The following is a 69698-nucleotide window of genomic DNA, read 5'->3' as shown; positions in this document are numbered from 1 at the left end:
TTCGTAACAAGCAATATAATTTTTATGTTTTACCGTTCAAAAGTCATAAACTTACATAGTGAACATAGAAATTCACTGATATTCATTATACAAATTCATACGTCATACGCCACCTTTAAAAGTTACACTGTGAGGGTTTTCCGAAATATGAAACATTGAGAGAAAAAACTTTATGAACTATGGATTCCATTTCATGAAAGTTTGCTTTATAGAAAGCCTTTGTCTGCACAAAATTGCAATACGCACCTGTTCTCTGGGGTCCTAATTATAATAATGTATTGCATCTTTTGATTAATTGTCCTAGAATAATGCTATTATATTGGTATTTTCTAATTATAATCAAACAGTCAGAATAGCATTAACGAGGTATATAGGTTTACAGGGTCTATGATTGCATTATAATTATTATTATTCTTTTTTTTTTGCATTTGTTTCATAATCTACTGCTGAAAGCATTTATACAGCCGATTCCTCACGCCGCCTACTTACCGCTCATTACATTTCTATCATTGGGATAAAGGTGGTCTTGCTCGCTTCGCCACTGACACCTTTTATTATTCCCCTTGTACAACCAAGCCCATCGAAAGATTAGAGCCACCTTCCCGCAGATATATTTCGCATTTACGTAAGATTAGACGCTTTTATAGCAAGCATTACTCGGGCTAATTGCGAACTTGCCAGAGTGTTGTTTTGTTGCGGTTTCCTTCAGATCTTTTCGCTTCTTCCTTATCCCTAATTGAGCCTTGCGGTTTGATGCCTGTTGCCCCTCTACACATTTTTTTTCTTGAACTATGACATACCACATTGCTTATGGCGTATATGTTCTATTGTTTATCGCGACGCTTTTATGTCGAATATCGATTCTAGTAACTGACTTCCCTCTCCAGTGCTTCGGCGATTTGAAGTATGCGGGAGAGACAGATAGGGAAACGAACAAAACGACCAATAAATAAAAAATAAACAAGCAAATAGACGAACGAACGAACAAACAACGCCACGGTCTTAAGCTCTTCCCTGTCGCAGTCTCTAATTTTTATCTACAAGAGTGCTCGGAAGCCGATGAAGGAACCAGAATGCAACCAATCAGTGTTCGAGGTTAAGTAATGAAACAGGAAGTTCAGACAGAATTAGCTGCGAGCCTGTTTCTGTAAGCCTAAAACGAGAACTTAATGCTTAACAACGCACACTTCCTTAGTAAGGACAGGGAGTGTTTTTGGAAGGAGGCGAAAACAGTTGTTCATGCAATGAAGGAACCCGTGCAAAGTGGCCGTAATGTCCTCCGTGGTCTTCTGTTGTGCAGCTTTGGCGACTAGCTTAGGTGTGCTGATCGGAAGGCAGGGACCAACCACTTCACCTCACATTTGGTGACAGAACGCGGAACAGTGCATACGATAATTGCACCTCACACACACAAAAAAAGAAAAGTAAATTAATGGAAGATTTCTCGGCGTCCAGACCAAAAGGGTGACAGTAAGCGTGTAGAATACCCGCGCATTAAAGTCGATGCCAAAACATCTTGTTCAAAATATTTTAAGTAACTCAGAAAACCTATTCATCATCGTGGCTCTCGTTTTCATTTGCAATTACTATAATTTGTTACATTCATTGCTGATCTCGGGCCATCAAGAATCTGTACTAATAGTATGAAACTTACTTCGGCTTGCAGAGCTAAAATTTTTACATCACTACTAAATAAACGAGCCTTCTTATAGTTTGCGTCATTGTTTTTTATTATCTATTTAAATAATCGTGTTATCGCATCCTATGCGAAATAAATACAGACAGCAGAGACATATATCGAAAAAAATACTTGACAGGGTCCATTTGCCTTTACCAACTTTCGGCGCGCAGTGCATAGAAAGAAAACGTAAAAATAAGCAATAATTTAATGTGACTTTACATATAGAGAATGTAGATTGCGCAATAATAAACAACTACAAAATAATCCGATTGTCATGACGCTGCGCACTAATCCGTCAAAAATTTTATTTCTTTATCCACTCATTTATTTATATATACTATCGGTCCAAAGGGATCGATATTATAGGATTCGATGCCGCAGCAAAACTGCGGCAAACGCACACCAGCAGGTACAAATACTCGATTAACGCAGTCATTAAACTACGGTCAGTAAAGAGTCATACAGTCCATCAAGCATTCCATCTATGTAATGCATTGTTTTAAATGTGTGGTAATAATGGTAGAAAACTGTTCTCGAGATTATGCGTTTGCAATCGGGTCTGGAAGCCCATTCCGGTCGCGTACTGTTAATGGAAACAGCGAATATTATACAGTCCTTATAAAATTTATATACTTAGATATATATGCTATGTTTATTACGGTATACACATGTTCTTGTTTCGTTTATATATCGATCTTTCCTCATCTTCGCTAAGCCATTAAAGAAGCGACAAAAAGAGACTTGATTTTTTTTTTTGTCTATGAGAAAGCAAAGGCTATTCTGCTTTCTCACAAACCGCCTACACAGAATCCAACCTTCGGTATCAGGAGATAATGAAGCTTAAGGCCCGGCTCTGTATCTACTCAAGTTTCGGTGCTGTCGTTTTGTGTATTGATCCCACATTTGACATGCACAGTCAACTAACGGCGAATTCGAGTGGGAGAGCAGGTGCACTCGAGAGCACTTAGACAAGCGGGCACCCTCCAGTGGGAGAGCAGGAGTAGAATCACTGGCTTCCAACGGTAGAGGAGGGGGCTTTTCCTCCGCTGAGAGCACCCGAGTGCACTCCCGGCTGCTCCTCCGTCTAAAGCGAGAGTAGAGGAAGTCACATGGCATAAAGCGTCATATCCGCACCATCTTTTTTTTTTCTTTCTCTTGAATCGGCTACGCTCAAAATGGCGGCTGCAAAGCGTCGGCACTCGGCGAGCGGAAAGCATTTCTCAGGTGATGCATGTATGTTTGAGAGTCGCTGCTGGCGTCGAAAGGGCCAAAGGAGGCAGATCGCCGGGCTGTAAGAACAAAGGCGTACAAAACAAGCAGTTCTAGACGGAGCGTTGGCCTCTCCTCGGGTTGCAACGGCCGCCACTGCGGGCAGGCGGAGAATGCTGGGGAGAGAAGTGCGGTCACATGGTCTTGGCGCTCTACTCTCGACACGCAGAGAGCGTTCCCGTGGGAGCACAGTTACACCCTCGTTCGGCGTACTCCTGTACTGCTGTGTACTGCTCGGCGCCTCTGCTCTCGTCCCCCAACCGAATGCGCCATAAGGGTCGTACACGCATCTCGTACGCTGGCAGTTTTGTGTCTGTGGAAGGACGCGTCTAGGTAGCCTAGTCTTCTGTTCCCCTTCCCGACGACTTTATTAATATCTTTTGTCCGGCTGTGATTCAAAGTTATGGTCAGGCCGAGGTAATTATATTCGCGTACACTGTATACCTTGCAAAGTATAAACAGAGTGAAGTGGCTTAAACTTGTAATTGTTATGCAAACTGCCTTTCGCGGGATTAACGCTGTGGGCTATTCTGTATACCAATTCTCTATTTCGAATAAAAAATCACTTAGATGGACTTGGGCACTAGCGGATTTCAGTTCTTTATAAATGATGCAGTTGTCTGCGAATAACATTATTTTGGCTGGTGATGGTTCGGTTAGTGGAGTTTAACGTCCTAAAGCGACTGAGGTTATGAGACACGCGGTAGTGAAGGGCTCCGGAAATATTGACCACCTGGGGTTCTTTTCCGTGCACTGACATCGCACAGCACACGGGTGCCTTGTTTTACGCCTCCATCGAAACGCGGCCGCTGCGGCAGGGATTCGATCCCGCATCCTTGGGCACAGTAGTCGAGCGCCGTAACTACTGCACCGCCACATTTTTGCCGGTGAAGTATGAATCACGTCATTAATATATAATAGAAATAATGAACAAGAAATAAGGACCCTGTGGCACATTGGAGATAAATATATAAAAGCTTGACCTCTCGTCTCCGGTGCCTGCATCCTGTACGCTATTGCTCAGAAAGTGCTGTACCCAATAAACTACACAATTATAAGTTTTCTGTGCTTATCCTTATCTCAAGCCTTTCTGAAGCCTAAGAATAACAGATCCATCTGTCGCCCCCCCCCCCCCCCCCTCTCCGTCGTCCAAAGCAAAAGCACTTGCAAAAAAGTGTTAAGCCTCCGCAATTTTAAATTCTTCCTCAATGTAAAAATTCATAACTTCAGAAATTCAGCATACATTACGATCGGCTGTTTAATGTTTTCTGCAACGTCATGACAGATAACTTTATTTAGGAGTTTCCTGGTACGATTTTCAATGCTCTTACATCCATGAGCCATCCTAGAAAGCGAAACGATGTGGTGTGGTTTCGAAGCGTGAGAACGCGCTGGTGGAGGTCTTTTTAAGTTAAACGGGAACAGAAACGCTTTTTTATTGAACTTAAGGTAGGTCTATCTTGTCATTGACCTGTTTGAGGATCATTTGACAAGCAGTAAAACCTTTTTATGTTTGGCCGATACTTGATGGTGTATCCTGAGAAGCACCTCACACATGATGGAAAGCTTTCGCTTCCATTGGATCCTTCGCGTCGCCATACATCATTTCCCAGGAATCGGCCACCCACCTACACACTTCCTGACGCCGATGGTTATTCCAGCGCATTTTTCTTTCATTCTAGGATAGCATGCCCGCTATAATTATCAAATAGCAGGCTGCCTTGCGTACAATGACAACATGCACGTGCTCGGTGGCACTTTGATTTCAAAATATTTCATCGTAACGAGAGTCGTAGTGAGCTGGTCTGGGTATCATAAGCCATCCTAAGAACGGAAATTCTGCTTCGTCCGCAGCTATACACTGCCTCACAGCGTTAAATTGCAACATTAAAGAAGTTAGAGTCCACAATTCGTAATCCGGAATTACGACACACTGCATTATGAAAAGCCGCTTTCGGCATCACAGTCTTCCTGCCATCTCTTGTACACCTTTTTTATGCGGCGTATCATGGCGGTTGTGATGCCTGGCGAACATATGCGCCGAAGGGAAAGAACCAACATTAACAACGATCTAGCGTTCGGTTCAGCTCTGGCAATTGCGCCACCGATTATTATGCGTGCATTGCTAAGCACTTGCGAGCAATAAATATGTACGGCTAATATGCAAAATGCATTTACGACTTCATTGGCAAAGAACAACCAGAAAAAGCATCATAAATCAAACTTGGTTGAGGAAAGAGTTTGCTCACACATCTAGCGATCGAGATGCCCTATAAACGTAACTGCACACGTAACTCTACATGTAACCTCTTTTAACTGCAATCTACAAGGAACTGGCTACTGCCACACTGCAATTACCGGCCACATCATGCATAAAGTTTCACTATCGAATCTTTGAAGATCTGTCTGGTAAATGAACTTGCGTGGCTTGTCTTGCGTCGTTGACTTACTGCGGTGAAGCGACGTACGCAAGGGCAGGAGGAACGGTCTTGTTAGGGCTCTCACGGTACACATTTACCGTACCGGAAGCGGTTTTGAAGCGGTGACCTCTATAAGCCGCAATACTTAAGAAACACTCATTTCAAAATGCGCAGAGACTAAGAGCATAGAGTTAAGAGGAGAAAAATCAAAAGTGCAGTTAAACCACGCGCCAAAAGTGCTACATGAAGTACTACAGGTAATATGAAGGTAGTAAGAAGATTCGTGACGCAAACCACAGGCTACATCCACAAAGAGAAACCAACTTTTCTTTTCTGCCATATTGGGTATAATTTCCTGAAATATGCTATGAGTGTTGAAGACCTCTAATGTGCAAAATGAACGAATTTTTCTAGAAGAATTCACATTTTCGGCCATCTCCGAAACATAGTGATGCCAGTGTAAAAGGAAGTGTTCGGCGAAAATGAGTACCTCTTGTCTAAAAGTAACCAAAGGTCCACGGAATGTTTAAAATGTGCACAAAAAACGCTCCGCATATATTCATGAAGTTGTATATACTATTGCAAAGCGACTTCTCAGACATGGTTATGTGGAATAAAATTTGGTTTACATGCGGAGTAATTTATAAGGATCCTGCTGGTGGAAACATGCATTTAGAAAGGATTGCAGGGAGGCTTTCAGATTATGTTACTTCTCGGACAATGCAGCTTTAATAGCACTCTTCACAAATATATCCTGCTTTGGAATAGGAGCCTATGTTTCCATACATACTAACAAAAACATGAAGAAATATTAATGGATGGAGCTTGTTGGCCAGGAATGTTGTTTCATGTCTGCGAAGTGATCAAAATAAGCAACGTGCTTTATCTTCTCCGTTATTATCGCAAATCAGAGATATTATACCGCTGCGGTTATAACTTATGATGTCGAGACCTTTGTACGTCTGCCGAGAAACTTAATTACGAGCCTGCCTTTGGTAAACCGTGGAGTGAAATCAATTAAAGCTTTTTGGGTTCAATTCAACAAAGATTAAAAATAAATCAAAGCTGCGCTGTGGGGTGATTCTCCATGCTGAGAGGGCCGTTGTCGCATTTAAATGGCATATTTGGTGCGTCCTTACTTCAGTATACGCCGTTTGGTGGAAGTATATAGCAGTCGTGTGTAATAGATTAGCCCACATAACACGCCAATGACAAAGGGCCGAGAGAGTGTCTGACTGGCGTGCTGCTTTGTATTCTCCTCAGTAGTGTATTCCGTAGATCCGCTAAACTGGCGCTCCCGCGTGTCCCCCTTTTCTCTGGTGACCTTGTTTTCATTTTTCGGTACTTCCGCTACACGTCTGAGCATCTTTTCTTCCTATCTTATTTGTTTTGTCACTCTAGAATTTTATTAAATCAGTCACTGGAAACCCCGGCCGTAGCCTTTCGAGTCCTTCTCCCTCCCACGTGTCCTTCGACATCCGCGAATTTCAACACTGTCTACTTCCATGGGCGCACTGTGAAATAAAGGGCGAAATGGAGGTAATTTTCTACATATGAAAGGTTAAAAAAAAAACTTCGCTACAGCGAGGACGCTTCTTTATCAGCAGCCGTACAATCGTTTGCTGTTCAGGACATTGAAGGAGACGATGACGCGGTGGCAATAACCGATCAAAAGTGTGGCGTCCAACCAGAAGCCAGGCTAAGGCGAGGGCTTATAGATAAAATAAAATGAAATCAAAGCAAATCACTTCTCATCATAAAGATAAAGATAGAAGGGTTATGCAAAAACAAAAACGCTTCTCCTTGGCAGTTTGACGAACATACAATCAATTTAACAAGAATGCTTTAAGGACCCCGTTCCGCGCCGTGAACGAAACACTTACGACCATGCCTCAGGCAGTTGGTAGCTGGCAGGCAACATGGTTAGCCACTGATTGGTCGTCAGGTTATGTGACGTCACAGGACAGCATGGCATGTCCGAGTTTGCAGAAGCTGCCATCTCGAGCTCAACTTTGAGAAGGGAGAGTTAAACGGGAATCGGCCCTTCGAGGACCCCACACTGTTACGGCTTGGTTAAAGTGGGGCCTTATATCCATGTCGGGTGGTCTTTCACATAATGTGCCAGCTTACTACTATTTAATAATGAGCATTGAGAGATAATAGAGGTATAAACTCAGGGATTACTGGTTAAGCGAGTAGTAAACTGCATTGACGCGAGGGAGGCTCCGCGGGGGAGCCGAGATCCGCGGGAGCCATTCAAAAATTCAACATAGGGCTACCGGGCAGTCAGCAGCGCGCGCGTTGATTGGCCACGGCGGGCCGGGTGTCTACATATGGTCGGCACGGGCCGCCATCTAGTAACCTCAAGGCAACAGGCGCATCCGTGCGGATTACACGCGGTAGCGGTGGATGGTAGCGGTAGACGGTAGCGCTATGCTAAAGGTCTCTATTCACCGCGCGATACCATCACAGGTAGAGATTAAGTGTCCCCCAATTTTTTTTTTTTTTTTTATGTATTTACGATATCCTATAGGCTTCCAGGGAAAAATTGTGCAAGATGGGTGCAATAAAGATATACATATATATAACAGTGCCAAATAGAGCAGCAAAAAACTTGTACCAATGAACACTGTTAAACGCAACAAAATATTAAGTATCAATTGGTCGCACAGCAACCAAGCAGAATGAACAAAGCAACATGGAACAAAATATTTAAAACAAGAAAACATACATAAAAGTAGCCAGGAAGTAAAACGCATGTATATCAACAGAATATGAAATAGTAACAAGGTAACAACCCCATAAGATACTAATGTAAAAATAAACTAAAATAAAAGTAATGACACCAGGATAGAGATGGAAACATGCCGTGAGTAACTGCCGATGAAATGTTTCATTAGATGATCATGGAAGGTAGCATGATTGCGCTGCGATGTGTGTTGTCGAAAATTAAGGCAGCATGTTTAACTATTAAAATGTATATAAAAAAGGAATACGCCCAACAGTACCAGAAAGAGCAAGATACACACAAGAATAAACATATATCGTGTTATTTAATAGATCCCTTTAAGTGCACAGCGCCATCGGAATACAGATCTAAATTGTTAAGGATGCAGCTGTTGCCAGCACACGTTTACAGACTTGAGCGTGCAGAAAACAAAATAAATTATTGCAGTGCAGTAACTTCTACAGTTCTACGGTAGTACGGGTTTCTAGCCAGTTTCCTGAAATATATGAACGCATAAAGAAAGGGCAGTGTGTGCTCCTTGTGTTAATAATGCCTGGTGACTGGATATTGACGTAGATCCACAATTAGTGTTTTCCAAGAACTCGGGCGTCGTGAAGGCTTCTGCTGCCAATGGCATACTTATATAGAAAATAGGGAAGACACTTTCTTCCAAGATTCTGTCGTGGTGGCGGCACTATCTATTTTCGCCATACCTTGGATAGATCCAGGTGATGAAGATGGCTGCACAATATCAATGAAAATCGAAATATGTTTTAGGGGGAACTTCCGTCCAGAAGCCAACGTGTCAAGTAGACATGTTTTGTTCGATGGCCCATTTCTTAATATTAATTAATTAATTATTCATTATTATTAACTAGGTTCTGCTCAGTTGAGCGGGTTCGTTTGTTGCTCCTATATTTCTAATTTAAAGGTTAAATAATGGCGCATTACAATCGGTGTTCCGAAACAATTTTTATTGCCCTCGAAAAAGAAGAGCGGCTTTCAGTGAAGGATTCGGGTTTCATATCCCCAGCTATAGTAAGACCGGGATAAATATCTTGCTCCTTCTCGGATTCGTAGAGCTACTCTGGATCACCATAAGTAAGCTATAGGGCAATACTTATGAAGAATGTGTACTTTGTATATAGTCCCACTAAAATGACTATAGAAAAATTTGGCGTCGACACGATGAAGGTATATTGGGTCGGAGACGGATTATTTAAAAATAATCAAATGCTTTCAAGATTAGAGAATGTTGTAGCACCCAGTAATAAATGAAAAAAGCTGAAATTGAATTGAAGATTTAGATGTAAACCAGTAGTCTATCTAGGAAGCATATACTATAGTCGGCCTATTGCACCAGCGATTTGGGCTATTGTTACTACCATGTAATTCATATGATAGTCCCATGACATATTTGCGGGAAATATAACCGCGAGGAATTAAACCTACTGCGTCTTTTGTATAAGTTGTGAATTTAAAATAATGACGTGATGCAGTGGGGAAAAGTTCACTCCTCGGAATAATTATGACAACTTCAGTTTAATGCTTGTTTTCAGAATCAAATTAGCGGTAGAGAAATTGCCAGGAGATTTCACTCTGGCATTACAATGACCGATTCGTTCCTGAGTGTAATTACCAGAAGAAAAAACTAACTAGCGGCATGGACTCGAATGACGTATACTTGGCACTGTAGATAGCATGTAAGATATTCCTTAAACAGAGTTTCCTGGATGGTTTAGTTACCGATCTTCAAGACATTAAACAGTTGTTTCCTGTATGCTGCGCCAAACCCGTGACGGATGGATTAACGATGCCAAAGCATCGTTGTGAATCTTCTCCAACCTCCTCAAACAACCAATCATGAACCTGTTTCTACTGACATCGGGTACCTACCTCATTTGACTATTGTCGCAGGCCACTGCATAACATTTAAGTGGACACCTGCTAACTGTAGCACTCTGGCCAATGAAAATGCAGATAAAGCGCTTGTCCTGTTCTTTACGTGTGTAGTCGTTGAATTTTAGCCTTACCTTACTGCAGATAAAGCGGTCCTTAAAGGTGCACCAACATCATAGAAAAATCCGGACTTCACAAAATCTGATTTGTCACAGCTGGCTAAAAGAATCGCTTCCGGAGAAAAGTATCAGTTCTGGAGCTTGCCGCAACATCACTACCAATTTCTGTATTCAGTCGACCTACATCTAAGATAAAGGCTCCCTTCCAGAATTCCTCGCCATCTGGAAACTCTTTTATCGACTCCGCCCGAACTTTGCATTTACAAACGGCTTACGATACCGTTTCGGTCAGATGGACAGTCCGCATTGTGACAACTGCGGCTCGATCGAAAGTGTTGAACATGTCCGGGTATGTGCAGTAAACTGCTGTGATCTACTACGTCCAATGCTTTTGAAATCAGCGTACACGCCTATACAAGCCTATAAGAACAGAACCAGAAGCATGCATGCACGCGTGTAAGCATGCACGCCTCTAACAACCAGAAGGGTGAAATTTTGGGTAAGTTGGAGCCCATCGTCCGGTATACGTACATTATTCTTTTTTGTGTTTGTTCCTTGTAGGGCTGCACAGTAATGCATAAGAGCTTTATTTTAGAGTTTTGTTGTCATATATCGCTCTCGTTGGAGTACTACAAGCTCAATTGAATTGTAGCCAGAAATCTTGCTGAAATGTCAGCAGGTATTAAATAAATGAATGAAATTTTCGGGTTGCAACCACTTGTTTCAGTCCTCAGACAGGGATTGCTGGAATATGCAAAAAAAAAAAAAAAAACATACAAATTTCGCGAAAGCTGCAGTTGTTCGGTATCCTCACTTGTGTAGTCTGCGTCTCAGTAGCCACACTTGAGTCTTTTGATATCAAAGTTTTCAAAACGCAGCTCATGGCAGTACTGACCGGTTTCACGGCATCATAAAGGAAACACTGCACCATGAAGGGTCTCAATGTGTATAGGCCAAAGAAGGTTACAAAAAAAAAAAATTCTGTGATTCCCTCTGAGGGCAAATCTGCCGCACTGACTTTTCATGGCAAGGAAATGTACTAGGTTACATCACATAAAGAAAAAAAAAGGGGGAATAACTCATCCGTCGAATATAATATTCGTCAAAGAAAACGGAAAACTGTGCTTCAAAATAAAAACCGAAAACTTCAGCCCCTACATATAAGCAATCGTTCTGCGACACACCTGCCGCTCGTTGCAGCGCGTGCGTAATCTGTGCCGAAAGGCACACGGAAACTCTGGTCAGTGCTGCAGAAGCCGCGACAGGGCTTGAGCGGGCGCGTGGCGTCCCTTTAGTCGCTTATCGCGCCGGAATCGGAGTCTTCGACTAAAGCTTTCCGGCCACGGTAGTGGCACGCGCGCTCAAGAACGCGCGCGCATTCATATGCGGAACGCGCAGAGAGTCCTAATCGCGCCACAAGGAAGGTTCATGCCCCCTCCTAGCACCTCTCTACTACGCCGGCCCCTTCAGCCCTCTGTCCTCCCGTTCCCCCTATAAAAACACCTACTTGGCTTAAAGATTAGCATCTTTGGCTGCGCACCACTCGTGAACTGGTCGCCGCCTACGACCGCCACTGTATATGTTTCTGCGCCTTCTTCTCCTCCTGGCGCTTTATTGGGGAAAAGGGATTGAGGAAATGCGAAGCTGCCGGCTGCACGCTGATAGTGAGCAATGACATACGAGGCTGGGAATCGAAGCAAACCAATGCGAACAGAAATACAACTGGACGCATGTGGGAAAGTGAATGAACGGTGGCTGTTGTCGTTTTTTTCTTTTTTTATTGGCCGAACAGTTCTGGTCGTACGCATTCCTTATTAATCTTCCTGGTTGACGACACGCATGTGTTAAAAATGGGATGCTAAAATCAATAACAGCCATACTTTCGCGGTTCTTTTTCCTGTCCATTGTCCTTTTCTTTTTTTTTCACGCTTAACACCACTGCCAGGAAAGCTACATGCATACGCGGAGGTCCAGCTTTCTGGGACACCTTTTAACTGGGACGCAGCTGCGGGACACAGTAATATACTATTCTGCACACGAGTTGATGGGGAGGGTCCAAGCCACTGATGCGAAGCAAAAATTTGCTTTTTAAAGTTTTTTCGCCGTCTGAATCGAGTGGTCAAAAGTGCCGCAAATAATTAACTACATTTCTGAAAACGATTCCGCGGCAACTGCGAAATATTTTAATAAACCTTATGGAACATATCAACAGAAATGGCTTGGTTTTGTGGTATAACCGTGGTTATGAGAGACTTCGTAGGGGAGGGGTTCGGAAATTTCGACCACTTACGCATTTCTCTATTGCTATGGTGTATAGTTAAGCAATAAGTGAAAACATTACGCCCAAAGGCTTGTCGAAAGAATTTGTCCAAAATGTCTGGCTATGTCGCTTGTCCGCTGCCAGCGTCGAGGTCACATCTACAGTCAACCATGAGGGAAAGGAAACACGACCTCCAAAAGTGCCGGCTCTTGGTATCGTTTAGCACCGAAAGCGTATTTCAAATAAATAGTTAGAATTTGATAGCAGGCAGCTGATTGCCTAATTTCTGATGGAGACAGAAACTCTGCTGGCCTTTAGATTGGTGTTCGCTATCGTTTGCCTCTCCGCACAACAGTGGCAACAAGGATATACCGTGTTTTCCCGGTTTTAACGGGCACCTCTTCGCGGAAGCGGAGGTGCAAAGCTGTGACCAAGCCAGGAAAAATGGCAGCGGCTTAGCTCGCTGAGCCCGGATATGCAACTGAGAACTTCGTTATGCTGTATTGCTAAGAGAGGTGATAGTCATATAGGTAACCTAGTTTACTGAGCCCAAGCTTCATTAAGCATGATCAGGCATTGTTTTCCGCCGTTTAACTCCTCCGTTGCTTTTTGCGAACGTCAAGGAAACGCCGCTGAAGCCTTGGTTCCAGCGCACGACTTCTCCATGGCTGTATATGAACCGCAAGGATCTCACAGCAGGGTCTAGATAACACCAATGTGTCGAGGACATGTTGAAGGTGGTGATCCCATGAGGTGAGCCAGGTGAGCAGCGGTTGTGGTGGAGGGAAGGGGTAGGCATGGGATTGGAAGGCTGTGTGGCACTTTGTCAGGCAATATTGCGTAACTGTGGAGATATGTAACAGAGCGAATGAATTTTGCCAAGTGTGCGAAGAAGTAGAAGCAGCAGCAGGTGTGCGAAATAGAAGAAGAAGCGAAGCAGCAGAAGAAAAAGATGCGAGCGCCGTCGGCTCCGCGCGCCGCACGTGCATGCTTTGAAGCGGCAGCACGGCACCGACTCATCGCGTCGCACCTGAGGTCAAATTGCGGGCACCAGTGACCTTGGCTAGGCAAGGCTAATAAAGCTTTCGCTTAAAAATTATCGCCTCCATTGCCATCGCAAGACGTGCAGTGTCTTTTATTTGGCAAAATAGAAAGTAATGCAGTGACCCTGGAACGAAATTGCATTGGTTTGGTTTGGTTTGGGGAGGGGGGGGGGGGGAGGGGGGTTATCGTCCCAAAGCGACTAAGGCTATGAGAGACTCCAATTGATGTTCGCGTTTGCACACACATTCTTTTATTCACTTTAGCCAAACGTTTTAGCAGCCATTGTGAAAAATAAAAGTGCACGAATAGTAATTCTCAAAACCGAATAGAATACCATTAGTCTTGATAGGTTGTCAGACCGAATACTAATAGTGTAGTTAGAAATGGATTCTAATACAAATCGAATATTTTTGGCGATTATTCGCTACATGAGCAAATCGATATACAAAACGCGTACTCGTGTGAAACAGCGAAGCTCTATTGGCAGCGTTATAAGTCTCCAGTTAACCTTGTAGCTGTCAAAACACACAATAGTGATATGCACTAAGCCGCCTGACACTAATCTTGTACATTGAGGGAGAGAGAGCCTCGGCCATCTCTGTTACAATTACTGGATTAAAAGAATCCAATAGTACGTTAAGTAATGCCGAAAGTTGGGCGAGTTGGTTAACATTCATGATGGAAAATAGCGCGAAAGTACACGAAGGACGGAAGGAAGTAAGACACGGACAAGCGCTAACTCGCAACTGCAGGGTTTATTGCTGAACCACGCAATAAATAGTACGGCATTTCGTGCCCTGCTGTTGCTGGTCCCTTAGCGGGAACGCTGTTATTGCTGAGATATTTCGACTTGCATTTGAAAAAGTATTTCCCACCGCTATGATTTAAACTCGGCGGACAGCCCTGCACCATGCCAGACTGATACCTGCCGCTGGCCGGAGTCAAAGCTTCGTTTGCACAAGCCATGGATTTCGTTCCCAAGCTGTACAACAAATTTATAACTTCATTTCTTTTCATGCCCGGTAGCGGGTCCCCTCATGAGGGCACATTGCATAAAAAAGCACCTCCACTGTCGCTATGGTTTGTCAAGATTAGCCATTCTGTATAGGCTACACGTGAGGAAGGAAACAGCGCACTCTCCGACGTTGGATGCTAAGCCCGCAGTATTTACGCCGCAATTAAGATGTCCTCGCTATAAAAATCAACATTCGCAGTCGTCCTGTACACGGCATGGTTCTGCGGAGAGAAAAAAAAATGTAAACGTTCAAACGAAGGACGCGTGCATCGAGCCCCTGTGCACTGCTTACGCTCGGAATTCATCTCCTCGAATCGGCATTGGCCACAAGGCAGTTTGCTTTGATCGTCGTGTTAACACCTTTAGCGGGAGGACAGCGTTTTCCTTTGACCAGTGCACGAAACGACTGAGCACAATGCCGCGCTAGTTGCACCTTCTCTAATGCCGCAGACAGACGTCCCACCACTGACCAGGAGCTTTGCTTGTCCTAATGCAGGAACCTTGCACCTTTATCGGTTTGCGGTTTACCGAAAACCACTCGGAGAGTAATGTAGTGATGGAAAAATACAGCGCAGAGAAGGACGAGTCCGTGGGTCATCCTGACTACCAACAATGCCATGTTATCGCGAAAAACCGATGTCAACTGACTCGTGAGATTATAGAAGCCGAAATGATAGATCGGTTGGGTGGGTCTTGCGTAGCGAAGCCTTCTATCGCTCTTACTCGTAAGGAGTTGATATACTTAAGACAAGATATGAATGTATCGCCTACTGCGCATGTATGCTGTTGGGGGTTTTTCATCTGTATAATAAGGCTCTGAGGCTCGAAATTAACTGTTGCAAGTCAGCGCTCGTGTGTCTTATGTGTCTTCATTTTGTCCTCGTCCTTCTCTGCGCTGTATTTTTCCATCATGAATAACCAACACGCCCAGACTGCTACGGTACATGTAAAAAATTAAAATCAGCTGAAATCAATTAATTTCTCGGGTGATACGCGCGTTAGGGTCATTAAAATAGGAACGTGTCGCATAAGAGAGTTCAGATTGATGAGACAGTATCTAATTTCGCCAAACAGAAATGTGCTGCAACCCAACTTTAAACCCCAGTAGGAACCGAAGACAAGGCTAGCGCTGCTATGTGGCATGTGGCTCCGATGGTAGCAGCTGTTTCGGTGACCATCCGATGTCCCATTGTTCTCCCTACCTGTAGATCCAATTGCAATGCTACCCCTGTAGCGAACGTTGTAGGAACAACGTTAATTATTGCTATAGATGAGAACATCGAAGTAATACCCAAACATTCAGTATTTGCCCACGCGAACCCTGAGGCTACACTAAACACGGCGACCAATCTAGTTTTACTAATGTCTTCTGCCAGTCATATGTCACAGCATTCGGCTGTACAGCTGAAGTTTACTGCTCACATTTGCTTTCTTTACCCTTAATCTCGGTGTTGTTACTCAATATATTCCAGGTCCGGTCCTCAGGAAAACTGCTGCCTGCAGTCTTCGGTTGCTTCAGAAACGAATAGACCAGTGACAATTTTCGGAATTAATAGTGGAGCTGACACCCCTTGTCGGCATTTTATTTCGTAAAGGAAATAAAACATTTAATGACATCATTAAGAGCCACACAATGTGATCATGTTAGCTCCTTTGTGTAGCAAAATTCTTCGAATGGCCGTAAGCCCTATGCGACTATGTCGTAAAGTGTTCAGATCAGCCTAGAAAGAGGTCATCATAAGTGAGGCAGGAAAAACGGGACTTCAAAAATGTAAAAATGTGCCAGTCGTGCGGGCAATTAGTAAATATATTAGTTTATTGCGAAGTTAGATGCATTTGACACTAGATTTGCCAAACACAAAAAGAGAAATGTGTTACTCATAGAATAAACAAGAGACACTCGAAAAATATCGTACAGTTTCCTTCGTAGCTATTTACAGAGCGAGCTATGGGACGCCAACTCCTCAAAGCTCGAACAACTTCATCTGTATTCACCAGATGCGCCGCGAGAACATGTGCCGAACGCCGCTCCGCAGACAGCGTGGTGTGGCGGTCGCGGCGCGCCGTGTGACCAGCCTCTTGCAGCCAAGAAACGGCGTCGCCTGTGGCCAAAAACATGTAGCTAGATCAGTAGTCATTGCTTCAAAACTTTACAGAGATGATTGCGGCGTTGTCCTGCGAGACGTCATCGTTGGCGTCACTTTCGCAGACGGAGTTCGCATAACCGTTAAGGACCCTCCCGTTCCCTGTGCGTTTTGTGACGTCGGGAAAACCGTTGATTATATGGTGCGGTGCGGAAGAAAGCTCCATATTCGTGCTGGTCCCGTTGCTACGGAAATTGTGGACGGGCTGAATTTCCGGCACGGTACTCTTGCATGTTGAAGCGCTTTGATTTCCCTGTTTCGGCATTACTTTGCTGAAGGCGGTGTTGTCAAGGCCAGCCACGGGACACTCGACGAGGAGGTAGACGATCATAGCGAATCCATACGACACCATGACCAGGGCTAAGTATATCTGGGCCTGCAAAAAGCCGGGATACGAGCTTTATCGAGGGCACATGGCTAGACGCAGTAAAGATGGCAGATTTAAGTTGTGAAGTCAAGTTCCAATACACATCTTGCCAATCGGCTCCTCATACCAATGCACACTCAGTCGGTAGTAAAGAAGATGAGGTACTGAGGTGTTGGACCAATTTCCTTCTAAGATTGACATTTTACGGTATCCACATGGCTGTAAAATGCCCAATTTGAAAGCTATGAAACCTTTGCTTAAACCGTGCCCAAAAGACGAGATGGCGGCGTTGCGATTCATGTTACGAAGGGAAAGAAATGCAATATGGTGTCAGATTGTAGTCAATAACAGATGACTATGGAATGCTAACGGTACAGGATAAAAATTAACTAATCTCTGTGGCCTATCACCCACCATGTGTAAATATCACACGGTTTCTAGTGTTTGCTGACGCTTAATTGGAATATGTTCGTCACACAGCCTAAACCAAATTTGGGGTGGATACTTTAATATTAATATTCGGGAATGTACCAACTCCGCTGAAACATTTAACCGAGTATTGCTATCGTCTGATTTTAGAAACTTAATTACCACACCAACTCGAAACACAAACACTAAATCGTCGGCACTCGACGTTTTTGTCGTGAAAATTGATGCTATGATTTTTGAAAGCTGGCACAATTGCTTGTGATATAGGGGACCATATTCCAATTTTCATTGTAGACAATGCTGGTTTGATTAAAAAGCTTGAGCAAACATAGCAGTTTACTTTCAAAGTGTTACAGAAATGCTTCCTTGAATCAGGATTGGTCATCTGTATTGAGTAAAACAAACGCGAATAATGCGTATAATGGTTTCATTGAGCGCTCTGCACGGACTTATGCCAAATACTCTCCAATGAAAATAACCAAGTCTTCCGAAAAAGCGAGTAAATGATGGATAACTCGGGAATATTTAAAATACATCAAAAGAAAGAATCGTCTATACCACTAATGTTTACGAACGCGCTACGAAACAACCTTGAAGGTGTTCACGAAACTACGGGATGGACTGAACGGTAAACTCAGGTGGATAAAAAATGCCTTTTGTGAAAACGTGTTTGCTGATTTACTTCTCTGCGCTCTAGCATTACCTGGAATGTGATAAACAATACATTATGAAACAAGAAACGCAGGTATTTGGGCTATGCCGCATTTTCTCGTACTTTCCATAAATACCAGGCCCTAAACCATAACCTTCCTACTGTCCTTAATAAATATTATTCCACCAATGGATTCAGCCTGAAGCAGTTGCACTCCTTTTTTGTCAATATGTGATCAGTGCTGTAGTTTATTTTTTCTCACGTGGCCATTTCATTTGTGTCTGTCAGCGATACTTCATTTTTAATTGCACATTTATGCCCTTGGTTTCTTTTCTCCTATTTTGAGTGAAATTTTGTTGCATAGTGTGTATCAACGCATGGAGGGAAAATTCTGTCCATGTAATTTATCTCTGAACTTTCCGGGTGAACGTTTACCTCATTGTGTTGTATCATATATACTATTGCCATCTATTCGGTCTCCTGAGCATTGGCACGCTTTTAGCTAGGGATAACTTTCTGAAAAAAATATAAATATAAGCATATGTACGTATTGTAATATTTGGCATGCTTGTGTTCACAGGCTGTGTTTCTGCTGAGGATGTGCATCGAATCTAGACATATAGCTTTGTAAATTTAAATTGTAACATGCTTTGGAAAAAATCTTCAGTGCACATCTTCGATAAAAATTGGCACCTACCACCACGCTTTATAAATGGACGATCCCTAATGAAGTGCAGAAAGAATTTATAAAATCGCTATGGCTGCAATGGGAAATGGCTCTCATCACAGATGACGACCTTTCTTGTTGTTCCTAGAATGGTCAAGTGGCATCGCAAACAAGCATTTTTTCCTTAAGGACTTGATAAGAACGGCCTTCGGGGCGACAATATACGAGGAAGTTCTTTTCCTTAGTTTTTGCGAGCTGCTCGTCGCCAGAATGTTTTGATCCATGGAATTTGCAGCTGATAATACAGCGCGGAAAGTTGTTCGCCAGAATTAAATATTTAGGTCATTCCCGAGTTGTACTGCTTTCCTTATTTGCTTTTTTCCACTTTTCAGAAAGAGGGTTGCGCTGCATACGGGTTTAGAAGTGTCCGCAGCTGTTTTCTGCCGCATTACCTGTTTACCTGTTGTTTCGTGTCATATTTATGGCTGTGGTAAAGGTCAACACTCGGGCTGAACTGCCAGAGCAACAAAGTGGATTTCCGGAAAACCTGTGGCTAAAAAAAAACGGCTTACGTGGAGAAACGGTTGCTGACTGATAAGCTCTCGCCCAAGCACCGTGGTCACTCCTAATACCACCAGGTGAACGAGGTAGAGTGCGAAGGAAAGCCTTCCCAGCGGATACAGGACGGGCCAGGCGAGTATCTTGTTGACGAAGCCACCGCGGCCAGTGGCACAGGCGTACATGACCCAGGAGATACCCAGACCCCAGGAGACGCGGTGCAGGCCTCCGTAGAAGGCTGACTCAATCCGCTCAGGTTGGCGGCCCACAGACCACGTGTGCACGCCCAGCAGCGGAGCCAGGGTCAGGACAGTCGCCGCGGCCCACGCGACGCCCTGGACGAGTCTCGACAGTCGGTGCCGCCGCACAGCCAGGCAGCCGAAGATGACGCCCACAAAGAGGGTGGCAGCGTGAGCGTACGGCTTAATGTAGATTTGGGTTTGCACATTGGCGACTCTCCTGCACACGTGGTCCCAAAAGGAATGTGAAGGCTATCCGCGTCCTTTTGCTGCATAAAGCAAGGGTTTTCGGAACCCTGATTTGAAGTAGAGTTCATTAGTACTTACTGCAGTATATATTTAGCAACATTCAGCGCGTCGCTGCTCATGGGTATTTGCGCATGCCAATTACTAAAATGTCTAATGTAAACAAAACTCTGACTGGATTGGCCATTATAATTTGGTACGCACAGTACGTCGAAGCGGCGGGAACTGCAATGAAGTTCCTCGATATACTTTCTTCAATTAAAGGGGCCATCATACTGTGGGATAATGCAGCTCACAAAATGAAAAAAGAACCAGGCGAACTTCGCTCATGGGACCCCGATTACTTCCTGCCTATTCAGCAGCGTAGCAGCAGCATTGTGTTTTTTTGTTTTTATCCTCAATTCGATAAGAGTACTCTGCCACTTAACGAGGGGCTGCAAGCGGCACCGCCTATTCTGCGCTTATTTTCTGCGCTTAGCCACAAAGTGACCAGCGAAAAGCCGACAAAAAAAAAAAAAGAAGGCCAACGTTCTTTGAAGTAACAATCCTTGGGCCTTGTTGAACGTCTCAAATCTCTGGATGAAAATTTACGGACTCAATGTGGGTCATTAACAATGGTTACGGGAAAGAGAATTTGCTATCAGTGATGCCGCCATTACAGAATCGAAAGACCAAGGCAAAGTTAAAGTAAGCGTGACGATGTTATGCTGAAGTTGCCGTTCACAAGGAGTTGGTTCAACACAGAGGAGAGAGCGAGATATATGCACTGGGACATAATAAGCTTTCCGAGTACCTCCTGGCAGCATCAGCAGAAACTCCGCATTTTGTGTACAATACGCGGTGAGAGGAGCTTTGCAGCGTAATTTATCATCCAGGCAAATGAAAAGAAAACTTCCTAGGGGCCGTGCCACACCCGACTCGTGCAGTATTACGATGCGCAGCCGAAATTTTGTTTCTGTAGCGTATGAATGCTTAGAAGCGGATGAAGTTTTGCTCCCTTTGCTCCAATTTCGAGGTATCCAAAAGGCCGCGTGAAAGCACTGGCTAACATGTGTTCACGGCAAGAGTCGACGAACTGAAGAGTTCACATATTGTTGTTACAAAATGCACGTGTAAAGCGTTCCCATGAGTCATAAGCGCGTTTAAAACTGAACTCTCTCAAGAACAGTAGCGGTCGCTCACGTAATTCGCTAAACCCCAGTGAACCGCAAGTAACGAGTCAGAAGCTGTACTTGTCTGTTTTATTTTTTGCACGAAGGAGTCAGTCCAGTGAAGCAGTCGAGGACTGAGTCGGGTTCGCTATAAACGCGCCCAGAAAAATTATAGATGGATCGCTGTACATGCATGACAGCTGTGTGCCTGGAACACTTACTTCAAATCCGTTGTTACGATGAGGCCGAACGGAAGGGCGTCGGTGACGTAAGTCTGTATCGCGGTGGCCAGCGAGGTCACCGCGGCAATGCTGCCCATTAGCCATAGACTTATCTTTGGCCACCTGAAACAGGCCAGTAAAAGGGACCTGAGAAGATTCCATTTTTTTTTTTTTGTTTACGCGCAGCTCTTTTTTCTTTTTAATTATCACTACCGACTCAATTGCAGTAACTTGTGAAACTTGGTGTAGACGGTCTTGTGCGGTCTTTAAAGGTATGTTTTCTTCGAATATTGTGATTGGTTTGCTCCTTTTTATCGCTTAAGACGCCTTAGTTTATGCTGCATGTTTGTTTTCATGGTTTCAGGTGCAGCTACTTAGTAGAGACAAACAATGTTATAAAATCAGTTGCAATTCAGTTATGTTTATATACCAGATAGTTCCCCCTCATTTTATAAGGAGAGCTGCCGAGAGTCGTTACTTATTTTATTAGCCGGCCAGAAAAATAATCACACTGAAATAGTAGCCTTCGGTGCTTAGTACAGCAAATCAAGCCCCCAGGGCTTTCAAAAGCCTAATTCGTCTGATAACTGGCAGTGACTGACGCAACTCATTTTTTTTTTATTTAATAAATGGGGCTTATTAGTACTTGCACATCCACATTGACTCAGTGCAGTGGTAAATGAATAAACATGCTCACTTTGGCATTATGACAGCCAGGATGATGGTGCTGATGATTCCTAGCTGATAGTCCACAGCCACGTACCAATAATGGGGCACACACTGGAGAAAAATTGTCCTTGCATTAGAAATCATGATTATGCATAAATATCAGCCTTTGGGATTCAAAAGAAAAGTGGACAGATTTTTCACGCCTCTTAAAGTATAAGGTGAGATTCCTTGTTGACGTTAACGAAAGCATTAATCAATCATGTAACGAAAAGAAAAACAGGTGCACAAAATCAGTGCAGATCGGAAGAGTTTACGCCTCTCACATCACTGATAGGACATTATAGCAGCATTTTGTATATCCTTGTTTCCATTCACTCAAAGCTGAAAAAAAAAAAAAAGAATGAAATAAACATAGCTCGTCCTTTATTTTAATGGAAGAGAATTTTAGAAATCCCGTGACCTTCTGCTCAGAATACCAGCAACCAAAGCATGGGACGCTGACTTTAAGCCGCACATAACCACTTTGTTCTACTGTGTAATATGCAAGAGTCGTGGAGGAAATATAGAACTTCGAAATGCATCGAAGTTTTCTTTTTTACAGAAAGTGCGAAGCGGTTTTTGGATCTTTAGTGAATGAGCCACTTTTTTTCGTAACATTTTGTGGACCTTTAGAGAATAATAATAATAATAATAATAATAATAATAATAATAATAATAATAATAATAATAATAATAATAATAATAATAATAATAATAATAATAATAATAATAATAATAATAATAATAATAATAATAATTGGTTCACAGGAAGGGAAAGGCGCAGTATCTGTCACACTTGTGTCTGTGGACACCTGAACCGCGCTGTAAGGAAGGGGAGGAAGGTGGGAGTTAAAGTGGAAAGAGAGAAAGAGGAACCATAGTGGAGGGCTATGGAGTAATCTCCACGGACGCCTCTTCGTTTCGCCTCCATCGAAACGCAGCCGCCGAGGTCGGGTTCGAACCAGGGTACTCCGGCACAGTAGTCGCGCGTCTTACCACTGCACCACCCCGACGGGGATTTAGAGAATGAGCCACTTCTTAGAGAATGAGCCACTTTGTTTTTCGTAACATTTTTATGCTTGCACATCTCCGCTTCCTTTCTTTGAACCGGCTTAACTGTGCTCACGGTCATCTTTGGAATATAGCACGAGTAATGCCCCGTTTTTAGGAGAGGAGAGCGAAGGAGGATGAGATTATAGAGGCTTGTTAAATCTACATCTCAGACACGAAAGGTCGAAACGAAGGCGAGTTGACCTCTAAAATGCCGCTTTGCAGCACTGCAATTCAATCGAATAGTGATGGTTACAAAAAAAAAAAAAAAAAAACAAAAAAAAAAAAACAAGAAAAAACAAAAAATGAGATGCAAACTTTTTTTGTATAGTAAAGTAAGAAAGATGAAGCTTCTGTTCCTTTTTGGTGGGGGCAGCGTTAATGTTGGACTTTTCAGTAGCGAATTCGAAGCACCTATTGGGAAGGAGGTAAGAATCGCAGGAATCCGCACTCTTCAGAGAAAAAAGATAGATACGTTGTTAAGAAACAAATTCTTCCTGTGCAACATTTTGCTTTGATGTAGAAGGTTAGTGTTTACGTAGGAGTATAGTTACATTTCACCGTTGGGAAGAAAGGTCCCGTTGAAGGGAAAGTAAAAAAACTTACCAGCGGCTGTTGCTGGTCGGTTCAAGAATGCGTTTTTATATTCGAACAGCATTTTCTATTACAACCTTACTCCCTGCATCAAGTTCACTAAAAGAAAGGATGCAGGATAAAACTGATGTTATTATGTCATTTATCATATTACCCAATGTCCTTGCAAACGAGTTCACATGCCTCACATTTCTTAGGACTCCCTGCAGGCGTTCGAAATGCAGTGGTGGCCATCTCTCTTTTTAGCATGTGCGGATTTTTTGCGCTATTTTCCTTCTATTGTTCCGATATAATGTCCACCCTCTCTTTAACGACGAAATGAGTGCGATATATAACCTAACATGCCATGAAAAATGAAGGAGAACTCTGCTGCAGCACTATCGGTGTTGATGAATATTTCCTGTCGGAATTAAGTGGTTAATTAATGAAGTAATTTCGATGGACAAAGCATTCGTGACAACGTCTTTTTTTTTTTTTTTTTTTTTTGACGGCTCAGTGTTAAGTGGAGGTAAAGAGGGGCGCAATGTTTCTGCGGTACATGCAGTTGCTCACCAGGTCAGCAAAGTGGACATAGTTGTGAATCATCAGGAACATTCTCCACCAGTTCTCATCGCAGGGTTTCTCAAACGCCCGCCAGTGCTCCCTCAGCATGGGACCGTCCACCAGTGCGGGTAGCAGGTAGATGGAGCCCATCACCGCCGCCATTGGCACAATCAGCCTGCGAACAGCGCCGCGGAGGATATTAGCGTGATCCAGGATGAATGGATGGAAAAAACTCTTTTTTTAAGTACCAAAAGACTATTTTATAGCCGTGATTGGTGGACCCCTTATTCCGGCAGTCCACTGGCTTTCAGCGTAGCTTCAGCGCTGTTCACCAGTTTTCGCTACTCTCTAGTCTCTGGAGAGCTTACTCTTCATTCTCCAAAGCATGCCGTCCATATTGTGTAAGAACATATTGCACAATGTGGTCAGGCGGTATGATCTCGGAAACGCTATGTTTGTTCCAAGAGAATTGAAAATTATAAGCGGCATAGTGTGGAATAAAGAGGGCGCAGTAGGAAATGCAAGCATAAAACGCTGCAACGTTAAACAATACGGCACAGTGCGCTCCGCGATGCCGGAAGTAAATGGATAAGGTGACTTTCTTGCGGCGGCTACTACCTTGTTCCGACTGGCTGTTGCCGCGGTGCGCATTGAAGAGAGAACGAGAAGTCGTAATTGTCGGCAGGTTTTTCCCACAGTATGCAAAACGTGCATGTCACCCGGTGTTTCGCGATACCAATGGGCTGAGTAAAAGCCACGACCAATGCACGCGGGAAGTTACTGCAGAAGCTTTCTTCATAGCACGCGTCAAAATGTCTGCATCAGTGTGTTGTAACTTAAATGTACACACACAAAGACTGGGTGTATTTAAATGTATATACAGAGGGATAACTAACTGCAGCGATGCCGAACAACTCCAGACCAGCGGCACCCAGCACGAACAACATAATTTGTCTTCATCGTTATCCGTGCACGAGCGCGGCACTTTGTCCTTGTCGTTGCCCCTTGACAACTTCACCCGGTCACCCGGGTGACCTCCTCTTTCAGATTTCTTCACAAGAATTATTAAATATTGTAAATTCTTCATTAATGTACTCGTAACCTAGCTCTTAGAAGATTGCCAAAGTGGTTCTCTTACTTCAGAATCAAAGTCTTGGCTATGTCATTGGCACTATCAGACCAATCTCTTTAACTAATATTCTGGTAAAAACAATATATCGCATAATTCATGTGCGTTTTTCTAAGTTTATTTCAAACAACAAAATTATTTCTCTGAGACAGATTGGCTTCTGTCCAGAATGCTTAATATGGTCTGCGCACATTGACTTGAAGAGCAGAATTCGTTTGTCTATTTGGCCTCGTAAAATTTCTTTTCTATTTACGTTGGATATTTCTAAAGCTTGCGACAGTGTTGGTCACAGACTGCTAATTTCTCATTTGATAAATCGCGACTTACCAAACTACATAGTCTCTGGATTCAGGAATTTTTATCTACAAGATCTTTTTTATTGTTACGGGGGTCTTTCATCTCTCAGATATACTCAATCTAAAGGAGTTTCTTAAGGTTCGTCCTCTCCCCTATTCTATTCAGTATTTTATTTTCTTCAATACCTTTAAGAGACGGTCTTCACATGTACGTCTACGCGGACGATATTTCCTTCTTTTTTTCCTCCAAATATATACATACCTTATATTAAACCTTACAGAATTACCTAACTGATCATGAATTCTAGCTATATATTCTTTCTTTTACTCAAAATGTCAATAAATGTTTCTCCCTAGTCTTTCCGGTCAGTCAATATGTTTCTATTTCTGTCTCATACCATCAAGACTCCTTTGTTCAAGTTAATATAGTCTTCAGTATTTGAGTGCTTTCTATGATTTTTTAATGAGTTGGAGGCCTCATATTGAACATATTAAGCGTAAAGGGGAGAGCGCCTTGGGTCGACTCCGTCGCATAAACCACAGGAGATATGGTACGAGAAGATCTGCCATTGTTATGATCTATAAACTTCATATGCGCCCTATTCTAGAATTCAGTTGCGTATTGTATTTTACAGGCTGCGCTGCTTACAAGCTTCGACCACTTCTCTTGAATAAACTGCAAGCATTGTGGCTTTGCCAGTGCCATCCTAGTTTTGACTTATTAAATGTCTTCTACTCTGAGACTCGGGTGCTTCCTTTGGATTTCCCTTTTCCAGCAACTTACGGTACAGTCGATTCTAAAATTATATGGTTCTTTCCCATCGTGTCCACAAACAATTTTCATGACCACCTAATTTATTTCTTCGTACTTATTGGTCTCGATATCAAAGGCCGCAATTCGTATATGTGCAGTCGCTTTTATCTCTGTTGTCAGCTGATGTGTGCTCTCTTTCAAAAGCTGGTTCTCTTCTATCTAAGCTTAATTTCATCTATGACGATATTTACCCCGATTATGCCAATTCTTTGCCAGTGTCTACCTTGCTTTTCGTTTTGAATGACCACTTTCAGCATTTTCAGTCATAGGTTGTAATTTTCAGTGATGCTGCACAGCTTGAGGAAAAAGCGGGGATGGGATCTTTTTTCTTCCCAACTTTATTGGGCTTTTTCACTTCGCCTTCCTAATTATATCCCCGTACTTATTGTGGCATTTTGAGCTATTGTTTTAGGCATCCGGTGAGTTTGTTTAGATCTCTGTAACGTTATTGTGGAGACAGACACTTTTTCAGTTTTGTACTGCCTTCACTTCTTCAACTGCATCCTTGCGTCCGAAGGTTTATGACCTCACGCCGTCTCATTTCCGTGAAATTAGACTTGTGTGGGTTCCCGGCTGTTGTGGATTTTCAGTGAACGACGAATCCTCGGACTTCCTTGCGTCAGTTTGCAATGGTCCTACCTTTCATTAATTCCCTACTTCTCTTTATGGGTGGCGGCGTAATTTGGATGAAGTCCTCAAATTCGACCTTTCTATCTTTTGGCAACTTCCAGCATTTGAAGTATAAATGGAATCCTGATCTGTGCCTTTCCCGTCAGTGCGAATTGTGTCTGACAAATTTCAGGTGCAGGACTCCTCATCTTGACTTTTATCTTCATAGATTTGGCTGTTCTCCTTCAGCCATGTGTTCATACTGAAATGAACCTGAGACGTTGGATCATTTTTTTCTGTCCTGTCGCCGTTTCGCCTCCCTCTGAAAACTCTTCTTTGAAATTGCTTGCCAAACTTTCTCTACATTTTTGACTGCTCCAAATTTAATTTCGCTTGGCGCTACTCAGCTGGGCTTCCGCAGCGGGACAGTGCGCTCCGCGGTACAGAAATTTGTTAACGCCCCTGGCAGGTTTCCCTGCTAGGTGTGCCGATTCCCTTGTTTCTCTTCTTCAGATTCTTATCGAGTTGAAATTAACCCTCTTTTTTGTTCAGTAGGTCCTTTTTCTATCGTGTTGCATATTGTGCTGCATATTTCTACGTATTAGTGCATTTGTTGTTTTTTTCAATTTCATATCAAACAGTATAATACCCATTTCTACTAGATTAAGTGTGGCCTATCAACCTCGTGGGTATTTGCCATTATATAAGGACATAACGACAATAACAACAACAACTTCCCGGCGGCGAAATCACCTGCCGGTGCTAAGTGAAAGACGCAGCAGATTCATGGTACGCTTTGAGGCGAACTGTGTGAACAACGCCTGTGGGAGGACGGGTGCATGACCGGAGAATCGAGGAGGGCAACTTCATATGTGACGTCGGGCACCTGACAGAGCACACGATAAGGGCCGTTGTACAGACGAAGTAGTTTCTCAGAAGGTCGAGTGGCCCTGGTGCGTAGTGTACTGGGCAATACTGGTGGCCGCAAACGTATACTTCTGGTAGGCCTGGGAGGCGGTGAGACGGTTGCGGGCGATTTCGCGTGCCATAGTTGCTTGGGCAATGGCGTCACGTGCGTCACGGCAATGGCGTCACGGTCGAGGCCGAAGAAGGCAGCAGAAGTGCATCCAATGGCAATGCAGCATGAAACAGATAGATGCAGATAGATGCAGCAGGTAGAAACACGAATACCCTGTGGTGTCATACCGCGACAAATTATAAGCAAAGGCATAGGGTAAGGTAATCTCTCAATCACGACGGTCGGGTGCGACATAAGTAGATAGCATGTCAATCAGAGTCCTGTTCAGACGCTCGTTAAGCCCGTTTGCTTGAGGAACTCTGTAGTGAGCTTATGCTGCGTGAAACAGGATTGGAGTATGTCTTTAACGACCCGGGACAAAAAGTAACGGCCGCGGTCCGTCATCAATTGACGGGGAGCACCGTGGTGAAGGATGACATTTTGCAACAGGAAATCGGCGACATCGGCGGCGCAACTGGTTTGCAATGAACGCATGATAGCGTATCGATTAGCGTATTCAGTCGCGACAGCTATCCAACAGTTGCAAGAGCTGGACATCGGAATAGGTAGGGGGAGGTCCAGTCCGACACGATGAAAGAGTTCTAGGGGCACGTCGATAGACTGCACAAGGGCAGCAGGCAAAAAAAAAAGGATACCCGCTTCCTTCGTTGATCGAGACCGCAGCTGGCAGCATAACGCCGAACAATGCGGTATAAACCGGCCGAAAGAAGCGGCGTCGGACCAGATTATACGTTCAGAAGGCACCGAGATGGTCTGAAGTTGGCAGCTCGTGTATCTCTGTTAGGACAGGTAAGCGAAGACGCTAGAGAACTACGAGCAGGAGCAGAGGTCCGTCAGGGCGAAGGTTCTGGTGGTATAGGATGTCATCCTAAAGAACAGAGTCGATTTGAAGGATCTGGTTGGCACCGCTGAGGCGGTCGATGAGTGGACGCAAGGAAGAGCCTTGCCGCTGCTCTTCCTATATGTTAAGCAGATCAGAGCTAGCGAACAAGCATGGGTCAAGGTCATTGTTCTCAGGACAGTGATATGCTCTGATGTGTAGTCAATAGTGTAAGATTACACTTGGAAATGCAATGCCCAACGATCAAGCCTGCCTGTGGGGTAATTCAGCGAAGAAATACAACAAAGAGCGTGGTGGTCATTAACAACCGAGAAAGGACAGCCAAACAGGCAGGCTCGAAATGTATACACGGCCCAAACGATGACTAAACACTCGCACTCTGTAATGAATTAATTACGCTCAGCGGTGGATAGAAGGCGGTTGGAATATGCAATGACCCGGCCTTGACCTTGGCGAGCACAGCACCGATACAATATCCACTCGCTCCTGTGTGAACTTCAGTTGGAGCCGATGGGTCCAGGTGGGGTAATGAGCAAGCGGATCAGTGAAGAAAAGACCTTTCCTTGGGCAGGACCCCAGGTAAGAGGGGTGTTTTTCTTAAGGAAGTCTGTGAGCGTACGGGCGATGTCTGCAAATAATATGTTGAGATGGTGAAAAAAGGATCACAGACCAACAAATCTGCGCAGATCCGTAGACGATCGAAGGAGAGGGAAGTTCTTGACGGCTTGAACTTTAACGGAGTCTGGGTGGACACTAGAAGCATCGACCATAATTCCGAGGATTGTATTTGGCGGTGACCTTCGAATCGCCATTTTGATGATTTCAGCTGCAACCCGGCTCTACGAAAAATAGGAGCCCGCCAGTGTTTTTAGGTGCATGGAAAAGGTGGGCGGAAAAGGTAACAAAGACATATAAACCATTTAAAGTCTCGAAACAACGAGTCCGGCATTCGCTCAAAGGTAGCTGGCTCATTGAAAGACCGAATGGCATGGATTTAAACTGATGTAATGATATAATCCGTGCTGTGCGACAAATGCGGTCTTTTCACAGTCTGTCACCGACAGCAATTTGACATTAACTGGATCGAAGGTTCACGGAAGAAAAAGTTTAGCTCCATGAAGGCAATCCAAAGCATCATCGATTCTCGGGCGATGATATGACCTTCTTGTAATGCCATTGAGGTGACGGTACTCAACGCAAAAGCGACAACTTCGGTCCTTTGTTTTAACCAAGACAACTAGTGAGGCTTTAAAGTTGTTTGGCTCAACGAGGGCTCTTTGATGTCTTTCGTAAGCATCCTGTACACCTCCTGCTGAATACTGTTTTGTTCCGTACTGGGTACTCTAATCTGTGAATAGGAGCGACGTCATCAGTGTATATATGTGATGCGTAACCACAGAGGTCCGAGCCAAAGGGCGGTTGTCGAAGTAAAAAATGTCGTGAAAAGAGGAAAGAAGGCATCAGAGGGCGTAATGTTTTGCTGGTAAGGGGTCAGTAGAAATCATTTTTGCTTAATCGTCTGACAGTGGGAGGTCTGACACGCGGCAGTTCACTGAAATGAGTACGCATCCGAACAACTCTAAGACAGCGGCGCGCAACACGACAAACAATTTCGTTTTCTTCGAGTCCCACGCACGAGCACGGCACCTTTTCCTTGTCGTTGGTTGTCCCTTCACAATATCTTCAGTCTTTTACCAAAAAAGGGCCGGGGCATCTTGCAGCCACGGCAACGCAGATAATCTTGTTCAGAGGCTTCCTATTTCTAATAATGTTGATTCATTCCTTCTTTGTGTGTTTAATTTTGCATTGAAGTCTATGTGTCGGGTAGTGCGTCGTGTACTGCTGCTGCTTTATTGGAGACGAGGACTTGTCAAGCTGCAGTCGCAGATTTTTTCTTGCCTCCTCCATCGTTGACAGAAATAAATGGAACAATATTAATATTTACAACATTTGGAACGGGGTGCCATGCTGCTCAATATCCAGGTATACTATGTCTTCAGTAGCTATGTATTAGCTTTGCTCGTAAAGAAAGAGTCATGGCGAAAAGTGCTCATGTGCCTTTTTTCTTCACTAACTATTTTGTTAGCTGTTCAAGCTAATAACGGACACAGTCCAGCCCACATTATTCAACATCCTCTTAGTTTAAATCATAGACATGCAAGCGGCAAAGAGGTGCTCCCGAAGTTCGTTCACCTCAGCTGTAAAACCTCAACACGTTTAAAGTGGAAATGCTAGTTATAGAAAACCATGGCGTATGCTTTAGTCCACGCTATAACAAAGCACGAAAAAAAACTTTAGGCATAAGTATACACCAGGTCAGGCCCGGCAAGGGAAGGCCTTTGCACATATCTTACCTCTGCTCACCCTTTGACGATCACAGTGCGTCTGGCGGATGTCTAATGAGGCTTCAGAAAGCACTTACTTATTTTTACGCAATCGGCATGCATAAACAAGGACTGACTGAATGCTATGACTTCCTTCAACCCCCTTTTGTCAATGCTTCTTGAGAAAAAAAAAATCTTAATAACTGCAAAAAAGTGCATATCTCTTTTAGGATGTGCGAGAGCAGGATAAAAAGAAAGTTAAATAAAGAAATAAAAAAGCCTGGCTCTCCATTTTTGCTTAAAAGCTCTGCGCACGTCTTGAACTCTTTCTGGGAAAGTTTCAGTAATTTATAAATGGAAGTTATTATCTACGAGCATTCGCTGTCACCGGAATCTGGGGGGTAACTACTTAGCAGGGCTACTTTTCATTGCGTGAGACACCAGTGGAAACATAGAAACCCAACAAAATATCGATTATTACCGATAAAATGAAACACGACAACACAGTCGCCACAAACCTCACCGAATGTAACGCCTGAAGAGTGCCACGACTATAACCAGGATTGGTGACATCTTCAATCGGGGATTTTTCATGACCAGGTATCCGGACAGAAATCCTCTGAAATCAGAAGGCGATGGCAGTTCGAACATTTATTGAATACACCTTGCTATTCGCAGAAGCAACCGCTATATATCAGCTAAAACACTGCCGTTACTTGCAAACATGTGAGTACTCATGGTAAATTTGGTATATTCTTAGCGAAGGAGGAGCAAGAGCATTAGCGTGAGATTAAGCGGGAGTACAAGCCGGTTTGTTAGTCTGTACAGAAGAAAAATGATGAGAGGATGTTCAGGTCAATGAGAAAAATTGGTAAGAACACAAATCCCAAGGCACACGTTTAACCTATCATGCAGTTCCGAACTATACGCTTAAGGCAATACAGCTCGGGAGCGCATGATACAAAAGCTGTTTTAAGTAACATACTTCACGGATTGGCTGCCCTTTGGATTTTCCAACCACATCCCTCTGTCGAAGCGCATCCACTCCAAATTAGAATGCAACTGCTCATTTTATTAACCAAATTTTAGAACCAACAAACGCCTAACAGATTGCACTGATTGCCTCACTAATAGGTGCTGCTAAAAAAAAACGCACCTAAAACATCCTTGCACGTCTCTTCCTATACCTCAGACATTTCTCACACCTTCTTGTTGTTTCAAACCTAATAGTTTATTTAAATGTCGTTGTGAAAACCTGAAACCCCTAAGCATGCCCTAGAAGTTTTAATTTTGGAGATGGGGGCACAATGAGACATTACTGGCTAAATTTCTGAACACATGACTTTAATCTTGGTTTTTTTTTCTTTCACGCCTGAAGCGCGCTTTGTTTGGCATGAGAAAAATACTGCAAAAATGGCCAACTGTTCCGAAGATCGCAGATCACTCGCTTTGTAATAATAATTCATTCCTTTTTTTATGTCAACCACATGAAGGCGGTTAACAAATATGAATACAAAACACAAGATGAAGTACACGCCCATCTCCTGTTTCAAGTTATTTTTTGCGGAGAGATGGAAAGGGGGGGCGGGGGGGGGAGTCGGTTTTGAAGCTTCAGGGATGTATCTAGCAAGTTTTATTGGCATGCCCAGCTTTCTTGTACACGGACAGCACAAAATAGCATCATCTGCCAGCTTTGTCGCGATGTACTATGCAACTGAATGAGAATATTTTCAATCGTAATCGTAAAAGAAATTTCTGAAGAGAAATGGCACACGAAAAGGTTGACAAAAATGGATACTTTTTCTAGCAACATAGCAGATTCTGGCTCACAAAATGCATCCTGCCCTCGCTCCGAGCAGTTGGCACGGCTGTATACAGGAAATCAATTGGTGTGTCGAAGGTTCATGATTCACGCGTGAATTTGTTATACGTATGCGACGTACAGCACAAGTTAGCAGCCGCGTGAGCTAAAGTGGTCCTTAAGACTTTCTGCAACATGTGGAGGTCGATAATCTTTGTGTGCCCCGTGCGCTCACAATCAATTGCACTCTTTTTTTTTATTCCTGCGAGATAGGCACCGTTTGTTAAATCCATGGTTAGTGAGAAGGAAAAAATCACTTGCGATAAAAGCATCGCAGGTTTTATACGAACTACATTTGACGAACTTATAATCATCCCGGCATACCAAACGTTACTTCGAATTTCATGCCTGCATTGGGAAAAAGTCAGAGTAAGGCAGAGCGCTTGCTATTAATATGTCTCGGTCTATTGTTTATTAGGTGGCTACTCTCGAACTTTTTTTTTTTGTTGTTTGTTTATTTTAGAGACCCCACGACAGCTTGAAAGCGGACAAGATAGTTTTGTTCTCACAATACAATAACTGCCTGAAAGCTCAAATGTTCATTATTTTTCTCTTTTATTGATCTGCGTTTCCCATTTTAATTGTCTACTGACGCGATTCCAATTGAACCCCGCCGTGGTGGGGCAGTGGTTAGGGTGCTCGACTGCTGTGCCACATCGAATCCCGGCCACAAAGGCCGTTTTTCGAGGTAGGCTAAAAACAAGGCGCTCGTGTGATGTGCGATGCCAGTGTACGTTAAGTAATCTCAGGTGGTCGAAATTTCAGGAGCCTTCCACTACGGCGTCTCTCATAGCCTGAGTCGCTTCAGGACATTAAAACCCATACATTAAAGCGATTCGAATTTACGAAGTCAGAAAGAGAGAGCGCTGCCTGGGTTTATTTCTGCCGAAAAAATAAATGCGTATCGGACTATCAAGGTAGCCTTGCTCTTATCAGAGAGTGGGCGATATATGTTATAGCCAAAATTCAATGTTTAAAGGTTTTCGTGTACTTACGTAATTACGAGGAATGTCTCGACAGCCATGAACGAGTTCACCTGGACGGTAAACGGAAAGTCCTCCCTGATTCTTCGGAGAAATCCTATGCTGTCAGCTGCATAGATACGTGCAACAGTTCTCTTACTTAATACTGTGAATGCGTGCATCATTTTTATGCTACAAGATGCGATGAGTTGTTTCGGTTCAGACGGTGCGTGAGATCGTCACTGCTAACGAAGCATCTCAGAAGAGGCGGATCTACGCAGTTTTTCAAAGTACTCTACAATCTATATGAGCTACATTAGTATCCTCATTGAAATAACTGATAATATGCGATATACTAAATTCTAACCCGAATGCAGATTTTAAAATATGCAAGGTTATTTCACTGCGCCTTTAACAATTTAAGTGACTAGTACGCCAGTAAGAGAAGACAAAACAAGAGAAGTGCAGTAATTATCAAAACGCATTTAACGAGCTTCATCTCCGTTTTATTTGTTAGCAGGAGGAGCCAGTACGGTAGTTATCTATAAGAGGTAAGACATTTAAAAGACCGAGCGGGATGTGCGCGCGCACATATCGCGAGATACTGTGTTTTTCTCCAAAATTAAATGTTGTTAATTTTCCCGGATTACCTTAGCGAGCGTGCATTTAGCAAATAAACTCACGGTCTAGGTTTTTGTTACATATTTTAGGGCGTATGCCTGGATTGACGGTTACTGCATGGCTTCCTTTCTATCAAAAATGCGGTGCCTAACTGCCGCTCGACCTGCCAACCTCCCTAACTCGCCGCCGGAGTTGTCCGAGTTATGAACCGGAGTCTCCGAACTTGCAAAGCTAAAGAGATTCTTGGATAACAATATTTTTGTTTATTAGAGCAAGTTTAATCTCTGACGTTGGTTTATTAGTGTGGCAGTGTACAATTTCGCGAATAGTGTGACGTAAAAAGCAACCCCTTAACCGCAGTTGCGGTCATTTTTTCAGAGTATTAAGGTACTGAGAAAACGCTTATTGCATTGGGCGAATATCGAGTTACGTTATTTGTAGAATGTAGCTCTACAGTCGCATTCTCCTGCCAAAAAAGAAGCCGAGGTAAAAACAGCGAATAAAATGGCGACTACGTTCGTTCGGCTAAATTTATTTAGAAGCAGGAATGGTAGAAATGCCTTCGCCGTCTTCCGGCGCAGTAGCACCGGGCAGTCGACGCTCAGGGATATTATTAAATATCCGGAAGGGTGTATGTTTGCTGGAGGCTGAGCAGCTTTTCGGTCTTCCTGGCATGCAGCAGTGTCATTCTCATCATTTTGGGGGCACCTTATGCACCTCTCCCGGTGGCTCAAGGAGAATATGCTAGAACTGCATTAAAAAAGACAGCCTATATCGTATTTTGCCCAGTCAATAAACCATTCCCGACTACAATAACACTGAAGTTTGCTGATCAATGCCTTTCCTCGGTTAAATAACAAAAATTCCTGGGCGTGTTGTTCCAGGATGAATTATCATGGACGCCACACGTGAACCATTTAATAAATGAACTGGCACGAGCCGTAGGTTGCTTATGCAAAGTAGCTCATGTAGCCCCCCTATGAATAAAGCAACTTTTGTATGATACACTTTTCTATTCAAAACTGTTCTATGGTATCATGGTGTGGGGAACCACAACATATACTAATTACAATAAGATTACAATACTACAGAAGAAAATATTGAGTTGCTATGAAAATTATTATTGATCTTTGCAGCTTTTACGAACTTCTCCTTTGTTCTTAAATTACAAAATGCTGAGGACCGACCAGCTTTACTGCTACAAGCTAATAATGTTCATAAAACACCGAAAGCACTACGTCTGCGACAGGAAAGAAAATCGTGTTTATCCATTCCGACATAATAAAAGACGCACACCAACAACAAGAACGAACTATGCAAAACAAACATTCACATACCTAAAAGGTTGTTATTCTTAATAAATTAGAAGATGCAATAAATTTCAAAAACCAGTATAGGTAAGTTTAAAAAGCACATTAAAGACGTCTTAATAACATCTGGAGTTGTGTATGGGGACTGATTATCATCTTGGCCATGTTTCTGCAGAACATATCCTAGTATTGTATACTGACCTTGTATTTGATCTATTTCGCCTTGTGTTGTGTTCCAGTGTATATTATCTCTATTATCTTTATTTTGTTATAAGTCACTAGCTATAAATTGTATAGTTGTACTGGAGGAGATCTCCGTTGGATATCATTTCATTGTTGTTGTATATAATGCTATGGTGCCGTATAGTGTCATGTTATTCTGTTAGTATTGCTTATGCACATTTTGTTTTGTGTATATTACGTTCTGTTATGCGGTAATATGACTGCACTTCAGTCGACTGCAGAGGGACAGAGGCCTTCGTCAGGCGTCACAACTTTTAGCCTCTGCCCCTTCAGCAGATGTTGTATTAGCTCTGCTGAAATAATAATTAATAAAAAAGTGTGCTCTCACTACTCACAGCTGGCGTGTATATCTCGGACCATGTGACTATGCCCCAACACGACCCACGTGGCCGATAAGACTCGCATGCCGTGCACGAAGCCAAGGTCGTTGGAGTAGTCTCCCCAGTTGGGCATGTCTATGAGCTTCTTGAAGGCTTTCCTTAGCGAGAAGGATGTCACTGCGCTGCACAGGTTGCCTGCGCGACAAGGTATTGTAACAGTGTATCCCTCGAACTCGTTACAAACCTCAGTCGTAGGTTTTGTCTCGAAAGTCGGCCAGTCAGGTTTGATGAGTAGTCGAGGCAGGATCCTAAGCTAAGCAAGTTCACGCAATAGGCCAGGTATCACCTCGCTGCCGACTTTACGCGCCTTAAAATGTGAACGAATCGTTCGTGTAAGCATAGCTAAATGGCCCAACCAGAGCCGATTCGAAAACATAACAAAGTCATGATGTAGAAGAATTGCCGATTTACCTTCTTACTTTACTGAGCCAGAAAGAAAAACAACTTAATTATGCTTTGGTGAGGCATTACTCCGAGTAGTCACTTCCTTACCGGGATACACCGGCACCTGAGATTCCTTGGCGGCGCATATGCCCAATAAATTTGCAGTTCTACAAGGAAGCATCGCGAAATGTCCTGCTTCAACTCTTTCCTCCTTTCTATCACTAATACATCATGTGATGGTCGTCATTTTGACTCGGCCATTAGGGCGGCACTTTATGCCACAGTGAGCACAGCACGTAAGCTATCTGTTAATTGCGAGGCGTCGCATAGGCGTAGCTCTTGTAACTGTCAAGCTGCTTCCCGATCGTATATTCAATGTGGTTTCGTAATAACACTTACCAGTCGACGTCTGTTTACCAGTTTCCTTGTTGTCATTTGCGGAGAGGACTGTTTTATAGATGTCATAGCCGGTTCCAAAAAAAATAAATGATATCCACACTCCGAAGATGCACCTAGGGAATTGAGGTGTATAACGTGAGATAGAAACGAGCGGAAAATTTGTAACCGAAAGAAGAGCGCTGAGTTTATGTGACTGCAGCAATTCAGGAAGAAGTTAAACGCCATATCATTCATGAAATAGCATATACATACTGGGTTAATTGTGCTACACTAAATAAGGTCATAATTCGTTCGGCGCCTCGGCAAATATTTTAAGTTAACTTTTTGAAATGTTTTCTGTTTGAATATATCAGGACTATTATTTTCCCTTCAAAGACTTAAGGTTTTCGCGTCATAATATGTTGTAGCTTCAAGCCAGTTGCGTTTCGAATTTTGCACGCTAAATAAGGATGAAGCGGCTGCAGTTGCCTTAAGCTTGTTAGGTTTCAGCGCACAGAGGAATTTTAGGCAAATTCTTTGGACCCAGTTTTTGTACATGTTGTATCCGTAACCCATGACAATCAATATCCGCTGATCATCCCTCGATAAGCTTCCAGTTGCCCGCTTTTAATTTTCAAAACCTCCCCACTTTGGTTTTCTACGACAATATTGACTGTTCTTTTTGAGTAAAGAACAATCTTAGAAGTAAACTTTAGCCACGAATCGAGAGCTCAGACACTTCCATCAACGTATACGGAACGGCATCTTACAATGTCCTACAGGTGCATAAGAATAAAGTGCTGTTCCAAAATGCTGTTTTTCAACGGGGTATAAAATGAGATACTTACAAGATCACATTTTGACGTCGGTCCAGTTTGACTGGTTCCTCTATTGCGCACCACTTAACGTTGAACTGGGAACCAAGGTCTTTCGTGACTAAATGTAAAAGGAGAGCAAATTACAAATTATGCGTTGCAGTGCTATTGGGCTGAGCGCAGCAGTTCGCTGTATTGTAAAAGTGCAACGCTCCAATGCGATAAGAAATCCGCAGAACTTTAGCGTAGAAGTAAAAAAAAAAAAGTAAAGCAACGGCAAAAAAAAAAAATGCTTTAGCAGCAAAAGGGCGACAACGGAAAAAAAGAAAGAAGGTTCTCCATTCAAGCGGTTATTTTTTTTTTGAAGGCCAGCGTTTTAGTGATGGTCTCGGGCGCTGTTTTACAACAAATAAATTAAAAATATATGAATCATAAAATTGCTTGAAAGACAAGCCTGATTTTTTCGTTTTTCTTTTTTTTTTTTTTTTTTTAAAGTAAGTTCAAACTAAGCGATCCACCTCGGGATGGCTACGGCTGCAGAAAGCAGTAAATACTGCTTACAGCTATTGCTGCATCACGGCGCACCAAGGTATGAGATAATAGCCAAAGCAAACAAGCAACACAAAACCTGCGTTGCATCTTTACCAGCATATCTCAGGAAGCATACAAACATAAATATACATTAAATACATACACTTACTAGGGAAATATGGCACAAACTGTTCGCTTTATCAAATGACGTTTTACATCTGCTCAAGAGCGAGGTTTCTAGTTTCTAAGACATTTCATTCGTGCGGCATCGACAGGCAGCTTCAGCTCACCGCGAAGTTTACCTCGCCAATAGAGACTGCAGAGGTTCATGACATTGTTCAACAACAAAGGGCGCTAGGAGCACCGGTGAAATAAGGTCAACCTATACAAAACCATAACGGCACTTCTCCTTTCAGGCCGATTTCCTCTAACCGCATTGTGCATCACAGAGAGACCCAAATCCTATTGACGGATGTAAAAAGCGATTGAAATTTATTGGACGATCACCAGCAATTGACTGGAGTGCTGTCTTGCACATGTGCTGAAGTTTGATCCTTTCTTAAAGCAAACTCATCCATCAGCAGTCTTGCGCTGCATCACCTGGATACGTTGCGGAGATCGCTGAAGCGGCAGGGGTGGAAAATACAGGTGAAGTCTAAAAGCGACCAGGACGGCGGCATTGGGAAGAAAAGAAATGGAGCTATGTTCTCAGTAAGGAAGGATTTTACGGCCATATTACGAATGCCGTATGCAATACTGAAAGAACTCCAAATGACAAGGCGTACTTACAGTGGTTAATGATGACCTGCAGGTCTTCCTTTTGACACATGGAAGGCACACATACCCCGACTTTGTACAGCGGCACTGGGAGGCGAGTGCCAGCTTCCGCTTGCTTTGACAGGTTGCCTACATACTGTTCGTAAGTGAACGAAAGAAATAGGCAAAGCAAGTGCTATGGTATGCAGTAGTGTCGAAGTAAATACGGCACCTGAGTTTGGCACCACATATGTGAAACTTCTGAAATTTTGTAACAGCGCGCTGTTAGCGAAAGTGGTCATGCAAAGCAGTCATTAGAATGAATGTACAAGGGTAATAACGAGCCCTTGATTTCACATGAATGTGCCTCGTTTACGAGGGAAATACAGTGTTGATCAAGAGAGGAGCTCCAGGCACTGGTAGCGTTCCTATGCTATCAATGCATGTGGGTATGGACTTTTTACGTCCAAGTCTTCCTCAGAATGGCGAGCATCGCCTTCAGGCGCAGTCTTAAGAGCTCTCGAATGTCAGTCGAGCATTTGTATCCGGAATCTTCGGTCTCCATCCATCCATCCATCCATCCATCCATCCATCCATCCATCCATCCATCCATCCATCCATCCATCCATCCATCCATCCATCCATCCATCCGTCCGTCCGTCCGTCCGTCCGTCCGTCCGTCCGTCCGTCCGTCCGTCCGTCCGTCCATACATACATACATACATACATACATGCATACATACATACATACATACATACATACATACATACATACATACATACATACATACATACATACATACATACATACATACATACATACATACATACATACATACATACATGCATACATACATGCATACATACATACATACATACATACATACATACATACATACATACATACATACATACATACATACATACATACATACATACATACATACATACATACATACATACATACATACATACATACATACATACATACATACATACATAAATACATACATTAATCAATCCAACCATTCATCCCAGGTGCACCTGCAATGCCTGATCTAAAATGGCAGTTTCAAAAAGGCGCCCATGACATTGCCCACATGTAGCTCATGGCCAGCCGAATAACATTCTTTCATAGTAAGGAGAGCACACGACCTATTACAAAAGTGACCTCGTTTGTCTGTAAGAGGACCCTTGTAAAGTTACTGTAATACGAGTTACCAATACCTTCCGCTCGTCACTGAGCAAAGGGTCTCGTTCGTTGTTGACGGCGAAGTGGCTTTGCATGTATGTGAAGAGCTTTGTATTACCGCCAAATGCTTGAGGCCTAAACATTATCTGCCTCCTTCATGCAATAATGCAGAAGTCTTTATAGACTACATTTTAACACCTGATATATGGTGGCCTTGCCATCGAATTTAATGGGAAAAGAGATTTAGGCGCGAGGACGGAACAGGGTCCACTCGAGCTTTCAAGGGCCCCGCACCATTATTTCTCAATAATTAAGAGCGGTGAGTGGAAATGATGGTTGCAGTTCAGAACCGCTGTCGGTGCCAGGTTAGAGGTCACTATAGCGCAGCGTTTGCCCACCTGGAGACCGTAGTGCTCGACGAACTTGTTGACGATGACTCGCAGGGATGGCGAGAACTCAGAGCCGTCGTGCTCCAGATGCACCATGCAGTACCTTCCCTGGAACAGTCCCTGATCGTGCCGCACCGCCAGGCACTGGTCATAGGCGCCGTACGCCGCGATGCGACCCTGCATCGTGCCGGCGTGCGGCCTGCCTGTTGCGTCCACCACTGGCGCAAGAAAATGGGAAGTTGGTTCACTTATTTAGCTAATTTCACGCTATGGGAAGCATCTGTAAGAGGTTGCACTTAAGAAACGGATGCACTCGGAATGAAAGATGCAACGAACGCAGCAGGCTGAAAAAAGAAACTTTTTATTAGCCCTTTTAGAGGCGGTTGCGTCGCCTTCTAATTTCATTTTATTTATTCAACATTTTTTTTTAAAGCGTCACAGTGTTGAAAGGAATACGTAGCCAAAAAGTCGGATTAAAGGATTGACTAGGCCTGCACACCCTCGCCAGGAAGTTGCGACAGCAAATTTCTTGTTATAAAAAAGTAGGGAGGAATGATTGACGCACGCAAGATTAGATTAGACATATCTAGTGGGTACTGCCAAAAAACAAAAGTTCACGATATATATACAGGAGCCAGCAGTAGCAAATGCTTAGCAAAAAATAAATAGTAGAAAAGCAGAAACCTGATCAAGAAGCGCACTCAAAATTCATCTGTAAATTGCATACAATATACTCAGACAACAATGCTTCTAGAAATAGGCTTGAAGCGATTAGCGACAAACAATGACACGCTTCGATTCTATAGCACAGATGGTTCATCAAACACGGGGTACAAGAGAAAAAAAAAACATGAAAGATTACTTTTTAAAGCACAGGTTAATCTAAAGACAATCGCACACTGTTCAATAATTGGGGACTCCTAAACCAAACCATTTTAAATCCGTAATTTGTTCGGCAATGTGGCGTGTTTCAAACTTAACCGAAGCGCACGCAATAGGGTTTGATACTGTGTGTTAGATGAGAACGTCCTCGGAGGATGTGTTGTGCTTTCGAATCGCTTTATGTCGGCGTTCAACCGTAAGGTTGTAAATATCAGTGGCTGATGCTATACTGAGTCAGTTCAAGAGCGGCGATGTGTGACTATCAAAAGGAGCATTCGCCATTATTAAGACCACCGTTTTCTGCAATTTATGCAGTTTAAAATATATTAGTAGACGTCACAGTTCCCCAGACCAAGGGGCAGTGCATGAGATTTGATAAAAATAGGGAGTTAAATAATGATTTCTTCACCCCAGGGGGCACGAGGAAACGTATTCTGGAAAAGATGCTAAGAACTAACTCAAAACACAATTCACATGGGTGTTTCTAGGATATATTTTCTTCAAATAACATCCCAAGACATCTTATCGGAGCTATTTCTATACTAGTGGTTCCGAGTGTGAGGATAGGCAAATATTCGGGGTGCTTGTTTTTTGCTCGAAATAAAACTGCTTTCGTCTTCATAATAACAATTTTAGTGATGCAGTTCTGCTCAGCTTTAGTAGTTTGCTTTGTGTTTCGATACCCAGGCAGTCAGTTTTGTAATAGTTGATGCTGTGTTGAGTATAGCCACTCAATCTGCGTAAATTACTTATTTAGGACCGTCGTCTATGCGTACAATGTCATTGATATAGATATTGAACAGTAAGGAACCAAGTATGCTTCCCTGCGGTACACCTGACTGGACGGATTTTAGATCAGAAAAAAAATTGGTGGTTATTCTTTTTTGTTGGCGGTGCTGGAGGCGTGTTTTAATCAGTGTAAGGAAAATACCGCGAAAGCCATAATGTTCTAGATTTTTTAGCAATATGCGGTTATTAAGACTATCGATCGCCTTAAAACGTCAATGAAGATGCCAAGTGTAAAGCAATTCTTTTCAAATTATATAGGTTCTTTTTGAGTCAAAAGGGCCACGCCAGTTGATTTACTTTCTACATAACCAAATTGAGAACTTGATTTTGTGTTATGTTTCTTATTTAAATGTGCCATGCATTCATGGGTTAATTTTTCTATGCACTTAGAAAAGCTAGGAAGTAATGATATCGGTCGATAGTTCGACAAGATGCTCTTATCTCCGCTTTTAAAGTGACAGTTACTTTAGCTATTTGCAATCTGCTTGGAAAGGTGCATGCTTTATTGGCTTTAACTGCAGTCCGTGAGTATCAAGGCTTTATTTCTTAGTGGCTGGACAGTACAACGAAATTGTTGAGCTGTAGTGGGCCGAATGAATGCACTTCCTAAAACCTTCGGGCCAACAGCACTTAAAATTAGTGCTATACAACCGGAAGAAGAATTTTCAGCAACAGTGTTGAAGCAGTAATTAAATTTATTTGCTAACACTGAGCCGGATAGTGTTACGCCGCCTAACTCAACTTATTCAATTGTGGTCTTGTTATTTCCATGAAGTAAACTATTCAAACGCTTCCAGACTACATTTGATTTTTTCCTTACTTCTTCGTTGAACCAATTATCAGTATATGCCTTCTTGCTTTTCGAAGAATGGCTTTGGTCTTATGTCTACATTCCTTAAACTTTTTCAGGTCTTTTTCGCTTTTAGTCTCGATAAAACGCTCATACAGTTCATTTTTAGTCTGTATTACTTGGAGGTGTTTCCTTGTCATCCATTGTTTCCCGGCTGCGTTACGATTATAAATGGAAAACACTCACTATATATGTCATTAAAAGCATTCATAAATTTTTCACATGCTTCCTCAGCGTCGCTTGTTTGTTTAATGCCATCCGAGTTAACTGCATTTATTTTGTTATAAAAACCGCTGAGTATTTGCTGGAAGATGTTTCGGACCCTGACTGCTACGCGACTTTGTTTATAGGTTTCGACAGATAGGTCAACGAGGAGTAGTTAATTATGAATAAATGGAAGTTGGTCACTGGTTTCTGCCGCAATGACGCCTGATGCCACTGGGTCATCTGCAATATAATTGATACATACGGCGAGCATTGACGCTGTGCTACATTGATAGCGTGTAGGGCTATGCATGATATTTGAAAAACCATTATCTTCTGTTGTCTATAGCACAGTTCAAAAGATGCATGTGGGTATATAAAAGATTTATGTTTAAATAATCTCCAAGTGATAACGTGTATTTGGAATCATTAACCCAGCTCAAGAATGCATCAAGAAACTCTACAAAATTAGAGAGCCGCTTGACAGTCGATGTACCATACAAAATAATGACAAATTAGACCTCACTGCAAGTGTTTCGTACCTTAGAGAAGGTTTCAATGATTTCTAATTCCAGGTTTTTGTGAGCGAGCAAAAGAACGCCTCCCCCTTTTCTGTGAGCGCGGTTTAGGAAAAACGATGTTTACTAGGGAAGGCTGAGCAGTTCACTTTCTTCTTTTTACCATGTCTCTGCCAACATAATAAAGTCAAAAGGGAAGCTCAAGCTTTCAGGGACGAAGCATAAAAATCGGTTTTGTTACGCGCAGATTGGGCGTTCAGATGTAGAAAAGAAAAAATGATTCCTCTTTTAGTTTACCTGGTTGTTCAGTTCGTGCGGCGTTACAAGGTAATCATGATTGTTTTGTTTCGTTCGCTTCAGGGCTTGTCAACGAGATTATTCTATTTTCGTCCGTTCAGTAGCGCATGTAACTATGAGCGCACATGATGTCTCGGTTTTTCGCGCAAAGATTTTGCCATGCCTTCTCCATGCAAAACGTCATCCCCTTTCTTTCTTCTTCTCGGCCATTGCTCCCAATAGCTTCTTCAATGCAGGGCAAAGGTGGTCATTCAGGAACACAGCGTTCTTATCTGCAAGAACTTCAAGCCCGAGACCTCTTCGCGTTTTGTTCGACCGCGGATTTGGAGAATGATTCTATTCTGCGATGTATCTTTGCAATGTACGCGGTGACGCACGTTTATGGGCTCCTTTACAGCTTTTCGGATCTTGTGAAGGATGGCAAGCAGATCCTCATTGTCCGGAACCGGGACACCTTTAATTTGTGTTTGTGGTTCTGGAGCGCTGCTCAAAGTTTACAATCCTCTCTTCCTGATCAGCTAATTGCATTTTTAAATTTAACAAACATGTGAAAGCAACTCGGTTTTTTGTTCTTCGTATTTCAAGTTTTCTTCCTGAAGTTGTAACCAGTTCGCGCTCAGGTCTTCAAATTGCTTGTTGAAGAAATCGAGGCTTTCCTTAGTTCTCTGTGCTCGTTTCTAAATTCGCGCTCAAAAGAAGCCTTCATACCTCGTATTTTCTGCCGCACACACTTGAGCAAGCTCAATGGTGCCCTCATGGCAAACTTTAGCTTGCCTGTTTTGGTAGATAGATGTGATCTATCCACAAAGGCCCTGCTTCCACTGAAAACGAAATGTTTATATGCAAGAGGAAGAAAAAAATAAAAATGGAATGAAGGTGCGGCCATTGCCGGGGCTGATTTCGCAAGTAAACGATGAAGTACCGGGAAGAAAAAGAAGAAGAAGAGGCGGAAAAAGAATCAGAGGAAAAAAAAGGGAGAAGGAAAAGAAGAAGAAGGAAAAGAAGAAGAAGAAGAAGAAGAAAAAGGAGAAGAAGAAGCCGGTGAAATGGAGCAAGAAAATTCGGAAGACACCATGAAGTCAGATTAAGGGAAGAAGAAGGCAGGGAGGAGGGAGAAGAGGGAGAAGAAGGCATGAGGAGAGGCCGTTCAAGTGGAGCAAGAATATTTGGAAGACGTCATGAAGTCAGAATAAGGGAAGTAGGCCGGAGGAGCGAGAAGAAGAATGAGAAGAAGCGGAGGCCGGTTAAGCGGAGCAAGCACGAGCTCGGCACTGGGACTGTGCTACTGAGCTGGTGTGCTGTTCTGCATTCTTCTCCTGACTGTTGGATCCTGTCTTGTCTGCAAGCCTGACCGTTCTCTCTGCCTGACCGTTCTCTCTGGTGAGGCCATTTCACGTCGGGGGATTGGCCAGTATTTGTTTTAAACCGAACCTAGGATTCATGTACAATTAGGCCTATAATGTCTCTAGCTTCCCCAGGTGGGGGTTCGGCATCCTGGTTTGCCAGTCTGCCGGCCCAAAGCTTGGACATGGAATCTTTCGGACGAAATGGAATAAGTATAATACCGGTGGCATTTGTACGAATTGGGGATGGATTCCTGAAGTTGAAAAATCCAAAAATAATCCAGGAGCAGCTAAAGGCTGTCACCCCCCACTACCTAGAAATCTCTGAGGTGCGTCCGTTTGGCAGGAGAGGTATCCTATGTAAGTCCTCGAATATACAGTGTGTGTCGGACTTGCTTCGATGCACATCGTTTGCATCATTGCCTGTTAAACTTTTTATACCTGAACAGCTGGCATGTGCAAAAGGTATCATACGCGGCGTGGATTCGTCGGCTTCTCCACAAGAAATGATTGAGGAATTTAATGAGGCTGGCATTGGCATCTTATCACTATTCCGTTGCAGCAGGGATGCTGGTGGCTCTAGGGTGCCGACAGAATCAATGATAGCGACGTTTGCCGGGGCTAACTGTTCAACAGAGATTAAAGTATGGCCCATTGTGTACCGTGTAGATCCCCTGCAGCCTCGCCCTTTGCAGTGCAAAAACTGCTGGCGATTCGGACACAGCAGCAAGGCGTGCAAATCCACATCACGCTGCAGACTGTGCGGAGACAACCATTCATCTGACATGTGCACTTCTGCTGTGGTAATTTGCGCACTATGTCACGCAGATCACCCTGCTGATGATGGTACATGCCCAAAACGCGCAGATGAACAAACTGTTCTTAACGTCATTCAGCATAAAAGGTGTTCTAGAGCAGATGCCTATGCACAGCTAGACCATAAGAGGAATTCGTATGCAGCTTGTCCAAAAACAACAGCTTCAGATGTGGAAACAGGCATAACAAAGTCGGTTGTCTCAGCTGTAGAGAAATCTCTTGAGGGTTTCTTCGAGCGTATGTTAAGCACGTTTACAGAAGCTGTGTCACAGGTCATAGCTACAAAGATTGGTTCGACCGAAATTGCAGCTTTGCAAGTTGGCAACCCTGGTATAGCTGACTGCCATGCTCCTATGGTTGCTAGGGCCTCTGTTGAGGGAGATTCTACCCAGACGACGCTTGCTCCTTTTTTTGTCAATGAAAGTACAGGGACAGGGTCCTGTGGATACCCACGTGTCCACCGTTTACCCCTTGGATGTAGAGATGACATGTTCGTCCCAGAAACGTCGCGCTTCTTCCTCTCCCTCAAAATCCGCCCATTCTAACGCTAAAAGTAAAAAAGGTTCCCCTAATCCTCAGAATAACATTGATGTCTTAAAGGAGGCTGTTACAGCCTCCCGGATTCTACAATAATCATGGCGGGGTTAAAAGTACTACAGTGGAATTGCCGTTCAATTGCATCTTCGTTTCACGATTTACAGAATCTTATCTCAAATTTCAACCCAGACATAGTTTTATTAAAAGAAACTTGGCTTTTGCCAAATCGGCCATTTTCTCTAAAGTATTTTAGAACTTTTAGATCAGATCGTACTAGCGGCCGGGGTGGCGGCTTGCTAACATTAATTTCGTCAAAAACAATTCATCGGGCGCAGGTGTCACACAAAATTCTACGACAAGACTGCGAACTGCTTGCAGTTGATATCGCAATTACACAGTCTCCTCCTCTCACTATTGCAAATGTCTACTTCCCAACAGGTGTCCGTACAACAGATGATTTAAGTGATCTTTTGAGTTCAACCAACGGACTGATTATTGCTGGCGATTTTAATTCACACCATGTTATTTGGGGTTACCGTTCAGATATATGTGGGCAGCGACTTTGGAACTGGATGTCTGTAAATGATGTTCATTGCTGTAATAGTCCAGGCATAACCTTCATGCGAGCAGCTGCTAGGTCAGTAATTGATTTAACGTTAGCAGCAAACGGAGTAAGGGTCTCATCATGGGCTACGGTGGATTGTGGTACATCTAGCGACCACTTTCCAGTTACGTTTAATATAGAATCTACTCAACTTAGAGTAACTACTTGTGAACAAAAATTTGTCAACCATAAACTCTTTAAAAAGTTTGTGAACTCCTCTTTTTCCTCAATAGCATCATCTCAGCATTCTGAACGTGCTCAACAAGCACTCTCTTCTCTACTAGATGCCACTGACCGTTCAGTGTTCACTGTGAAATCGTCTGTCCCTAACAAAATGTCATGCCGATGGTGGAACGAAGAATGTGAGAAAGCATTTCGTCGTAGAAAAGCTGCCTGGAAGAGCCTTTCCCATAACCAGTGTCCCCAAAATTGGATAAATTATAAATTTTATGCGGCTTCATTTAAAAAAACTATTCGTATAGCAAAGGATGAGTATAATGCTAATATGAATATTTATCTCTCTAATCCAATTAATCGAAAGGCATTGTATAGGTTCATGGAACGCAACCAAAGTTCTTCTCCATCACATGTAACCGAGTGAGAGGTGTTATCACCCAGTGAAGCAAAAGCGAAACTTGAACAAATTGCGAACGGTCTTGCTATTCGCTTTCAAGCGCAAACGGTGGCTCCCTTACTTCGACCTACACCACGTGCTGATTTCGTTGCAGTTGAGCCACCGGAATTGCATTGTATAGCGGCTGCTCTGAAACCTGCAGCTCCTGGGTGTGGCGGTATTACAGTGGCTATGCTGAAAACTTTAGTGCAAGACCACAGCTCGGAGGTGTTGAATATTGTCAATTTTTCTCTGGAAAATGCTTGGTTACCTCAAGACTGGAAAGTTGCAAAAATTATACTAAGCCTCAAAGATCCGAAAAAAGGCTTTGATTTGGATAATATTCGGCCAATTTCTCTAACTTCAAATCTAGTGAAACTTATTGAACGCATAGTTCACCGGCGCCTCACAAACCATGTGATGACCCTGAATGCATTTAATGATGCACAAATTGGTTTTCGTCAAGGGTGCTCCATTTGGACGGCTCATACAGATTTGGAAAGTAGAATTAGGTTAGCAATGAAGAAGAAAGAAGTGTCGGCATTGGTCACTTTGGATATCGCCAAAGCATATGACAGTGTAGAACACTCTATTCTGTTGAATAAGATAAACGAAATTAGTTCACCTTCTTACATGTTTGAATGGTTAAAAGAATTCTTAAGCAATAGAAAATTTTTCTGCACGAGAGGTTCTATAACTTCTGAAACTTATTACCAAACTAGAGGCGTGCCTCAGGGATCGGTGCTGTCTCCATTGCTATTTAATATATTAATGAGAGATATTCCTGTTCATCCAAATATAAAATTGTACGTGTATGCGGATGATATTGCCTTTTTCTCTTCTGCAAGAGATGTTCATTCCTTATATCAGCTATTGCAAGCCTACTTGAATGCCCTTGAAGTTTGGCTCGGTAAAGTAAAATTAACTCTCAACGTGAAGAAATCCTCAGTACTCGTTTTCCCACCGGCACACCCTCTTTTTATCTCCCTTGCGCATTGCGGTTCACAAATCTCACAGGTTGAATCCTTAAAATACTTGGGTGTATTATACCCCTCCCAATTAGACTGGCGGCCTCATATCAAAAGTAATTGCCTGAAAGGTGAGCGAGCCCTTGGTCGCCTGATTCGAATTAGCCATAAGAAATTCGGTATGCATAGAGATACTCTTTTGTTTCTCTATAAAACTTACTTGAGACCAATTCTGGAGTTCGGCTGTGTTCTTTTCTCGGGCAGTCCTAAATACAAACTACGACCTTTGTTGCTACTGGAGAGGCGCGCTTTACGACTATGTTTGGGGTTGCCAAGAACAGTTTCAAATGCAGTCCTCTATTTAGAGGCCCGTGTACGTGACTTGAACTCTCGATTTGAGCTGCTAACTGTGCGAACCTTTTTAAGAGCACTGGAATCTCTGTCTGGAGTGGCTTCTCCCATTTTTATTACACACCAATCTCAGTTTCTAGATTATCATTGGCCGCAATATAAGCAACCACAATTTGTATTTACTCAGTCCTTGCTGTCCAAAATTGCAGTTTCGCTTAGGTCAGTAAGACGTGTTGACAATGTTCAAGCTACTTCCACACTGTGCTTTGACCAGTCGTTGCCATCTAATGCAAAACACTCGACTACCACAGTAATAAAGGGACACCTTGAAGATTATCTATTACAATATCCACGACACGTAGCTATTTTCACAAATGCCTCACAACGAAATGAAAAAGCAGCAATAGGGATTTACTCCAAAGCACTTGATTGGAGTTTTTCTGTACGGATCCCTGATTACACACCAATATTTACTGCTGAATTGCTTGCAATTGGTTTGGCCCTTCAAAACGTTCCCGGTAATGTTACTCACGTAATCATACTCTCTGACTGCCTGTCAGTCTTAGCAGCATTAGAAAGTCCGAAAATGCGTCTTTTGAAACAAACCCTGATGTTTTTCCTTCCGATACATTTACAGGAAGTACGTTTTCAGTGGGTTCCGGGACACTGCGGCATCGCTTCTAATACAATGGCGGATTATTTAGCAAATTCAGCTCTCAGTGGGCCTGTTGCCGATGTTGTACCCAATATTATCTTGCTAAATATATCCCGTTTTGAACGATTTCAAACGTTAAACTCCTTGAGCCATGAGCCACTCCTTGCGACTACGGATTTTAACCATTTAAATTTCCATTGGAATGTCCGATGTTGTACCTCGAGGCAATGTGAGGTTTCCATGACGCTTATGCGTTGTAGAATTCCTTCCCTCAATCTTTATTTATGTCGCTCTGGATTCACGCCGTCGAATCTTTGTGCGTCATGTAATGATGTGGAAACAATTGAACATTACATCCTCTCCTGCCACAGGTATGCTACTCAGAGAAGACATTATCTAGAAATACCTCTTACTCGCCTAGGATTGCCATTTACAGTTCCTGTCCTCCTCTCCTTTGGTGCAACCGTCAAAGGGTATGCCCTAAAACCGGTGTGTGAATTACTTCATAATTATAATATTGCTACTGGAAGATTTGTGTGTTAGCGCTGATCTGTCTGAATTGTATTTTTTCTTATTATTATTATTTTTAGTAATTTACAATTTTATTCTTTTTTTTTTTCATTGCTCCCTATTACATCGCCTCAAAATTTCAAGTTATTTCAGCAACACTAGCTCCTAATTATTAGGTTATCTGTATCATATAGTCAAATCGACATTGTCAAAAATATTATGTCATCTACAACGAATTCTGGCCAATCCCCCACTGTGGGTATGTGCCATTACAACGAGGGAGAAGAAGAAGAAGAAGAAGAATATTCGGAAGACGACAAGAAGAAGCGCCGAGTCGCCGATCACACCATACGGTTTGCGGCCAGTGTATCGGCGATGAGAACATTCAGTCCGACTTTGTGAGCAATCCGTTTCGTGGCGTTCGCTACGCATGTCCAGGCTCAACTGAGTTGAGCCACTATCACGTTTTTGGTGTGGCTATAGATAACCTAGGCTACACTAATAGTCGCACAATCATGAAATCGCACTTACAATATACTAGAACATTGCCCCTTTTTTCGCAATCCCTGGAAGCTACTGTCAGTTAGCGCGCTATTATTATTATTATGTCCAAGCCTTAATACACTCGCACATCGCCAATCACTGCAGACAAATATTTCTTTTGAAAAGGCATAAATAAATCACATTTCCATATGCACAATGAAATAAAACAGCGCAAGGAACGGGACGAAACACGAAGGAAAGAAAACACCTATAGCTGATTTACCGTCCGTTATTAAATGTCCTTCGATAATGCTTACAAATAATTCAAGAATACATGAATATTCATTAGAGCAAACTATGGACCTTTCTTATATTTGTCTTCTTTCTTTACTTTTTTCTTGCTACAAAACTTCAGAATAAGTTAGCAGGAGCTGTTACGTCATACGTGTCGTTTCGTTCGTACAAGAAAACAGCACTTGAACCGTAAGTAGAATAAAGAAAACTGTGGAGAATTGTGCGCAGTTTTCTTCCGTTTACCTTTTTATAGTTATTATTTTATAGAATCACTTTGCATCGCCAAGGATCGTTGTTGATAGACTGTGCTGATTTCAGAGGTTTCTCCGTTTAGAGCGAGATCTTTCTTGGCTGCGTCCGCAGCTGAAGCTTAGCAGAAATGCGAACGAACTGCGTCTGTTGGATCTTCAACTAAGCATCACTGTCAAAACTCGAGTCAAGTCAAAGCAATACAAGCATTGCTATCGCAACACTTTTGATTACCTTAAAGACATGTAGAGCTGAATTACACAAGGCACATCCTATACGCGACGACACGATGAGGATATAAAAGTTTATTAGCTCACAGAAAAAAAAAATCAAAACAAGCTTCGGTCAGATGCCGATGAGGAGAACGGTTCATGTGACAATACAGTCCGTAGTTGCCCGGTCGCGGATGTGCGAAACTCTCACCATTGGCTTTAGTTCATTAATTTATTTCTGCTAACAGCGATGTAAAAAGGGAGTAGGACAACCCGCATGCGTGGAGCTTTATCAGACATCATGTCTGAGTCCCTTGGGCACAGATGCATTGAAACATTGCGGCGAGTGCTGGTCTGGACATGTGGATCGCAGCGCATTGAAACTTTTGTCACTTGTAGTTTTTGATGCTGATGCTGGGCGCTTGTATTTGTTTTTTTATGTATGTTTGTGAGTGAACTTGGCATAGATTTGCAACAATATAAAGCTGGACTTACTCATGGCGATGGTACGAATCTAGCCTAACCTCCGCCTTCAAGACTGAACAACTTTACCACCTGCAGCGTTGCAACTGAGTTATTGGCTAGAATACGCATAAATTACCCTGTAATGGATATCATTATTTGTAGATGAGAAATCTGAGCGCACACTAAGCACGAATTATTTCATTTTGGGGTGCACTCGTTTCCTACATACCAAGCAAGAAGGCCAAACATTAGAGCTGTTTATTCGATTTCTTGTGCTGATTCAAAACGCTAATATTTGTCGTCCATTGGTAAAACCCTTATATTAAATATTGTTTATGTTCTATTTGGTTGCAAATATGGCTATAAATTTAAACGACGTGGCTTCTTTTGGTGACTTTTTGCTTGAATTCTGGCTATATTGGGAACTCCCCAACGGCAACCCAACTGGGGGATGACCAGCCAGCGCGAGCGGTGAGAGGCGCCTGTCACTATGACTTCTGGTCAGCAGCGCACACATATCAGTCTTATTTTCTTCTCATTTTCTCTTTTGCCACGCAAAAGGAAAAACGGGTAAGTCACCAGCAGGCGTTCGAGCTAAGCGGACAAAGAAAGCGTCCGCAAGCTCCGCAGCGGCTCTGTGAGCGCTGTTGATGACGACATCCGTTTCGCTGGCGGCGTCTCACGCTTTCCGTCGAGAAAAACCTTCCGCGCGCGCGTCTTCGAGATAACTGGCCATGCGTGTGGTGTTGATCGCCCGTGCGTAGATTACGCGCGTGTTGCGCTGTCCGCGCGCGTGCTGCCAAGCACGCGTCCTGTCGTCGAGCACTTGCACGCGCGCAATGAGCGGATTTATTTACTCCCGTCTTCACTTCGCCGGAGGTTCTCGGTGTTTACAGCTAGGGCCTGCAAGACCAACTCCAAGACACGTGCCTTCTAATTCCTCGTATCTTTTCTGCTATTGTCTGTGGCCTGTGCTAACACTACACGAAAATTGGGAGACGCCCATCAATCCCTATGGTGGCAATCACGGTACCCGGCCGAAAAATGAAGGAAGGCATGACGTAAACATTGCGCTGAACTCAAGATGCTACTACTATGTAGACAAAAATGTCGCATCGGCGCCTTTTTCCAATCGCAAGCTGAAATGAGTGCTCACTTCTCAGCTAGTAGTCTTATTACAAGCTGTTTTCTACTCACATGCCAACTCACTGAGCTAAGAGGTCTTCGTTTATATATGTGGGGCCACAACGCACTCTGAATGGCTGCCTTCACCGCATGCTCTCAATGAATTTCTTGACTGGCAATAAAATTAAAATTAATGGACAATGGTGATACTAATACTGCTTCACATGTAACGCCATAGCACACGTGCAGAGAAAAATAGTCATACTTCCGCACGTGTTCATGCGGGCAGTTTTGTATTTGAAGATTCATCCCTGACAGAACTCGAGGCTTTCGAAGAAGCTGTCATAAATCAACGGCAGCAGTAGTCATGCAGACTACGTCCACTGCAGGACAAGTACCTCTCGCAAACTTTAGTTCTATATACAGTATAAGTATAAGTCTATACTGTGCTAGTTGCGACCACTCTGTCCTCGCAAACTGCCCAATTTCATTCGCCCACACGGAGCTCTCTACCACCTTCTATGTTTGCCTCCTCTTGGAATCTACTGCGTTGCTCTTAGTCATCATCCGTTATATTGTCTTTGTAATGCTCTTCCCGCCAATGACGATTTCGTTGTCGGAATTTCGGCTAGAATGTCATTAACTGGCATGTTTTTCGCCGAACAACTCTGCTCGCTGCCTGTAAACAAGCGTTGCACCTTTAATTTCGCTTTCAATGGCTCTCTACATTATCCTCAATTTAGATTGAGGATAACGTTTTTCGCTCGACTCCACGTTGAAGCCCCACAGGTGAGTGCCGGTAAGATAAAGCTGTTCTATATTTCTCTCTTGAGGGATACTGGTGCACTGTGACCCATGATCTGGGAGCTGCCAAGTACCCTCTACCCCATTCTTATTCTTCTAGTTCTTTCACTCTCATGGTCCATATCTATGGTCATTACCTTTCCTAAGTCGATCTATCATTTACCACTACAGACCCGTCGCGGTGGTCCAGTGGTAAGGCCGCTCTACTTCTGTGCGCCCAAGGAGGCGGGATCGAATCGCGACCGCGGCAGCCGCTTTTCGGTGGAGGCGAAAAACAAGGCGCCCATGTGCTGTGCGATGTCAGTGCACGTTAAAGAACCCCAGGTGGTCGAAAGTTCTGGAGTCCTCCACTACGGCGTCTCTCATAGCCTGATTCGCTTTACGACGTTAAATGCCACAAACCAAACCAGCCAAACCACACCTTTATCACTACCAGCACCTAGTTACTTATCTTTAAACTGCTGCACCTTACGGGACTGTTGAACATTCATTTGGGTCTTTGCAACTGAATGTCTACATTCACCTTTGTATGTCCCTTGTAATTCGTTACCTTCGTTTCAAGTGAAGCAATGTCATCTCTGATTCGCAGTTTACTGATGTATTATCCAGTAACGTATATCCCTAACCGTCCCACATCCAGGTCTCTAAAGACCTCCTGTAAGCACGCGGTGAATAGCAATATTGCGTCTCTCTACCTTACAGCCTTCCTTACGAAGATCTTGCGACTTTATAGAGCAAGGTTGTGGTTGTGCAGTTATAGCACCTACAACTGCGGCGCAACGTAAACAAACACGTACAGAGAAACACAACGCAGGCGCACACTACCAACTGTAATACAAAAGGAACCTGAACTTCCTTCTTCCTACCCAAGCACAACTTCCTCCTCTACTCTCAAGTACATCACACTCGCACACATTTTGTTCCCCAAGCAGATATGTCTGGCCAACAGTATGAGTTAGTAACCCTCACATCCAAGGTAGCGTCCAAACAACGTATACAAGACCAAGTCCATCACTCACATTGTCCTAACGAGACAGTCCCAACTCCGCCGCATATAGATACAAAGTAAAAAAATAACACCATACATCTGCAGCTGCCACGTATCACGTTAACTCCCAATGCATCTAAATAGTTCAGATCTCTTCCATTATTTTTGAATAGGGCTCAGCTACACCCTGGCTCACAAATCCTGCATGACAATCTCTATAGAACCTTAACCTTTAGCAACCATGTGCATTTGGCCGTCCATTTATACGCGGCCGTGATCACCACATGGCAATCCAGACGATTCAAAATCTACAACGCGATTAGTAGCCCTTTGAAGAACCCTAGTTCGCCTTTATTGTTTCTGCACTGTAGCTTGCCACATATATCACCTCTGTTTAAACTCATAAGTCAGTTGAAATTTTGGGCAATTTTTTAAATGTCGACGTGTTCTCAGGAGCAAGCTTCGAGTAGATGCATTTTTAAATCTCGTGGCGCTTCAAGGTAACGCAAACCGCGCTTTATCTCTAACGCATCTTTATATATATTACAGCCCTCTGGTGTTGTATATAGATAGAGGAAAAGAAGATAAAATCAGGATATGTTACAAAGTTGGCAGGCGTAAGTGATGCTAATAGGACCGAGACATCGGCATGCAAGAATGGAAGTGAAGAACGAAACGAGTTAGCCAAGGAAAGACAAGCCACATAAAAGACCTGAATGCGTGCGCAGCAAGACGGCAGCAGACGATTTCATGCTGCTCCAAATAGAGAAGCAATCACTGAAAGAATCAAGAACCTCGTGATATAAACGCTGCGATAAACAAAAACGTAAGCACAGGAATATCACGAGGCGAAGGACAAAAAATGTTAATGGTGTAAGCTTCCAACTAGATATGTACACAGGGCAACGCAGATGGTCATTCTATTCTGGCGAAGATCGCCGCAAAATGGAAAGTCGACTGTAAGTTCTAAATGCTGAAGAAAGGCTGCTTGTTATGTAATGCGTCGATAGTCGAAGGCGACTACGATAGATGGGAGTGTGTGCATCTAGATTCTGCCGATGTATTAAAAGTAATTTCAAGCCAAAAAAAAAAAAAAACCAACAACAACTAACCCAATTCTCCGCATTACATGGCCAGTGAGTGTTTAGAAAAAAAAATTGAGAACTTCATAATTACGTAAAAACTTCAATTCAACACAATCTGAAAAAGAATTACAATGAATAAAATCTTGAGAAAGCCAATAAAGATACCAAGCTTACTCCATTCGACCTCAATAGTTGCAAATTAAAGAATGATGATCGCACATACTTCTTTTGATACAAACTGGATAGTAGTCTGTTCTCCCTTCCTTCGCTCCTCTTGTGGATCCTCGTTCGCCCACACACTCTTTTGGGTTTGCTAAATCGCAAGTCTCGTCACTTGCGCCCTATTATCTCGGCACATGCCTCTTACCACACAGCCTTAGGCAGCAAATTATGCGAAATTGCCACCTGATAAGTCGTAGGAACGTGCCCTCGGAGTAGCGTGTCTAGTTTTGAATCGATCCCAATCTCATCACTTATGCTGAAAGGAGCTGCCCCAGTTTGAGGCTCCTACCATCTCAGCCTACTATGCGGTCTCATGGCGTCATACATCCACAGATCAATCAATTGCCTACCAGCCAACTACCACAGAGCATGCACTTACTGTTTCGCTCACAATGCCGTTTTTTTTTTTTTTTTTTCTAGATAAAGGGTCCTTTAATGCTATCCCATGAATACCTTCTTCAGCAAACGGAAGAACCGGAAATGGACATGGAAAAGTCCGAACGGGGGGACTAAAAATGAAATCGACTTCATAATGTGTTTAACCCCCGCCATTATGCAAGATGTAGAGGTAATCGGGAAAGTGCGATGCAGTGACCACAGGATGGTGAGGTCCCGAATTAGCCTAAATCTGTAGAAGGAACGCAACAGATTAGTAAGAAAGAAACCCATCAACGAATTAGCGGTGAGGGGGAGGGCAGAAGAGTTCAGGATCTCGCTACAGAATAGGTATTCAGCTCTAACCGAGGATGGCGACATTACCCTAGAAGCAAGGAACAATAATTTCAGAGATATCATTACTGAGTGCGCGGTAGAATTAGGCGGTAGGATAGTTAGAGAGGATACCGGTAAGCTGTCTAAGGAGACGAAAGATTTGATTAAGAAACGCCAGAGAATGAAAGCTTCTAATCCAACAGACCGGATCGAATTGGCCGAGATATCAAAGCTAATCAATAAGCGCAAGGTGGCCGATATAAGGAGGTATAACATGGAGAAAATTGAGCATGCTGTAAAGGACGGGGGAAGCCTTAAAGCGGTAAAGAAGAAATTGGGCATAGGCAAAAACCAGGTGTATGCGATAAGGGACAAGGCGGGCAACGTCATCACAAATATGGATAAGATAGTCAAAGTAGCCGAGGAGTTCTATACTTATCTCTACAGTAGCCAAAGTAGTCAGGACCGAATGAGATTGGCGGTAGGGAAAAACATTCAGATGTTCCACCAGTGACGAAGGACGAGGTCAAGAAAGCATTAGAAACTATGAAAAGGGGGAAATCAGCTGGAGAGGATCAGATAACTACGGATTTGCTGAAGGACGGGGAGGATATTGTGTTAGAAAAACTGGCCACCTTGTATACGCAGTGCCTGGTGTCATCGATGGTACCGGAACCATGGAAGAATGCAACATTATCCTCATACATAAGAAATGGGACTCTAAGGACCTTAAAAATTACAGACCAATCAGCTTACTGTCTATTACATATAAGGTATTTACTAAGGTAATCGCTAATAGAATCAGGGCAACCTTAGACTTCAATCAAGCAAAGGATCAAGCAGGGTTTCGGAAACGGTAATCTACTATCGATCATATCCATACCATCAATCAGGTGATAGAAAAATGCTCGGAATCTAACCAGCCCTTATACATAGCATTCATTGATTACGTAAAAGCATTTGACTCAGTTGAAACCTCGGCGGTGATGCAGGCATTGCGAAATCAGGGGGTAGACGAGCCGTACTTGAAAGTGCTGGAAGATATATACAGTGGCTGCACAGCAACCATAGTTCTGCATAAAGAAAGTAACAAAATTCCCATAAAGAAAGGTGTTAGGCAAGGAGACACAATCTCCCCAGTACTATTCACAGCTTGCTTAGAGGAAGTATTCAGAGACTTGGAATGGGAGCAGTTAGGGATAAGGGTAGATGGAGAATACCTCAGTAATCTGCGATTTGCTGATGACATTGCCTTGCTAAGCAACTCGGGAGATGAACTACAAATAATGATTGATGACCTAGACAGGAAAATAGAAAGGTAGGCTTGAAAATCAATATGCAGAAGACTAAGGTAATGTTCAACAGCCTCGGGAAGGAACAGCAGTTTACATTAGGTAGCGAAGTACTGGAAGTAGTAGGCGAATATGTCTACTTAGGACAGGTAGTAACCGCAGATCCGGACCATGAAAAGGAAATAGCAAGAAGAATAAGATTGGGATGGAGCGCATTTGGCAAGCACTCGCAGGGTATGTCTAGCAGCTTACCGGTATCGCTAAAGAGGAAAGTATATAACAGTTGCATCTTACCTGTACTCACCTATGGCGCTGAAACGTGGAGGCTAACCAAAAGAGTTCTACTTAAGTTGAGGACAACCCAGAGGGCTATGGAACGAAAAATGGTAGGGGTAACATTAAGAAATGGGAAGTGTGCAGAGTGGGTCAGAGAAATAACTCATGTTACCGACATTCTAGTGAAAATTAAGAAGAAGAAATGGACATGGGCAGGACATGTAGTACGAAGAGAGGATAACCGATGGTCGCTTAGGGTAACAAACTGGATTCCAAGGGAAGGAAAGCGTAGCAGGGGGCGGCAGAAAGTTAGGTGGGCGGATGAGATTAAGAAGTTCGCTGGGGTCAAGTGGATGCAGCTAGCACCGAACCGGGTTAAGTGGAGAAATATGGGAGAGGCCTTCGCCCTGCAGTGGGTATACTCAGGCTGATGATGATGATGATGAATGTTATCGCGTTAACACGTGTTTGTTCAAATTATATTCACGTCTGTCGCCCGCTTCTGCTGGCAGTGGCATCGTTTATTGCCTGGTATTCAACCTTTCTATTATACTTTAAGGCGTTAGTGCTTAAGAAAGGCCCCGTCCTGCAGAAAATTTGGCGTTGTGAGGAAAAAAGAAAGGGCGTGGCTCTGGAAGGTGTTAGTTGCAGGCGACTTGACCAGTACTGATTGGTCGACGAGCTACGTGATGTCGCGAGACCTCGCGACATGGCAGGAGCTGCCAACTCGGACTTTTCTTTATAGATGTGAAACAAACCTTTCAGGATATGTGGGTGATGAGTAAGACATGTTACTTTATAGGCCACGCAGGCACATCCATGCGGCTTGATAAAGCGGATGTTCATACGCATCTACGCCAGGCGCTCTTCCACACAACTGAATAGTTTAAAATTACAAGTAATTAAACATGTGCGAGCTAATACAGTAATAAATTAGCGGGTTAGTGAGGGAGATATGCTTTTTTTTTTTCTTACGATCATTTGCATACAAAAATATGGCATCATACAGTACGCGCTATGCTAATCCCACACATGAGGGTTTAGGATGTTTTGAGTGCAGTGTCATATGGCCGACACGTTAGTGACCTTCAGCTAACTAAATGTAAGTAAATCTAAAATAGCACATACATCAAAACTACTAAAATCTTAATACAAGGAAATGAACTCACAAGGAGAGCATGCTGACTCTCACGGCAAGCGACCCGTCAGACCAAGGACGCCAGCCTGTGACCGAAAGCACGTCTTAAAAAAGTCTGTTCGTTATCTTTACCTTTATTTTTTATCTTTTTCTTTCTGCCTCATTTAAAGCAGGAGAACTAGTCACTTCCCTGAATTTAATCGGTTCATTCGCGTTTTGCCATGGACCGTTTGTAAGACGAGAAATAAATAAGAAGGAAAATAAGTGAAGTGTGACAAAAGACGAATAACACGGCTGCTCGGCTTGCAGTTCTGCTTGTCAGCTGAGTCGAGGTTGTGAATGGCAGAAACATTTGGAAAATGTTTCCGTCAGTGCAACGGTAAAGATGAAAACAGTGAAAAATTGAGGTCATTCTGAAAAGCCATTACTGAGCGCTCAGGTAAAAAATTATGAGGCTAGTAAAATACACACATGGAGAAACGAAAGCGTCAGTTTCCCCATTTTTAACCGTGCCTGCCACTAAAATGGCGGCGCGCTTGTTTCTTAAGTGCTATTCAGGCCTGATACGGGGGAGCCCCTCCTCCCACCGTGTTTGTGTGTGTGTGGAAGGGGGAGAAAAGAGAGGCAGGTTACAGTTGGAAGCAAAAACAGCATTTGTCCTTTTAACGCGAGTTTCGCGCCTTAAAGGTTGGGACTGTTGTTTTTGTGCTGAAATGCTTAAACCCGTGTAAGAATGGAGGAAACGCGAAAGCCACTTACTCTGGACAGCCCAAATGTCAAACCTGCCCAGCGCCGGGCCAATCTTCATGAGGGACCCGATGCATCCCGTAGAAAGCCGTGTATCATATAACAGTTCGCTAATGATAGGATACAACTCCCGCGCCACGAGTCGAGTAACCTTCTCCGAGAGTGCCTCGTACGCCTCCTTCAAACGATCCGGCTTTACAGTCGCCGTCGACGTCGTCGTTGTGGGCATCGCAGTGGTTGTAGACGTAGCATTTCTGGAGGACGCAAGGCTTGCAGAGTCCCTGTCGTACTGCGCTGAAGCTCGTGTGGTGGAGGTCAGCACAAGCAGAGAGAGAACGCAGCACGCTAGCGCCCGAGACCACATGGTCGTTTGGCTCCGTGCTGCTGCACTCACTGAATGAAAGTGTGAGGCGTTTCGTGGGGCTCCGAGAATGCCACCCGTGTCCGGCCGACTGGTGGCCGACTGTACGCTCGGTCATCATGCGTTGCTTCAATAAACGACTCGGAAATGGGAACGCCGTCACATTTCAAAGACTGAGCAAGAAAATGGGGAAGGGAGTTAATGTAAATGGTGGGAAGTGACGAACGGGGCTTCCTCTGTCAAACTTGGCAACAGCAGCTTTTCTCACGGGTCGGCCTGGTCCTACTATATATCAGCGCATATTGCCTTCCTTTAGCTGAAACAGATTCCCAGGCCTCAAGAGACACAGAAAAGGGGTCTTCTGGGTTAATCAGGTCGGCGTTCTTAGAAACCTTATTAATGCGATGACAAAGAGACCACCACCACATGCCGACATTTCATAGCCAATGGCACGTGGCGTAGCCTCAAGTATGGTCGCCGTGACTTCCAAAGGTGTCCGATGTTGACCTTGGCCCAGTCCTGAACAAGGCTGTGAGGGTTACAGAGCTGGCCTACAATCAGTCGACGGCCCATTTCTCAATACTCACACGTTTCCCCAGTGCGGTCGCCTTGCGTGGAAATCCCGGAGGTGAGAGGTTTATTCAATTCTACGTGATTTTCTCACAGGAGCCTTACAATTTGTTACGAAATGTCGCGAAGGAGCGGTATCAGTTCTTAAAACATGCTCACTACTTTCCCGTATCCTGAGGTCAGATCAGTCTTCTAGAAGCATTATAACTTCTTTCTTTCGTTTTTTTTTTTTATTTATTATTCGTATGCGACAGCGTAAAGAGTCCCTTGTCGACGCCGTGTTGGCGTTGTTCTGAATGGTTCTAACGAGAAAATCAATTTTGTTACACGCACGTGACTTCATATCGAAACTGTGAGGCAATCGTTTTTTGTGCAGCTTTCATACCGGTTCATTTCCCGTTTACTAGTAAAGTTGTATAGTTTGCAACGGAGATTCGAAGCGACGGCATATGTACCTCCGTTGTATGCAGTAAATTGTAAGTGCAGGTGCCCACAGGGAAATGAGACAGATACTGCGCCTCATTTGCCCCAAAACCAAGTTGTAAAACATATTACGAAATCTGCGGAATTAATAAGCGGTGTTAAAAACGATATCGCCTCTGCTCTTAGGCGAAGCTTGAGCGTCCCCCAAGTTTTTTTTTTTTGTTTTTTTTTTTTTGAAAATGCAGCCTACAAAATGTTACTATTTATGTTCGGTTTCTTTGTATCTCAAAGCAATTTCCTCTTGAGCCCGGCCTCTTGTTACAAGCTTATCAATGCTTTCTTTCGCTAAGCCTTATTAAAGTTTCATTAAGAATGCGGCACTCGGCACACATAGCTATAACTGCTATTGTTTGGATGCTCGTGGCGTGCAGTAAATGTAGTGTACATCTACAAAGTGCTGCAAAAAGATGTAGTCAGTTTGCTTAAGTTACAGGCAATGAGACTGACAGCCTTCACTATAGGGTCTAGTGGAGGGAAGAACCCATAAAAGATTGACGAACGCTGACGCGGCACGAGGGCCAAAAAAGGCAACACATCCGTGCCTCGTAGGAGCCGCCAGAGCAAAAGCCATCGCCTCTTCCAAAAAGCTCTCAAACGTTACGATTCTTTATTCACAGAATCACCGTAAGGAAGAATATTGCAGCTGTTAGAAGCGCAATTCAGTTTGCGGATTTGACACGACTCAAAAACATCCTAAAAGCATGTAGGTGTTTCCGCCGTAGCCGTTGTGTGCGCTATGTATCTTACCAGCAGTGGCAAAGTTAAACATTGTTGGTTACCCGTTCATATATACACTCATCAGTATAAATGATTCCGAAAATGACCGCCTTGAGAAAAAAAAAACATGAGTGGCGCTTAGTAATTTTTCGAGCAACATGCTTTGAGAGTGTGTCGTGCTGTAGGGAGGAGCGAAGAGCCGTGGATTTGAAGAAACAACGAAGGACGCGCGAATAAATGTGACAAATTTCGGCAAAGTGCTTTTTGAGGTCTCGGCGCTGGATTTTTTTTTTATTTCATTTCATTTCCTTTATTACAACATCAACAATACAGACGCTGAAGACCGTGAACAAAAAGTGTCTAACTGGGCTTGACGGGGTTAACGGCCCCTAAACATGGCATTGGCAACATACTAGGATACAAACACAATACATCAGACATGGAAGGATCTGGTACTTAAGTAAAGACAATTGAAAGATAAAAAAAAGTGTTTAATGAAGTATACAGTGTATGGTGCAATGTAGAAAAAGGAAAAAAAGTGTAAATATTGTGGCTACGATATGTATATAAAAAAAAAACAGTATTGTGGTTATGAAGCAATTTGGTTGTTTAGAAGTGATGGGAGCCTATTTCGTAGCATCTGGCAACCATAGCTTGTGCGTGCTCGAGGTGTTTTCCACAGTTGAGTACTGCGGGTATTCCGTGCCTGTCGTTTAGGAGTGAGGTTTGCCATGCCACCTAAAATGTGTTTATTCTGCGTAAGTCCGTTATTGTAACGCGTAAAGAGCATTGTTTTTATAAATTTCAGGTCAGGAAGTGTAATAACGTTCAGTTCCTTGAAGAAAGGCCCTGTGTAGCTATCGTATATGCAGCGTTTGTAACTATACGAATTGCCCTTTTTTTGTATGATGTGAAGTTTGCTAATATTTGGCAAAGTAGTTGTGCCCCACACTAGGTGACAGTAGTTAATATGTGATAAGTAAGGCATTGAAAATTAAGCGTTTAATGCAAACAGAGGCAAAATATCGCAGTTTGCTCAGGATCCTCGTAATACGCGAAATTTTAGTTACAACTGCGTCGATGTGAGCATTCCATTCGAACGCAACAGCAATACATTTAACTTGCGACACTACTTAAATATCTGCAGTGCCTATGTTATGCTTTTTCGGCCTGAAAAAAAAAAAAAAAAAAAACTTTTTTTTTACTCTTGTTTATGGCGAGCAAGTTTACGATACTCCAAGAATGCAGTCTATTTAGCAGCAGGTTTGAGCTTGAAATAGGAAGCTCGCACCAGATCCTATCAAACGTATCGTGGTATCAACAGCGTATATGACAAATTTCGCTGTAATTCGGTGTAATTTGCGATAATTTCGCTTCAATATCATGCTGCTTCGCGTCATGGTATTCGTGGAGGAAGCAATTTAACGCACCAAGAGCTGTTTTCTCGGCATTTGAATGCTGTCGCTTACGGAGCAACTTTCGAATGCGGTGCGCTAGAGTGCAGTAGTGTTTCTAAATTGAGCAAATTTAGCTCATGCTCCATAAGGGGTAAGTTAGCACTGTGCATTAGCTGACTTTGTAATTAGGTCGTATGGCCTGTTTGAGGATCACTGGGGCAAATTCTCGTCACTACTTCTGCTAATGCTGAACCCACTGTCCCCACGACATTTCTTCTTTCTTTTCTTTTTCTTTTTTTTTTGCTGGATCTCGCACAAAATGCGCAGCTCAATACGTCCAATATGCAAGCCGGCCGGACTCTGTAGACCGCCACACAATTACACTTGTCAGCCGGAAAATTGTTGTAAAAGCAAAACAAACAAAGAAACGTTGAATTCCAGGCATATTATAGTCGGTCGCGAAGCACTGCGTTAGTTCTGCTTCCCCTGCAAACGAAGACCATATAAAGATCATGAACCTTACGACACATGAGTTAACCTATATAGGTGCCTGAGGTACCACGAACTTGCATCAGCAATAATGGAATGATGTAACTATTGCCTGCAGTTCAAGTTTGTGCGATATGATTCCGCAGAGCAGCATCAGAGCATTTTGTTGCAGTGCTGCTCACAAAAACCGCGAAATAATGCGCCCCAACTCATCCGTATATGTGTTGTTGTTGTTGTTTTCTGAGAAGCTGCTCTTTTGCTGTGAATTTTACGTTCCATGTCGTGAATGCGAATCATCTATTATTCAACGGGCACACCTTGTTTTTGTAGAACGTGGAGGCAATACGATAAAAATTATGAACACAGGTATGCGGACATACGTGTTGGCTTACTGATCTATGGTTTTAGTAGATAAGCTATAGATGCCTCATGTTGTGAAAACCTGTCCGGTGTCAGGCGGTCTCTGAAGCCTTCGAGAACTCAGGCGGCCACGGCTGGCAGATTGAAATGTGGAGAGAGTGGTATGTCTTCCCCTAAGCTTATATAGGAGAGGAGAAGGAGGAAGTAGCTGGAAGGTGGTTGCTAAGGGAAGTGTCCCGAAGGCTGCTACCGTAGGCGGCGGAGGGTGAGGAGGAGAATGAACTGAGAAGTCCAGCGGTGGTAGAGTGCTGGACACGTGCGCCGGATGCCTCGCTTCGGTTGAAGCAATTGCGTGCGAGCTTCCCATCATGGCTTGTAGGATGTGTGCAAGGCTTGTTAGTGAGTATCACAGAAATGGTGTCTTCAAAGAGCGATGTACAAAACGTCGAAGACGTGCGTCTATCCCAACTGGCCGAACAGCAACGCCTTCGGTGAGCACGTCAGCGGCAGACAGGAGAAGCACTTTCGAGAGGGTAACAAGTAGAAGAATGCGAGTGCGATGAGTTGCAGAGAAGTGTGCAGTCAAAGTGCGTGTAAAAAAATGCATATGATATGTCGTTTCATGCAAATTGAAAATCTAATGCTGGCATTTCCATCACATGGGCCTGTTGATGACCTGTTTTTTTTTTTTAACTTTTCTGCACATATCCTTATCAGATCTCCCATTTCCAGCTTAAAACAGAGTACTAGCAGATATGAACAGCAGCAAAAAATAGCACTAAGCAACACTTTATGGTACTTACAGCAATTCACTAGAAGCCGTCGTTCCTTTTAAAATGCAGCCTTTCGGAGAGCCGGCTATTATTTCAGTTTTTTTTTTTTTTTAGCTGGCGTGAGCTGTGACAGGTCACATATGTATATGACAGAGCTTATGTACACACGCACCGGCGAGCACGTCTGTGATCGCTAATGATTCACAACTTTTTCGTTCATTTTTATCGCTTATGTGCTCGAGCAAACAGTGTCCTGAAAACATGGTTCGCATTTGCGCTATCGCACGTGCTTGATTATCAACCTATCAATCAATCAACCAATCAATCAATCAATCAATCAAGGCGATCTTTATTTGTACGCAAGGCATTACATAAAGAATATTTGGACCGATAGCCGCGGGGCTAGTAGATGGTCCAGTACAGAATAAACTCGATCAGGCAGCCGTAATGAGCACACAAAAAAAGAGGAACCAAACAAACAATAAGAATCAATACGCACGGAGGAATGTACATTTCTTCAAGCGGTTAATAGACGAGTAATACAAAACGCAAGCACAAAAAAAAAGGGGGGGGGGGGGGGAGGGGGAGGGGATTATGACTCTTCTTAGCGGTTAATAAAGAACATTTTGCAACTGATCTTAAAGTTATTTGCAAATTTCACATTAATAGGCAACGTGTTTCAATGTTTTGCTCTAGAAAATTGTACTACACGTTTTCCGTACACATTGCGGAAGCAGGCAGGCAGGTTGAAATTACCATTTAATGTATGTCTTGTATTGCGAGATGGTAACAAAAAAATATCAAACTAGCATTAATGATGTTATTTACTATTACACAGATTGTGTAATTATTCATGGATTCCAATGAAAGCACTCGATTTTCTAGAAATAAATTATTTTTGCTGCAGTTGGAAGATGCGTGATATATTACACACAATACTCTCTTCTGCAGTCTCTGCAAGGGAAGTAAATAAGTTTTGTACGTTTGTCCCAAAGATTCGCAGCAGTAGCTGAAGTGACAGTGAAATAACGAAAAATACAGGCAACGTAGTATGGTGTACGGGATATACCTTTTTGCCTTGGCAAGTGCGTAGCAACTGAAAGCTAGCTTTATAGATAGCTTATCTATCTGCTCTCGCCAGTGCAAGTGTTGGTCAAAGATGATACTAAGGTATTTGAAAGAAGAAACCTACTGAGCACTGTTGTTGTTTAGAGAAATGTGAATCGGGGTACTAGAGTCAATGTTTCTTCTCTTGGAGTGGAGTACTACATATTTAGTTTTATCAACATTTATTGTTAGTTTATTAGTAGAACAGTTCTGACGTTATCGTGTTTTCTAGTCCCAAGAGTGACTCAGATGTGAACAAAAGAGCAGTTTCATCTGCATACATCAAGACCTTTCAAAATTGAGTGGCCTGCGGTAGGTCGTGCACGAAAATAGAAAACAAAACAGGATCCAATACAGATCCTTGTGGGACCCCGCAAGTCATGGGTAGTAGTGTGGAGTGTCTGTCACTCAGCACTACTTTTTGTTTTCTGGCGGAATTGTAGCTATCAAAGAACTGGAGAGAGGCATTATTAATACCACATGCTTTTAATTTTTTCAATAACTCTGAGTGACAGACGCACTCAAATGCCTTTTTTTTATGTCGAGGAATATTACTATTGCAATTTGCTTTTATGAAGAGCAGTGTTAATATGGTGAGAAAGTGATGTGACAGCAGTGGTAGTTGATTTGGCTGAGATAAAGCCATGCTGCTCAGCCCAGATTACATTATTATCAAGCAGAAATTTGTTAAATTGTAAGGATATTAATTTTTCAAAAATAGTATTGATTACACTAAGCACAGATATGGGTCTGTAACTATTGTGGTCATTGGGATCTTATGTCTTGTAGTCTGGCACAACTTTCGCAATCTTCAAGTTCATTGGATACTGGGTTTGGTTTAGTTTGGTTTGTGGGGTTTAGCGTCCCAAAGCGACTCAGGCTATGAGAGACGGCGTAGTGGAGGACTCCGGAAATTTCTACCACCTGGGGTTCTTTAACGTGCACTGACATCGCACAGCACACGGGCTCCTTGCTTTTTGCCTCCATCGAAAAGCGGCCGCCGAGGCCGGGAGTCGATCCCGCATCCTTGGAAACAGTATTCGAGTGCCTTAACCACTGCGTCACCCCGGCGGATGTATTGAGTACTGGGAGCTAACCATCGCATGGTTAATTATGCTACATAAGGGGGTGCAAAGAATGTCGATATTGTCTTTTACCTCCTTCGATGGTATTCCGTCATAACTACAAGCTTTGTTTTCTCGCAGAGTTTTAATTACTGACCTCACTTCTTCAGTTACCTCCCGGAAAGCGAAGGTATTATTTCTTGCTATAGGTCTTCCTAAGCAAGGCGTTGTGTAAGGCAAGGTATTAACCAGTTTTCTTCCGCGATCGACGAAATGATTATTGAAGGTATCAGCCACCTCCTCGAGATTACGTCGGGAAGGATATGTTCTTATTTTTTTAATCTAAAAACATCGCTCCCAATCCCCCATATCTTTTTGGAATTTCCTTCCTGTCTCGTAATTAGGTTAGTGTAGTATTGTTCCTTTGAGTTCCTCATCATGGCGACCAATTTATTTTTGTAGAATCGAAACTGTTCCCGGCAATAACTATTATTCTGATCGTTTTTCCACTTGTGATAGTATGAATCTTTCTTTTTCAGGACTTCAAGTATAGCTTTTGTCATCCAAGGGCATATACCATGGTCGTAGTTACACCTCAGTTCAGTTCAGGCGTTCAGTCGTGTCCGACTCTTCGTGACCCTATGGACCATGTCACGCCACGCTTTCCGGTCTCTAACTATCTTCTTAACATCACATAGCTTCATCTGCAATGCCTCGAGAATGCCATCTAACCATCGCGTTCGCTGCCTACCCCTTCTCCGGCGACCCTCAACCTTTCCCAACATCAAATCTTTCTCCTACGACTCCTCTCTTCTCATCAGATGACCAAAGTAGCTGAGCTTTAACTTTAGAATTTGACCCTCCAATGAGCAGTCAGGGTTTATGGTCGACAATATCGACTGATTTGATCTTCTGGCAGTCCATGGAACTCTTAAGAGTCTTCGCCAGCACCACAATTCAAACGCGTCAATTCTTCGGCGGTCAGCCTTTTTCACAGTCCAACTCTCGCATCCATACATCACAACTGGAAAGACCATAGCACGAGTTATACGGATCTTGGTTGGTAGACTAATGTCTCTGCTCTTTACTAGACGGTCAAGGCTAACCATTGCTCTCTTTCCCAGTTACACCTAGTGTATGTGTAAGTGGATCGATCAATGACGTCTGTGGTTTTTCTTACCAGATTCTGATATTCAATATCTATGTCGTCATCATGCAGTCCTTCAAAAGCGGTGCACTGAAGCAGCGATCGCACTTAAGCGTAATCGATTCGAGTCGTACGTTTTTTGAGACTGCCTGGAAGGACAGCGCGAGGGGTCACAGGGATAAAGAACAAAGACGGGATTGTGGTCTGAGATGGCAATATCGCAGACACCAACAAACACATTTATGTCCTTGTTGCAAAGGACATGGTCAATCAGTGAGGAGGATTGGTTAGTGACTCGAGTTGGCTCATGTATAACATCATGTA

General features: G+C 43.2%; 1 protein-coding gene across 1 annotated transcript; it reads right to left on the bottom strand.

Annotated features, from left to right (window-relative positions):
- Nucleotides 1–16577: 16577 nt before the first annotated feature.
- LOC146202462 (nose resistant to fluoxetine protein 6-like) lies at nucleotides 16578–61270 on the bottom strand. The gene is made up of 13 exons (XM_084601407.1): nucleotides 60919–61270; nucleotides 40888–41096; nucleotides 39331–39454; nucleotides 38044–38131; nucleotides 37217–37329; nucleotides 36389–36568; nucleotides 33913–34009; nucleotides 31580–31675; nucleotides 24014–24179; nucleotides 21807–21889; nucleotides 21110–21232; nucleotides 19267–19711; nucleotides 16578–16955 (listed from the first exon to the last, which is right to left on the bottom strand). The coding sequence occupies exons 1-13, from the start codon at nucleotides 61268–61270 to the stop codon at nucleotides 16578–16580; spliced, it is 2454 nt and encodes an 817-aa protein (XP_084457533.1).
- Nucleotides 61271–69698: the final 8428 nt, after the last annotated feature.

Source organism: Amblyomma maculatum, chromosome 1 (assembly GCF_055883805.1).
Source record: "Amblyomma maculatum isolate TAMU_Amacu chromosome 1, ASM5588380v1, whole genome shotgun sequence".
Lineage (NCBI taxonomy): Eukaryota > Metazoa > Arthropoda > Arachnida > Ixodida > Ixodidae > Amblyomma > Amblyomma maculatum.
This window is presented reverse-complemented; position numbering and strand designations above follow the sequence as displayed.

Coding starts and splice junctions, on each gene's coding strand:
- LOC146202462 (XM_084601407.1), bottom strand. CDS start 61,270: ATGTGGTCTCGGGCGCTAGCGTGCTGCGTTCTCTCTCTGCTTGTGCTG. Junction 41,097..60,918: donor TGACATTTGGGCTGTCCAGA/GTAAGTGGCTTT, acceptor TTCTTGCGCCAG/TGGTGGACGCAACAGGCAGG. Junction 39,455..40,887: donor TCGAGCACTACGGTCTCCAG/GTGGGCAAACGC, acceptor ACTTACGAACAG/TATGTAGGCAACCTGTCAAA.